Source organism: Gigantopelta aegis, chromosome 9, assembly GCF_016097555.1.
Source record: "Gigantopelta aegis isolate Gae_Host chromosome 9, Gae_host_genome, whole genome shotgun sequence".
Lineage (NCBI taxonomy): Eukaryota > Metazoa > Mollusca > Gastropoda > Neomphalida > Peltospiridae > Gigantopelta > Gigantopelta aegis.
In genome coordinates this window covers 46,474,309-46,546,397 of record NC_054707.1, presented here as the reverse complement: position 1 = coordinate 46,546,397, position 72,089 = coordinate 46,474,309, and the positions used below count along the sequence as shown (strand labels likewise).

The following is a 72,089-nucleotide window of genomic DNA, read 5'->3' as shown; positions in this document are numbered from 1 at the left end:
TGTGTGTGTGTGTGTGTGTGTTGTCTGTATATGCATATGGTATATGTGTGCGTGTTTATCGTGTGTGTGTATGTGTGTGTGTGTGTGTGTGTGTGTGTGTGTGTGTGTGTGTGTGTGTGTGTGTGTTTGCAACCCTGTTGACCCTTTGCCAACAAACCAATCCCTACATCAAGACCCAAAACATTAGTTTTAATTTTGCTGGGCTGACCGCGTTAAATAAATGTTGTTGTTTTTTTCCTTTGAACACTAGACCTCGCCGTGAAAACCAATTGAGGGCAATGATTAATTGCTCCCATAACTTAGATTATTGGGAGCCATTTTAAGATATTACCATATGGATACGATATAAATTCATAAGCTAGGCGAGCTAAACATTACTCTTCTTGTGCTAGTCTCAGGGGAGTGATGGAGAGAGAGTTATAGCTCTCATTAAAAAGTTAAAGTTTGTTTTGTTTAACGACACCATTAGAGCACATTGATTTATTAATCATCGGCTACGGAGTGTCAGACGTTTAAACATGCAGTCTGTGAGAGGAATCCAGCTACATTTTCCCATTAGTAGCAAGGGGTATTTTACATGTACCATTCCACAGATAGAATAGCACATACTAAGACATTTGATATACCAGTCGTGGTGCACTAGCTAGAACGAGAAATAGACAAATGGGCCACGACGAGGATCGATCCCAGACCGACCGCGCTTCAGACGGGTGCTTTACCCCTGGGTGACGTCCAGCCCCTACCTCCCATTAAAGGAATGCTCGCGCAAGGCTTTTGGACTGGTATGCATATTCAACAATAAATAATGCACATTATTGCTTAATATCAACAAGTATATTGCTATATTTAATTAATAAAACGGTTAAATGTGACGGCTGTTATATATAACGGACACAGCCATTTTGTTCCATCCCAGTGAATACGCCCTCTGGTGAGCCGGTGGTTACATAATACTTAACGCGTCACCCCAGGAATTACTCTTTCCTTACACACCCGTTGGTGAGAACACCATGCGTTATTTTTTTTTACACATGGTTTCAAGACATACGACTGTCTGCTCCTAGATGATGACCAGGTCACCAATGTCATACATCCAATGAAAAAACTACACGATGGAAATCGATTAGACTATGACGTATACTTAACCTGACAGCTACAAGTGCAACGGTTGTAAATAACTTTTAGTCGAACAAGATGTTAAAATTTACTTAAAACCTGGTTTTTGAATATATGTAAGAAATATAATAATATACTCGTGTCCGTTAGATACTATTTATCTCACAACTCGTTGTTTGAAAACGTATCAAACTCACTTTCGCTCTTTAGATGCATTTTAAAACGACTCGTTGTGAGATAAATGGTATATAACGGTGTCACGGGGATTCTACAATACCCGTAACTGAATGAAACACGATTGTCCAAATATCTCTCCTAACTGTATATCTATTAGATCTCTCTGTAACAGGCAGTTATAACCGCTGTGGCTCGTCTCTAGGTATGATCAGAGATACGATCTTATATAAAGTATATATTATTATAGCACGTTTAGTTCACTAGAAAACACAACAAAACACAATACACTTTGGAATCTGTATTAACCTACGCTGACAAATGTACTGCAGCAGTAGTTAATTAATAACAACAATAATAACAACCCAGAACTGATCACTTAATTAGTTAATCTCTAGGTGTCTAGTTTACACAATATGCTAATCACTTCACCGTGACACAACACCCACACGTGTGATAATTGAGAAACGATAACACACACACGTGCGATAATGGAGAAACGCTTCCAGAGGAACTTAATTAATAAAGGAATTACAACACTATTCCTAACTGGTTAATTTTTAATTAACCCTAACTACTCATTCAGTAACCTTGTAACACAGAATTAATACTGGTACCTATCACAATAAAGACAATAACCTACAGTTTACCTAGGTCCTCTAGGATGACTGGCTAAGCTTTATATATAATTATTTAGGACAGTGAGCCTACAGATTACTGCGTCAGATGACCGGCAGCACCGTCTAAATAATATTGGTATAATACAGTATTAAAATATTTAAAGTCACATCAATCACATCAAGGTTCTAGACAGAGCAGAAAATATGTATTTACCAAAGTCCCGTCTGAACTAATATAGATCGTTCAGTGGACGACGACCGTTCCCCTCGGATACCTCCAAATGTTTCTCCTCGATATCTCTAAAATCCTAGCTATTTATTCAAAACTCTCAGAGACAGCGAATATCACCTGGGGGTACAAGGCGGTACCTCACGTATCATCTGATATTTCTACCTCTCCCAGAGTCGGTATATTTTTCTCTGATCGTCAGACTCAATGACACCAAGTCGCCAAATCACGGTTGTAAAAACCGCACTCGCGGAGGTATTACGTAACTACTGGCCACATGGCTCCGCACCTGGGCTAGGTGTGTATTAGAAAAGCTCGATGACCGTCGCGCAAGGGTATCACGTAACAAGTTGCCCATCTGGGCTAAGTGCATTTGGAACTGCACACGGCCTTCTAAAACAATTAATATCGCCACAGGCGAAAAGAAATTAAGAGCATGTACCGTCACACACCCCCACCTCAAAAAGGATATTTCCTCTACTCTAGGAATAGGGAAATATACTACATTAAAACAAAAGGTGCGTTAACCGACGCATCCGGGCATTTATAACACATGTAATAATAAGGTGACTACCAGTAATCACACTGAGTCTCTGAGTCCCTGGTATACAAATATAATATATATAAAAACAAAACAGAAATCAAGAATGTCAACACATTATCATAACGTTCAACTTCGGGACAGGGCATCAGCGATTACATTGGATGTGCCCTTGATATGTTCAATGGTAATTGGGTATTCTTGCAGAAGAAGACTCCATCTCAAAACTCTCTGGTTGGTGGCTTTCATTCTGTGAATGAAAGTAAGCGGATTATGATCAGTAAAGACCACCACTTGATGCACAGCCGATTTCACGTAGATCTGAAAATGCTTCAGAGCTTGTATCATGGCCAAAGCTTCCTTCTCTATAGTGGAATAGTTCACTTGGTGTTTGTCAAACTTTTTGGAGAAGAAACTTACAGGATGGTCCTGTCCATTTTCGTCTTCCTGGAACAGCACAGCTCCAGCCCCCACGTCACTGGCATCCACAGCTAGCTTGAAACGCATTCGGTAGTCTGGTGCTGCCATCACGGGAGACGAGGAGCGCATCTGCTTGAGACGGTTGAATGACTTCTCGCATTCTTCTGACCACTGGAACTTCGTTTCCTTCTTTTTCAGTGTCGCACGTTTTCCAGGTTTTCTCCGATAGGCATGCTGTCGAATCGGTGTAGCGTTGGGTTCCACGCGCACATCCTGGCTTCAGGTATTGGTAACCGTTGGAAGGTCCTGACAAATGGAAACATTGTCTTCTATCAGCGTAGTCAACTTTTCTCGCTGGGGTTTCAAGTCTGCTAGAATCTGGCTGTTGGTTAATTTTCTCTCGGCAGTCTTGACGTCATCACAGGAAATTGAGTGACCCTCAATTTGGACCGGTATCACTGGAACTATCGGCAGTCTGTCAAAATAACCTTTTAGCAAATTGATGTGACAATACCTACTTTTCCTAACCCTATCAGGAGTGTTTATCACATACCCTGTCTCATTAACCCGTTTGTGCACAACATAGGGCCCGAAATACCTGTTCTGCAATGAACCCCTTTTAACGGGAAGGTACAGCAGCACCTTATCCCCTGGTTTAAATTCCCGACTCCTAGTCTTCCTATCAAACACTGATTTTATTTTGCTCTGAGCATGGCTCAGTTGCTTCCTAGCTAGTTCGGTCGCCGGCAACCTCCTATCTCTAACTCTCTTATTCATTAATACTTTCTTATCCATATCATAACCTGACATCTGATCCTCCTTCTCACCCTCCGTTAACAATGTAGTGCGAGCTGCCAACAATTTTGGATCAGCCCCCTGCTCCAGAATTAACTCTTGTCTATTGCAAGGTAAATCCCCTCTATCAAACACAACTGGTTCAATTCCCCTCTGCGGGAGATCAACAAGTTCCACCACATTTAATTCCTCAGTTGACTTATCTACCATTTTACTGATAACCTCATCCACTTCAATTTCATGGCTCACACACGTATCAGACAAATCACAAATATCCTCTGGGTATCGTGTTACCCTACTGGCCATAGCCCTAGTCATTAAACACGCAAGATATTTAATCTCATCAACCTCACACTCTTCTATTGGTAAAGTGCTGTCTTTAATTAACAATTGGTCACATTTCGGCTGACAACACTGACAAGTCAAATCATTTCCCAACAAAACTCCTATGTTTTCAACAGGCAAGTCCTTCACAATACCCATAATGACTGGTCCCGTCACAAACTTCGAACACAAGAAAACGTTATGTAACCGGACAACCATTTTTTCTCCAATAACCGAGGTTAAAGCCAAACTACGTCCTGTATCTGAATTCTTAATACCAGCTAAACACTCCGACGTGATCAGCGACTGACTACAACCAGTGTCTCGATAGATTGATATTGCCTTAGGACTCAATTCTTGTTTCACATCACAAACCATACTAGTGGACACATACGGGTTTACTTTCTCTGCCAAGGGACTAACCATTAACTCTCTCGCTAACGGAGCTGACCTCACTAAACCGACCACTTGCGCATTATCGCGTTTCCTTTTAAAACAGTCCCCGACAAGATGGTTATCCTTTTTACAGTAACTGCAATGTGGACGAAAAGTTCGTGCATTGGCTGATAATGCAGGCCTATCCTTACTTTGACCACCAGGAGCATTCCTTGCCTGACTAGCTGACCAACTAGATGACTCTCCCCGATAGTTACTTTCCCGGGGAAAACCTGGCTGAAATTTCTTCTTATCACCCTGTTGTATAGAGCTACCTTGTACTGCCTGAGCCTTGTGTATTAACACGTAGTCATCTGCCACTATGCCTGCCTCCTGTGTCTTTTTGACATCACGATCCTCTAAATGAATATGTAATCTAACTGGTATTCCATTTTTAACTCCCGTAACTCGGTATATGACTCGACCTTATGAGACACCACCCATTTATCAAACATCCCTGCCTTCTTAGCCACAAACTCACTATAAGACTGACCCTGCGTTTTTTCTCAACTCGCTATACCGTAAACGATAATCCTCAAGTCGTAATTCATACGCCCTCAACACTGCCGTCTTAACTAGGTCGTACTGACTTGCTCGCTCATCACTCATTGAATTATAAGCTACACTAGCCTTCCCCTTAAACTTAGACACGGCTAACAATGTCCACTTAGACTGCGGCCAATTTAGCTGTTTAGCGGCCCGTTCAAAAAGTTGGAAGAACATATCTACCTCCTGGTCATCGCACTGATCTATAAGCCTCCGACATGTTAAAACCATTTCCTGCCTCTCGTCTAACTTCTTCAGTATTCAACTTTAACTCATGTTCCACTTTTAATTTTTCTAATTGGAATTCTCTATCCCTCTCTTCTCTTTCTCTCTCTCTCTCTCTCTCTCTCTCTCTCTCTCTCTCTCTCTCTCTCTCTCTCTCTCTCTCTCTCTCTCTCTCTCTATCCCTATGTCTATCTTCTCTATCTCTCTCTCTCTCCCTCTATCTTCTCTATCCCTATCTTCTTTCTCTCTATCTCTATGTCTATCTTCTCTCTCTCTTCTCTTTCTCTCTCTCTCCCTCTCTCTATCTTCTCTATCCCTATCTTCTTTCTCTCTATCCCTCTCTTCTTTCTCTCTATCCCCCTCTCTATCTCATGCACGTTCTTCTCTTTCGTACTCAAGCTTTTTAAAAGCTAATTGTTGTTCCACACTTAACTCATTTATCTCTATCTCTGGAACAATCTCACTTTCTTCCATAACAGGACTATCACCAAAAACTTCCTGGATAATAATTGTCCTTATATCTCCTAAGGTTTTAGCTGATGTTAAATCAATTTCTCGCTCACCCGCGATTTCAACTAACTCGGCCTTACGTGCTCGGTTAATCTCCACTACACTGAGCGTAGGCCAATCCAGCAAATTCTTATCCATGTTTAGATATGACGCACTTATTATTAATTAATTTTCTAGTGAACAACGTTGCTACTTCTGGTTATTTGTAAAAATAATTTATAAAGCCCCCATTTACAAACAATACTTTTTTAAAATATGCATGTTCCGTTTCAGATCCGGGACGAGCGCCTCAATTTTCTACTCCTGTCACGGGGATTCTACAATACCCGTAACTGAATGAAACACGATTGTCTAAATATCTCTCCTAACTGTATATCTATTAGATCTCTCTGTAACAGGCAGTTATAACCGCTGTGGCTCGTCTCTAGGTATGATCAGAGATACGATCTTATATAAAGTATATATTATTATAGCACGTTTAGTTCACTAGAAAACACAACAAAACACAATACACTTTGGAATCTATTAACCTACGCTGACAAATGTACTGCCGCAGTAGTTAATTAATAACAACAATAATAACAACCCAGAACTGATCACTTAATTAGTTAATCTCTAGGTGTCTAGTTTACACAATATGCTAATCACTTCACCGTGACACAACACCCACACGTGTGATAATTGAGAAACGCTAACACACACACGTGCGATAATGGAGAAACGCTTCCAGAGGAACTTAATTAATAAAGGAATTACAACACTATTCCTAACTGGTTAATTTTTAATTAACCCTAACTACTCATTCAGTAACCTTGTAACACAGAATTAATACTGGTACCTATCACAATAAAGACAATAACCTACAGTTTACCTAGGTCCTCTAGGTTGACTGGCTAAGCTTTATATATAATTATTTAGGACAGTGAGCCTACAGATTACTGCGTCAGATGACCGGCAGCACCGTCTAAATAATATTGGTATAATACAGTATTAAAATATTTAAAGTCACATCAATCACATCAAGGTTCTAGACAGAGCAGAAAATATGTATTTACCAAAGTCCCGTCTGAACTAATATAGATCGTTCAGTGGACGACGACCGTTCCCCTCGGATACCTCCAAATGTTTCTCCTCGATATCTCTAAAATCCTAGCTATTTATTCAAAACTCTCAGAGACAGCGAATATCGCCTGGGGGTACAAGGCGGTACCTCACGTATCATCTGATATTTCTACCTCTCCCAGAGTCGGTATATTTTTCTCTGATCGTCAGACTCAACGACGCCAAGTCGCCAAATCACGGTTGTAAAAACCGCACTCGCGGAGGTATTACGTAACTACTGGCCACATGGCTCCGCACCTGGGCTAGGTGTGTATTAGAAAAGCTCGATGTCCGTCGCGCAAGGGTATCACGTAACAAGTTGCCCATCTGGGCTAAGTGCATTTGGAACTGCACACGGCCTTCTAAAACAATTAATATCGCCACAGGCGAAAAGAAATTAAGAGCATGTACCGTCACAAACGGCCACTCATGTATTTTTCTATATAGAACTGAAGAAATAAACGTACCCGATTTTTGAGGGATGATGAAACAGGCAATAATATTCATCCCAGTAAGCCCGCCATAAGTATATTATTTTTCAATACAAAATAAACCACCATTGTCAAAGTGTCTACAAAACAAGTCGGATTAACTGTATTATGTTTTGTCCATGCAGTAACCTACGTTGCGGTGCGGTATACTTTAACATGCTCATATACCACGAAGGTTTCGAGCATGTCCGCTCAGGGTTCGGTCTCTGGGACATTATCAGCCGCCATGCTGTATTGCTGTAAATAATTCTGTAAACTTTCGATTAAGTAGACTTTCCCATCTAACTTCACAGAACTGACCAATTACGTAGTCCAAAAGAAAAGAAAATTATCACTTGGGTATCGATAGTAGACGTTTTTGCTCCAACGTAGCGTACTTGTATTCATTTTTTCTTTGGTATTTTTTAAAGAGAGAAATATATTATAACCCCATTTCGTTCTGTTAATGCAAACTTGAAATATATTTATTTGAATAGTTTATTATATTATCAAGTCATTATGTTGTTTTACTAGACCGGTTGATCAAAGGAAAGCGCATTGTTTGTTAGTAGGAGATGACGTCACATCCTTCCAAACTAGAGTACCGGACGCGACGAAAACAAAACAAAATGGCTGCCCCCAGTTAGCAAGAATAATTACGGTTTTTTTTTATTAACTCTAAAATTACGCGTTTTTCATTTCTTAAAGTATCAGTATGTGCTGGTGGTCCGGCTATTCATCTTTTTAACCCATAAGGCTCATATTTAACTTGAGTTCTCTTTTAACTGACGAGGTCTGGACAGACTGAGGTTCTAGTGCAGTGTTCTTGAACTTTAACTGACTATAATCACGAAAATAAACGAAAACGAATACATGCACAATTTTCTTGGCCTTCTAATGTTTGAACAATTCCCACTATCTCCTGCAGACATGACGTATGAATTTCAAATGCTATTCAGCAGACGACGATTCCAATAAAACAGACTGAAACCTCTTCGGCTTTCTCGACTGGGTATTCGGATAATTTCACATACATTCTCATAAAATAAAATAAAAATCCTTTCTGGTCACGGAAAACGAATTACTTAAATAAACGGACTGATTTTTATGTGGACAACTACAGCTCTGGAGCACCATATTGCTCGTTGCCAAGGGATTTGGATCGTTTCCCGTCATAAAAGTACACAGACATTAATCAAGAAAAAAGGTGATCCAGCCGATACCATTCACTCTCAGTGATTAATCAAGCGAGTAAAGAGCCGACGCAAGGAAGCTCCGTTTTATACATCCCCACTGGCAGTTTTCGGGGGTTTTCTTGTCAATAGCTATAAATACTGGTCAAGCGGCTATCTTTCTTAAAGTAACAGGCCCATGGTTTCTAAACACTACGACGTATGTTTTTTACTATTAGAGTCGGTTTTCATAACTGAAATTATATATTACTTACATTTTATTCTTTAGAATATCCATTTTCGTACATCCAAAGTGTTTCTGGTCACAGTGGTGTTTGTAACACCACTAAATGCATGTTTTATAATTCTAAAAACACACATACCTCCGAGAAGTAACGGAGACGAGCTTTAGTCTATTTTTAGAGTATATATTTCCCGTGTAAACGTCACCGACTCTCCCTTTACTCTATTGTAACTTTATCCAGATGTGTTCAAGGTTTGTAGATTAACCAAACTTAGTGCTTATTTTCACGTCTTCAAACTAGTGTCCGCGACTTTAAGATCCAGTTGTACAAGGGATATCTAATAGGGTTAGGTATATAACAGTTGATATAATCTTTAAATTTTACAATTAATAATTATTACATTTATTACATTTGGTTCTTTAGATTATCAATGCCAGAATGTACCAGATGATTCTGGTCGGCCTAGAAAGAAAGAAATGTTTTATTTAACGACGCACTAAATACATTTTATTTACGGTTATATGGCGTCAGACATATGGTTAAGGACCACACAGATTTTGAGAGGAAATCCGCTGTCGCCACTGCATGGGCTACTCTTACCGATTAGCAGCAAGGGATCTTTTATTTGCGCTTCCCACAGGCATGATAGCACAAACCATGGCTTTGTTGAACCAGTTATGGATCACTGATCGGTGCAAGTGGTTTACACCTACCCATTGAGCCTTGCGGAGCACTCACTCAGGGTTTTGGTTAAAAATCCCATGCCTCGACTGGGATCCGAACCCATTACCTACTAGCCTGTAGACCGATGGCCTAACCACGACTCAAATGTCCACCAGAATAACCTATGATGTCCAAACAGATAGTCAGTATTATAACGGTCGTGTATGTAAAGGTCACAATGAAACGCTAAATTAAAAACCTATAATTATGGTAGGCCTTTAAAAGTAGTTTGTAACTTATGCTTTCTTAGGCATAAATATTCTACGATTGCAAATTTGTAAACGTTAAAATTTAAAAATATCACTTTACTGAAAATATGACATAACAGGTTAATCACATGGACCCTCCATATGTATTGAACTCCATTAAAAACTCACCAGTCAGATGTGTGTAGTTGTGAAACGGATACCAGAAGAACAAAATACATTTAACTGATTAACTGTGTATAACTGGGTGTATTCTGGTACGGTAATAAACAGCTCTAAAAATTGAATAAATTTTTTAGAGTTATTGTGCGCTTTATTGCAACATCACACACGAGATACAAAAACAAACGAAAATTGGGTGGTTCGTTTTCAATGGAGTTCAATATATATCACAAAACAAAATAACGTTTTAGCTTCTACAAACATTAGTACATTTAGAAAGATATAGATTGCGATATTCTAAACAAAAAAACGTAATCAGTATGAAAGCTTGGTCTTTGAAAAGGGTCTATTAGTCGGAAACGTCGTACAATGCCAGCAAATCAGGAGAGTCTTTAATAGCACCAAGGGAGATAAACCAACCAAAAATAGATATATGAGCATTCATTACTAATGGCGGGACAGGAGATTACCTAGACAAGTATTAGCACGTTTTACGGTTCAATCACGTTATGCTATTTTACGTATGACTGTTACACGATCAGTATAGTTGTAGGCGCAAGTGTCTAAGGGGATTTATTAAGACGAAAATGTCTTGGTAGTAGACTAGTGCAGTTCAAACAAGCCGGAAACAAATCACTACTGGGTTTGGGGTGGGGGTTGGGGGTGAATGCATGGATAGATCGGGAGAGCAGAGATTCGACCGGTCAACATATATATAACAACTGGTTACTGTCTTACAATATCGGCTTTATCCTTCCCAGGTCGCAGCATAAAGCCGATAGAAACCAGTTGTTTTATTTATTCAGCAATCCATATAAAACGAAATATTAACTAAATGGACCGTTTAATTTTAAAACTTTTACCTTTTCCCAGAGTAGTATGCCCACACATGTTGAATGTCTTGTCGCCTGTAGTATCTACACACCGAAACAGACAGACACAGACACAGACACGCACACACACACACACACACACACACACACACACACACACACATATGTATATACACATACAGATACACACACATACACACACACACACTCACATACGCATACATACACACATTCACACACACACATACATACACATACACTGACACAGAGTATCACACACACACACACACACACACACACACACACACACACACACACACACACACACAGTGGGAGACAAAGACACACACACACACACACAGTGAGAGACAAAGACACACACAGACAGACACATAGACATATACAGACATTCACACACATAGACATATACATACACAGACACACACTCACATCCATACCCACACACACACACACACACACACAGACATAGACATACAGAGAGAGAAACACATACAAACACATGCACACAGACATGTTATACGTGCGTGTCTACAAATATACAATACAATAAATACAGCCATGCATACAGTTAGACAAGACAAACATATATACAGAGAAAAAAAGAGAGAGGGAGAGAGAGAGAGAGAGAGAGAGAGAGAGAGAGAGAGAGAGAGAGAGAGAGAGAGAGAGAGAGAGAGAGAGAGAGAGAGAGAGAGAGAGAGAGAGAGAGAGAGAGAGTTAGTTTAGACAGACTGTCACACACACAAACACATAAGTAATAGGTACGTCCATATATAGTACATGTAAATTACACGATGCTGGGATCAACATAACAATTCAATACACCTTGGACGATTGCGGGATCAACATAACAATTCAATAAACCTAGGACGAGTGTGTGATTAACATGACAATTCAATACATCTAGGACGATTGCGGGATCAACACAACAATTCAATACACCTAGGACGATTGTTTGATTAACATAACAATTCAATGCACCAAGGACGATTGTGGGATTAACACAACAATTCAATGCACCTAGGACGATTGTGGGATTAACATAACAATTCAATACACCTTGGACGATTGCGGGATTAACATGACAATTCAGTACACCAAGGACGATTGTGGGATTAACATAAAAATTCAATACACCTAGGACGATTGTTTGATTAACATAACAAGTCAATACACATAGGACGATTGTGGGATTAACATAACAATTCAATACACCTAGGACGATTGTGTGATTAACATAACAATTCAATACACCTAGGACGATTGTGTGATTAACATAACAATTCAATACACCTAGGACGATTGTGTGATTAACATAACAATTCAATACACCTAGGACGATTGTTTGATTAACATAACAAGTCAATACACATAGAACGACTGTGGGATTAACATAACAATACATCTAAAACGATTGTGGGATTAACATAACAATTCAATGCACCTAGGACGATTGTTTGATTAACATAACAAGTCAATACACATAGGACGATTGTGGGATTAACATAACAATTCAATACATCTAGGACGATTGTGGGATTAACATAACAATTCAATGCACCTTGGACGACTGTGGGATTAACATAACAATTCAATACAACTTGGACGATTGCGGGATAAACATAACAATTCAATATACCTAGGACGATTGTGGGATTAACATAACAATTCAATACACCTAGGACGATTGTTTGATTAACATAACAAGTCAATACACATAGGACGATTGTGGGATTAACATAACAATTCAATGCACCTAGGACGATTGTGGGATTAACATAACAATTCAATGCACCTAGGACGATTGTTTGATTAACATAACAATTCAATGCACCCAGGACGACTGTGGGATTAACATAACAATTCAATGCACCCAGGACGATTGTGGGATTAACATAACAATTCAATGCACCCAGGACGACTGTGGGATTAACATAACAATTCAATGCACCTAGGACGATTGTGGGATTAACATAACAATTCAATGCACCTAGGACGATTGTTGGATTAACATAACAATTCAATACACCAAGGACGACTGTGGGATTAACATAACAATTCAATGCACCTAAGACGACTGTGGGATTAACATAACAATTCAATACACCTTGGACGATTGCGGGATCAACATAACAATTCAATACACATAGGACAATTGTGGGATCAACATGACAATTCAATACACCTAGGACGATTGTGGGGTTAACATGACAATTCAATACACCAAGGACGACTGTGGGATTAACATAACAATTCAACACACCTAGGACGATTGTTTGATTAACATAACAATTCAATGCACCTAGGACGATTGTGGGATTAACATAACAAGTCAGTACACCTAGGACGATTGTGGGATTAGCATAACAATTCAATACATCTAGGACGATTGTGGGATTAACATAACAATTCAATGCACCTAGGACGATTGTGGGATTAACACAACAATTCAATGCACCTAGGACGATTGTGGGATTAACATAATAATTCAATACACCTTGGACGATTGCGGGATCAACATAACAATTCAATACACATAGGAAGATTGTGGGATCAACATAACAATTCAATACATCTAGGACGATTGGGGGATCAACATAACAATTTTGTTGTTTTTTCCTGTCCCAGCCAATGCCCCACGACTGGTATATCAAAAATCGTTGTATGTATTGCCTTGTCTGTGGGAAAATGTATATAAAAGATCCATTGCTGCTAATGTAGCAGGTTTGTTATTACTTAATCAATGAGATCTAATTGTATAGTTAACCTCTTGTCTTTTTGAGAGTTCGTGATCTTTGATCAGCTGATTAGAAGTGTGCACTTGCATTAACCAAAAACTACTTGCACCCATTTATTTTTGTTTATTAAAGTTTATGGTGTAGAGGTTCATTGATAAACCAATCTAAGCGGGTGACAAACAACCTTTCCACAGGTAATTTGGTTATTTGGCAAAGAATTTTCCGACTTCTTAGATATTCAATGACGCGTGTTGTATCATAGGCGTCGGAAGCGGGGCTGAGTGTTGGTTGGTCGGTAAGGGGCATTGGTTCCCCAAGATAATGAAATGCGTCCCACTCCAATTGCTATAATTGTTTCGACGCCTAACTGTAAAGCCCCGGTCACACTGTCAAGGATCATGACGCCGGGTTAGCCACGGATACGATCCGGCATCATTCGTGACAATCCGTTGTGGTCCGTAGAGGTCCGTAGCTGTCCGCATTAAATCCCAAAACAATCGTAGTAGTACTTGTGAAAATTTTGAACATGTCCAGAAATTCATCACGGATCGAACAACCGTAGTACATCCTTAATGATCCGTAGAAGTATGTAATTATCCGTACTTAATCGTAGTAATCCCCGGCCTCAAGCCCCGGTCACACTGTCAAGGATCAGGACGCCGGGTTAGCCACGGATACGATCCGGCATCATTTGTGACAATCCGTTGTGATCCGAACTAAACTGTACCGATCCTTAGCGATCCGTAGCCACCCGTAGCGCTCCCCGTTGTCAACTAACCCCCATTCTTAATAATCATTGGTTTATCTGTCAAAAACCGTAGTTAAACCGTGGTTCATCCGTAGGCGACCGCGGATAGACTACTATCCGGGGTTATCCGTGAGGTTTTCATCCGTCATGGATCCGGCCAGACGATCCTTGACAGTGTGACCGAGGCTTAATATCCTATATAACACGATGTGTGTTTTCGACCGTATATCACTGATTTTGTTCGTATTACATGATTGGCATCCAGTCGTCTTTAAAGGGGAACTCGCCTATTTAATTTCATTTGACGGCTGATTAACACAGATTAGATGGAATTTGGCATATCATATTTCATTTAGCCTTAATCTTAGAATTTGTAAGCGTAAAACTAATTTCTACTGGCATTGCGGCTGCCAACTCCACGTTACATTTAGAAGTAATGTTAACAATGCTGATACATTAGTTTCAGATTTTTTCAAAAGTCTTTGTAATACATTTAATTCTTCACAGTCGCCTTTCGTTGTCAACACATGAAAAAAAAAAAACAGCTTATTAAAAAAAAAAATAATAATAATAATATTCCACGATAAATTACAATTTTCTGTCCAGGGCCGTATCTAACCTAAATAGTAGGGTGGGTGGGGCAGTGGTAAAAAACCCAAAAACAAAACAAAAACAAAACAAAACAAAAACAAAACAAAACAAAACAAAACAAAACAAACCCACCTCAAAATAAAACTAAATCTCCCACCCTAAAAAGGGCTTAGGTCTCACTACACAGATCACTTCCGGGTGAGAGATGATTGATCACGGTCCACTATAGTTCCTAATTGTGACACAAGTTATGGTTCACATATTCACTTGTAGGAAATGGTGAAGAATTAAAACAATATGTATGTGTAATAGTAAGCCTTCTGGCTGTATTTTGCCCATGTTATTTTGTAATATTGTGCATTGACCTTTTGGGACATGGGTGTATAGCGTAAGAGACAGCCGAGTTAATCAGTTAATGAACCACCTGTTCGGACTGGTATTACAGCCAGATGCAGTAATATAGCAAAAAAACTGAGACAGAAAATGGTCTCAATTTTGGAGTGAAAATAAATGCTTATATAATGTATGTTCGCAATGGTGTATGTTGTCAGTGCCAACGAGAACCCGTTCTATTGGGAATCTTCATTTGAAGTTGACCAATTTAACATGGGTTTCAATGACAGATAATATCTGTGTAATGAGACCTTAGTGCATGGGGCATTTCTAGAACTGCTAGATGAAACGGTCAGTCAATGGAAACTATTTCATATCTTCCCACACTGGGGGGGGGGGGGGGGGGGGGAGACGTAGCCCAGTGGTAAAGCACTCGTTTGATGCGCGGTCGGTTTGGGATCGATTCCCGTCGGTGGGCCCATTGGGCTATTTCTCGCTCCACCCAGTGCACCACGACTGGTACAGCAAAGGCCGTGGTATGTGCTGTCCTGTCTATGGGATGGTGCATATAACAGATCCCTTGCTGCCAATCGAATAGAGTAGCACATGAAGTGGCGACAGCGGGTTTTCTCCTTCAATATCTGTGTGATCCTTAACCATCTGTCTGACACCATATAACCGTAAATAAAATGTGTTGAGTGTGTCGTTAAATAAAACGCATTGCGGAATACGTATTACGGAGAATACGGACAAATGGAAATTGTGCTTTATTATCCCCAGATCAAAGACAATGCCAGGGTTGGAAGCTTTGTCTCACAATATGGTTAATTTACATCAATTATATAAAGTAAATCAAGATCTCCGCAATGGTATTGAGAATTGTAACTATAAAATATAAAAGGAACAAAAAACAAAGCGAGGCGGGGGAAAGAGATATGTGATACTGTAATCTTAATGGGGAAAAGATAGAACGTTTTAGCTGTTTAGTTCCAAACAAGCTGAGATTTAAAACGTTTGAATTATTTCCATGTAAATGTACTAATTTTTTCAAAAAAATTCAAGTATGGTGTCAATATTTCCTTGACTGTGTTATACATGTAATTGTAATTTGTTACGAGTATAATTATTTCTATTTCAAAACTTTTTTGTAGAATTTAGATAAGTCTTGATGAGTAATCTTTGTTTCTGAATTTTCATACACTGAATATAACATCTAATGTTGACTGTAAACCAGTCTATGAATTTATTTATTTTTCATTATTTATTATTACAAACATGATTTATATGTTTTATAGCGCGAGTCTAACTCCAGTTTCTAGGAAAATCTATGGTATAATTTCTTTCTATAAATGGTATACCATATTGCATTCATAAAATGTTGCAATGTCTCTGGTCCTAGGTTATAAACGCTTCGCATATTAGTAGATATTAATTTATCTCACGCTTCGCATATTTGTAGATATTAATTTATCTCAGGCTTCGCATATCATGTTGTAGATATTAATTTATCTCGAATACGAATGCATTTGTGACTAGGATCCGATGAACTAATATCTGCTGAAACCATGGGTGTGTTGAAATTAGAATATCTAAAGTATACGTCTGTGATGGAATCCTAGCTGATGTTGGTACTTATACAAACATATCCAAAAAGCCAATCTGATTAAAATTAGCTCTACTGGGTCTACCAGTAGATCAAACAGCATTGCGTGGACAGCATTTCATCTATAAATAACAATTTAAATATCGACCAATTACACTTCGCCTTTTATAGCGTTATTCGGGAGCATACAAATTCTAAAAATAGGCGAACTTGTTAAAAAAACAGGGGGAAAAGTGCAGTAATAAACTCTGGATTGTATACTAGTGTAAACAGATTTTATGGCTATACCATCACGGAGTTTTTTCGTCTTGAAACGAATTTTATATAAAATTTTATATTGCAATTAGTTTCCGGCATACTTCGTAATTCATCCGAATCATTTCGTATATCCTCGGCATAATCCCAAATGTGTTCAAATTCTTTTCAAATCACTGGCATGATTTTGCAAGTAAGGTTTTGATTGGTTGAATCAAAGGTCAACTGGACAACTGGACAAGAGCTCCAACAGGCTGCTGTTAGATCCACATGTAATAGTGGAGCTAATTTTAATTAGATTGCCAAAAAGCCAAATAAATTGTGCTAATCCGAATACTAGACCAAAGACTTACTTTTAAATAGTCATGTGACGATACGTTACAATGCCAGACTTTTAACTGGTTTAAGTATATATTGGGGTTTGTGGGCCCCTTGGTCTACCGTATTTCTCGTTCCAGACAGTGCACTTCGACTGGTATGTGTTGCTCTGTCTGTGGGATGGTGCATATAAAATATCCCTTGCTACTAACTGAAAAATGTAGCGGATTTCCTTTCGAAGACTATATAGCCGATGGTTAATAAAGTAATGTGCTCTAGTGGTGCCGTTAAACAAAGAAACTTTTTAACTATATGGTAATATCTCAAGGTTTCAAGGATGTTTGGTACAACCATCATGTTAACAGAACTGAATTATAAACATCTTGAAATCGTATGCAGATACTTACATGATAAATGTTATTAACGATCAGTGCGTTTGGATATGACCTCTGTTGTGAATAAGATCTAAATGAAATCGAAGAATGGCGCAACATGAGAGAAAAAAAAAAAAGTTTATTATCTCTCTTAAATGCTAAAATATTAAATCTACTAGCAGAGATTGTAGCTTTAATGAAAGAGAACTAATTTCGTTAGCCCACACAAACTGTATTTTCCGTTCTATTATGAGAAGAAATCGGTGTTCCTGGAATCAAATATTGAAATGAACGCCAAGTGCAATATATGCGAGAAAACAAATCAATTTGATGCCATTAAACACTGTTTATGAGACCGGCTGGCCGTCTGATGCGGATACATTTCACTCGAACATATTACTGTTATTTGCTTTAATACGGCTATCACATCCGAAACATATCAAAGATGCTTAGAGGGGCTTTTATGTATGTCTATTGATATAACGAGCGCGCTTAATTACAGCTGAACCAGGGGCAGATCCAGATTTTGTAAAAGGGAGTCACCAAATTTCATATAAGGTGTTTGAATTTGCCCAACGCAAAGGAAGTAAGATCTGTAAGGGGTCCGTGGTGGGTGGTCGGAGGCTATTGCTAACCAGAAAAGAGTCAGAGACAGGGTGGAGACAGCGAGAAAGAAAGAGATAGAGAGGAGGGATGACGACAGAGACGGACAGACAGATAGACAGATACAGGAATGTAGCCCCTGTCGAGAAGTGATTAAGGTGGGGGTGACCACACAACCAGCAGTAACAAGTGCAAAACAACAACACAATACTATTATAGGAAATGGCTCATAAAATGTAATTTGTTAATACTAAGCCTTCTGATGAAAGAGATGGCCATCGTGTATCAGTAGTGCCGCCATCACATCTGAGAGAGTGTCGCTGTGGAACACTGACCTTTCCACCTCGCAGTTATAATAACCATGGACATGATCTGGTACTAGGATGCGAACCCAACACCTACCAGTTTTATGCACGGTAACTTAAACACTACGTCGCCGAGGCCCATCCCAGCACCTAGATGGAATATCCCTATAACCTTTCAGGCTATTTAAAATCAAACATTCTAAGAGTACTTCTAGAGCAATACATGTCGCCTACCAGGCCCAACAAATTGTCGTATCTCTTAAATTCAAGGGTCATAACTGCGAAAAAGGGGAAGATCGTCATAAAAGGTAAACTTGATCTGTAACAGTACCCGATAAAGCTATATACAAAAGTTCATTTCATTATCTTCAGACACTGACCAAAAAACAAATCATGAAAATAAATGTTCATATCTCCTAAGTTCAAGGGCCATAACTCTGTGGAAAATTGTTAAATTGCTATGAACGTCAAAGTTGATCTTTAACAGTACATGATAAAGCTGTACACCAAATTTCAGCTCAACATCTCAAAGTATTGTGAAAAAACATCCGGAAACTATATTTTAGTGGGACTAAGGGAGCTTCAGGCAAACTTTGGTGCTTTTATCCGCCAGGTATAGATTGTGTTAAATAACAGCGCTAAGCTGCCTGACTAAGTAATATGTGGGATAGATGGACGTACAGACAGAAGGACGGACAGACAGATGGATGGACAGACAGAAGGACGGAGATGAAACTTATAGCCCCCTCCGGTTGAGCTCTTTTTTTTTTCATTTCAATTTATTTTCATGCTTATACCCAATTAAGTTTCAAGCATGCTGTCATAGGCACATACTTCAGCTATCTGGGCCATCTGTCCAGGACAGTGGGTTAGGTGTTAGTGGTTAGTGAGAGAGAAGAGGGTATAGTGGTCCCATTGAGTCGTTAAAATTCGCTCTGTGTGGGAGCCGATACCGAGCTGCGAACCCTGTACCTACCAGCATTTTGTCATATGGCTTAACTACGACACCATCAAGGCCGGTTTGGTTGAACTGGTAGGGGACTAACGATTATTACTCCGATTATATGGGTAGTATATTCTCCTGTGGAGAAGCAGAAGAGACGACCGAATATGTCATCCATGACTGCATAAATCTATAGCAGCTGAGGAATACTACCTGGACGTACAACTACAAGAACTCTCCAGAAGAAGCTGTACGGCACAGAGAACAGTATCGTTCATAGTCACTGCTGGCCTCGACGTGTAGTCAATAAGCGAACGAAAAGAAAGGCGAAGACTTCGATTAGCGCCGTTTTGGGTAAAACTGCGATTGTTGGTTCCATGCAAGTGGTACCAATTAATTTGGTGTGCTGGCACCACCATTATAATTAATTTCGTAATTTTATGATTACATTACTTGCTGTTTCCAAACTGTCCAATTATTTAACAGATCTAGTTGACATTTTACAATAACTTACAAATTGCCAGCCACCAGACGTGAGGACACGACGGGCGGTCGAGGGAACTACGTGCTAATAAGTTAGCAGACGACTTCTGTGCCGACGTCCAATTAAATCACGATTTGCATTAATAGTGCCATTGATTGGCCCACCGTCTGCATTTGGAATACTTTCTGGATTTGGGGCGGGACGTAGTCCAGTGGTAAAGCGCTCGCTTGATGCGCGGTCGGGCTGAGGTCGATCCCCGTCTGTGGCCCATAGGGCTATTTTACTTTCCCACCAGTGCTCCACGACTGGTATATCAAAGGTAGTGGTATGTGTTGTCCTGTCTGTGGGATGATGCATATAAAAAGACCCCATGCTACTAATGGAAAAAAATGTACCGGGTTTCCTCTCTAAGGCAATATGTCAAAATTACCAAATGTTTGACATCCAGTAGCCGATGATTAATAAATCAATGTGCTCTAGTGGTGTCGTTAAACAAAACATTCTTAATATGCAGATTTAGAATTGGTATGCATTCTAAACAAAAAATTCTACATACGATTCAGATGTCATCACATGGTCAGCTGAGATTTAATTCTTCAGTTGGGGGACCAGTGCTTTATTCCTTCCGTTCCTCCACCCTCCCCGCTTCCGACCTGTCCATTTTATAAACTTGCTTTTTGGTCACCATGACTCCCACCTAATCGTTATTAGGTTTTGTGATTTGGCTATTACAGCGTTTTACCATTAAATTACACATTACTTAAAACTTCTTGCTTAATTTATCAAGTTTTTAAAATCCAACATTCTTCGGGTCCGCCGGGCTCAAAATCCATTTCATGGTAAAACAGAAATGGTATGCATCTCAAATACAAGGCTTAATGGCTGTCTTTGTAACGGTTGTCTAGGATCGATCCCCATGGGTAGGCCCATTGGGCTATTTCTCGTTCCAGCAATTGCTCCAACGTGTGTAACAAAGGCCGTTGTATGTACTACCATGTCTGTTGGATGTCGCATTTAAATGATCCCTTAAGCACTTCATTTACGCATTTACCTTGCGTTGACACCTAATAACCGATTTATTGTTCGTATTGGGGTGTCGTTAAAAGATTCTTTGCTGCTAATCGGAAAGAGTTGCGGCAGCGGGTTTCCTCTTTCATTGTCCGACACCATATAACTGGAATTCAAATTGTTGAGCGCGTCGTTAAATAAAACGTTTCTTCCTTCCTCTATCGTTGGGTGGTCTTTAATCATGTATTTGTAATTGAAATGTGTTGACTGTGTCGTTTATTTCAATGCACAGTTTGACTTTGTCATAAACTATTTCAACGAAGTTAAATTACAGGGTAATATTTAACTACAGGGCATAGACATAGACCTATTTAGAACACAAATTGAAAACAAATGGGGGGGGGGCTGGGGGGGGGGGGGGGGGGAGCATGTTCCGACATCCTCCGCCAAATGACGTCCATGCCAATACATATTACACGCCTGAATTTACCGGTCTTGTCTTCCAGCTTTTCGGTTGCCAACTGGCGCCGCCAGTGACCGTTTTTGACACACTTTGCCCTTATCCATGATAACTGCTTAACAAGTCTGACAATTAAATTAAATACTATTATACATCTTATGACATTATAGCTGCGTACGTTTAGTGTGAGGATAGATTCGTAAAATGAATTTCAAACCACACGTATAACGTGCAGATAGTTTTTTAGTCACAATAATAATGTGAACTCGACGTTTTGTTTATTGTTTTCTTGTCAATACAGAAAACATAAAATAAAGTGTCCAGACGGTATATAGTTTATAGACCATGTTGTTGGCAACATTGGTTGGTAACTTGATAGGAGTATAGGCTGTATTGTACTACTATGCAGCCTATACTCGTGGTTGTCTTATGGAAATGTTAAAACGATATTAGCTTTTAACATAACGCAATGATGTTTTGGCTCTAATAAAATAAACCTGTTTTCGGGGGTTGTTTTCCATCGTAAAAGGTGGGGAGGGGGGACATTTGCACGTTGGTTCCCCCACTCCAGAAAGCGGGGGGCATGCTCCCACACTCCAGAAAGTAGGGATACCCCCCACCCCACCCCCACCCCCACAAAGTAACACCCATGTTGTAAAGCGCTGTCCTACAAAAATAATTTCCCGATACAATGCACGGTGATTTCCGCGATTTCGAAGAAGGCGTATTTATCCAGAGATACGTATTCGATTGCATAGGCAACTATAGTCTGGTTGTATAATTTCAAAATGAACGTATTGTGGGGGAAAAAAGTAAAGGAAAATTAATTCTTGGTTTTTCTGAACCAGTACACCCCATAGTGTTCCAGAAAAGAAAATCTCCATGCCTGGGGCTTGGGGAATTGTTTTTACAGGACTTTGAAATTAGGGCTTCAAAACCGATTTTAGATTCACCGAGATACGGGGTAGAGATAAGACATTTAAGGTTTCTGTCAATGAAAATTGGCAAGCAGTTACAAAAATAAATACCCTTTACTGCTGTCTACGGAAGGACTTGATGTGATGATGTGATGATGGTGTATAATGATCAAATCCAAGATGGCTGCCATTTTTGACAGGAAAACAAAAATATTGTTTGATAGTCGCTAAAGTTATTCTAACTCATCAAAAACAACTGAAACTATTTGTAAATACATTTTATTTATCTCTGTTACGGATACTAATTATGTGGTTTGAAGTTCTTATGGAATTAGATGTGTAGTGACTTGAGTTCAAATCCTGAATGAAACAATATGCATTAATGTTAAATGTATTCAACTTTTCATGCACCAATTATAAAAGGCTAACACATTTCATTGTATAATTATGAAAATTGGTACAATGTTACAAAGGTGATTACCCTTTACAGCTGTCAATGATTGAATTTGATATGATAACACAATTATGATCAAATCCAAGACGGTGGCCATTTTGGCAGGAAAACGACAATATTGTTTCCTAGTTATTCTAACTTATTAAAAACATTTGAAACTGCCTGCAATGGAATTTTATTTATTTATATCACAGATCCTAAGAAGTTGGTCTGATTTTCTAGGATAATTAAATGTGTAGTGACATAAGTTCAAATCCTGAAGATGTAAATTTGCTTTCACATTAATTTCTTTCGATCTTCGTGCACCAATTATAAACTGTTAACACGTTTTATTTTTCAGCCTCTCGTCGTCTTTCCTTGACAAAGAAAACTGGCGAGAAGTTGAGAGTGGTTACTCTTTATTGATGTCTAATAGTAATTTTGTTATAACACCATTAAGACCAAATCCAAGATGGCAGCCCTTCGTGGCCGAATAAAAAAGAAAAGAACATGTTTTTACTAATTAACTCACGCCATGATAATTTATCAGAAATTTTGAAACTGCTTGAAATGAACTTTTATTTATCTCCATTACAGATCTTAATAATTTGGTATGAATTTCAGGACGTAAAGAAAGAAATGTTTTATTTAACGACGCACTCAACACATTTTATTTACGGTTATATGGCGTCAGACATATGGTTAAGGACCACACAGATTTTTGAGAGGAAACCCGCTGTCGCCATTACATGGGCTACTCTTCCGATTGGCAGCAAGGGATCTTTTATTTGCGCTTCCCACAGGCAGGATAGCAAAAACCATGGCCTTTGTTGAACCAGTTATGGATCACTGGTCGGTGCAAGTGGTTTACACCTACCCATTGAGCCTTGCGGAGCACTCACTCAGGGTTTGGAGTCGGTATCTGGATTAAAAATCCCATGCCTCGACTGGGATCCGAACCCAGTACCTACCAGCCTGTAGACCGATGGCCTGCCACGACGCCACCGTGGCCGGTCAGTTCAGTAGGTAAATACATAGGCATCAGAAGATGACAGCAACTTGGGGCAGGGGAGGGAGAAGTTGTATAATATAGTCTTCAAAAAAAGTAGGGGAACCTGAAATATTAAAACATACGTTTTGACCACAGACATCCTAGTAAAGAACGTTCAGGTCTGTTTATTAACACACCGAAACACATTCCATAGTTCGCACATGCATCACGCAGTTGCCCCGTACACGTGCGTGGGGTGTTATTCTCGATTTTGACAATTCATTTCGATTTTGAAGGTCCATTAATCACTGTGGAACATTATTTCTGTCAATCTTTTTCATTCTGTTGATCATACAGTTGTTATTGTTTTGTTTTTAGTCATTTTTATTGTTTAAATTTGCGATTTGCTGATAAAAAAGAGTCAACTTTCAAATTTCAATTCTGACCCCAATCGTCCTTCAAGATCTTTGGTGGTCATAAAACGTACTGTAATACTGAACTATCGGTTGTAATGTTTGCCCAATTAATTCACTATTATCATATAACCATTCCCCACAGCTAATATATCTTACAATTTTGGCAATTGTAAATTCTTATTAGAGTTCCTCTACTCATTTTGAAGAGTATAATTTGGTTTTAAATTTGATTATTTTCAGAGTTTTGTGGATGGGGGCAGTACTCCTTATACACACTCCCGACGTCTGTTAATTATGTTCCACCTTTTCAAGAAACAATTGTTTTAATAAATCACTCATTGGCACGATCCAAACATGTTTACAGGTTGTTTGATGAATCACTCATTGACGCGATCGAAACATGTTTACAGGTTGTTTGGTGAATCACTCACTGGCACGATCATGTTTACAGGTTGTTTGATGAATCACTCACTGGCACGATCCAAACATGCTTACATGTTGTTTGATGAATCACTCACTGGCACGATCATGTTTACAGGTTGTTTGATGAATCACTCACTGGCACGATCCAAACATGTTTACAGGTTGTTTGATAAATCACTCATTGACGCGATCCAAACATGTTTACAGGTTGTTTGATGAATCACTCACTGCCACGATCATGTTTACAGGTTGTTTGATGAATCACTCACTGGCACGATCATGTTTACAGGTTGTTTGATGAATCACTCATTGACACGATCATGTTTACAGGTTGTTTGATGAATCACTCACTGGCACGATCCAAACATGTTTACAGGTTGTTTGATGAATCACTCATTGGCACGATCATGTTTACAGGTTGTTTGATGAATCACTCACTGGCACGATCCAAACATGTTCACAGGTTGTTTGATGAATCACTCATTGACGCGATCCAAACATGTTTACAGGTTGTTTGATGAATCACTCATTGACACGATCCAAACATGTTTACAGGTTGTGTGATGAATCACTTACTGGCACGATGATGTTTACAGGTTGTTTGATGAATCACTCATTCACACGATCCAAACATGTTTACAGGTTGTTTGATGAATCACTCACTGGCACGATCCAAACATGTTTACAGGTTGTTTGATGAATCACTCACTGGCACGATCATGTTTACAGGTTGTTTGATGAATCACTCATTGACACGATCATGTTTACAGGTTGTTTGATGAATCACTCATTGACGCGATCATGTTTACAGGTTGTTTGATGAATCACTCATTGACGCGATCCAAACATGTTTGCAGGTTGTGTGATGAATCCTGACTGGCACGATCCAAACATGTTTACAGGTTGTTTGATGAATCACTCATTGACGCGATCCAAACATGTTTACAGGTTGTTTGATGAATCACTCATTGACACGACCCAAACATGTTTACAGGTTGTGTGATGAATCACTTACTGGCACGATGATGTTTACAGGTTGTGTGATGAATCACTCATTGACACGATCCAAACATGTTTACAGGTTGTTTGATGAATCACTCATTGACGCGATCCAAACATGTTTACAGGTTGTTTGATGAATCACTCATTGACACGATCCAAACATGTTTACAGGTTGTGTGATGAATCACTTACTGGCACGATGATGTTTACAGGTTGTTTGATGAATCACTCATTCACACGATCCAAACATGTTTACAGGTTGTTTGATGAATCACTCACTGGCACGATCCAAACATGTTTACAGGTTGTTTGATGAATCACTCACTGGCACGATCATGTTTACAGGTTGTTTGATGAATCACTCATTGACACGATCATGTTTACAGGTTGTTTGATGAATCACTCATTGACGCGATCATGTTTACAGGTTGTTTGATGAATCACTCATTGACGCGATCCAAACATGTTTGCAGGTTGTGTGATGAATCCTGACTGGCACGATCCAAACATGTTTACAGGTTGTTTGATGAATCACTCATTGACGCGATCCAAACATGTTTACAGGTTGTTTGATGAATCACTCATTGACACGACCCAAACATGTTTACAGGTTGTGTGATGAATCACTTACTGGCACGATGATGTTTACAGGTTGTGTGATGAATCACTCATTGACACGATCCAAACATGTTTACAGGTTGTGTGATGAATCACTCATTGACAAGATCCAAACATGTTTACAGGTTGTGTGATGAATCACTCATTGACGCGATCGAAACATGTTTACAGGTTGTTTGATGAATCACTCACTGGCACGATCCAAACATGTTTACAGGTTGTGTGATGAATCACTCATTGACACGATCCAAACATGTTTACAGGTTGTTTGATGAATCACTCATTGACGCGATCCAAACATGTATACAGGTTGTCTGATGAATCACTCACTGGCACGATCCAAACATGTTTACAGGTTGTGTGATGAATCACTTACTGGCACGATGATGTTTACAGGTTGTTTAATGAATCACTCATTGGCGCGATCCAAGCATGTTTACAGGTTGTGTGATGAATCACTCATTGACACGATCCAAACATGTTTACGGGTTGTTTGATGAATCACTCACTGACACGATCATGTTTACAGGTTGTGTGATGAATCACTCATTGGCACGATCCAAACATGTTTACAGGTTGTTTGATGAATCACTCACTGGCACGATCCAAACATGTTTACAGGTTGTTTGATGAATCACTCATTGACGCGATCAAAACATGTTTACAGGTTGTGTGATGAATCACTTACTGGCACGATGATGTTTACAGGTTGTTTAATGAATCACTCATTGACGCGATCCAAACATGTTTACAGGTTGTGTGATGAATCACTCATTGACACGATCCAAACATGTTTACAGGTTGTTTGATGAATCACTCACTGGCACGATCCAAACATGTTTACAGGTTGTTTGATGAATCACTCATTGACGCGATCAAAACATGTTTACAGGTTGTGTGATGAATCACTTACTGGCACGATGATGTTTACAGGTTGTTTAATGAATCACTCATTGACGCGATCCAAACATGTTTACAGGTTGTGTGATGAATCACTCATTGACACGATCCAAACATGTTTACAGGTTGTTTGATGAATCACTCATTGACACGATCCAAACATGTTTACAGGTTGTTTGATGAATCACTCACTGGCACGATCATGTTTACAGGTTGTTTGATGAATCACTCATTGGCACGATCCAAACATGTTTACAGGTTGTTTGATGAATCACTCACTGGCACGATCATGTTTACAGGTTGTTTGATGAATCACTCATTGACACGATCCAAACATGTTTACAGGTTGTGTGATGAATCACTTACTGGCACGATCCAAACATGTTTACAGGTTGTTTGATGAATCACTCACTGACACGATCCAAACATGTTTACAGGTTCTTATGAGATCGGTTGGGACTTTGGCTTTTACATCTGTAACTCCAGTGTTTGTTCATGTCCGTTATTGTTAACACGAATATGAAATTACCATATTGCCAAGGTGGGTCAAACGCACAGTGTCCAGTTTAATCCATTGACTAGTTTACATAAATAGTCAGTGACTGTTGAAATTCGTGGTAGGTACCATTGATTGGCACTCGCTACTGGTCCAAGATGTTTAACAGTGCAATCAATGTCTGGTACTTGTAAAAGCGAACTGTCATCAGAGTCAGCACCTTACAATTTTTGTCCTCAAACAGCCAAAAATAAAAAATAAATACTACCTCGGAGTGTCTTAAGCTGCCTATAATTTGTCAACTCTCTCCCCAATTGAGCAGTCAAGTACTATACCAAAATGATGATATCGTGTCACACCCACTTCATGTTTAAAACAAAATAGTTTTGTCTAACAATTGGGTTAAGCATCGATGACATCATTCATTGTGTGAAATGTAGAAGGCCCACTACTTTACACCTTGTTCCTCCAATGGCATTTATGAACAGATATGTTTATTGTATCATCTTTCCAGTGATGCAGAACAATACCAATAATTTGCTGGTTCTTGACACAACCCAATGTGGTAGAGGCAGTAAGTGTATATGCATCTCATTTTTAAAAATACATGACCATTCACTTTGATATGATTAGTGAGCATACAAATGCAGCAAATGGAAAACGTATGTACATTTCCCAATGAAAGTACTGCTCTGGAAGCTCTCGTCAATTCTAATCTGAGATAGCTAACAATAACCGAATGGAATAGACAGAAAGGCCACATTTTTTGTTGTTTTTGTTTAGGATTACAGATTTTTTTTTTTTTTTTTTTTTTTTTTTTTTTTGAAAGAGGCAATGTCGGAGAATGGAATAAAAATTTAATTCACCCAATTCCTGTAAAAAAAATTAATTTTTTAAAATTATTTTTATTATTATTATTTTTTTTTTTTTTTTGTATTACGGATGTTTTCAGTAAGCAGTTCTGGATGGAGGAGAAATAAAAATAAAAAAGATCCAAAAAGGTTTCCAGTCTTGATATACTGAAGCCAGATTTATGAGAGGAAATTACTATTCACCAGCCCCAAATAACTATAAAAAGAACAAGCCAAGATTTAAAAAATATATATACAAATTGGCCACAATGAATGCGTTTAGTCTAAATTCCGAACTTGTCGACAGATGAAATGAAATGTCAGCAAAGTCGGGGTATGAATGAATGAATGAATGAATGTTTAACGACACCCATGCACAAAAATACACATCGGCTATCGGGTGTCATAAATGGTAAAGGGGTAGGACATAAATTAAAATATTATCACCATTCAAAGCATACTTTGCACTATTTTTAACAATTAATACATGAAATTCTTCGGCACTCCGTTTCGGATGGGATAGAATTCCACTTTTCTATACACCACTCCACTTCAGGTTGCACCGCACCAAATACAATAAATCTTCAAGCAGTATTTATTTACCTTCAAACAGTACTTTGGCCAGTGTACTTTTATATACCATGGAAATCCCGAGTTTTCAACTAAGGATCACAAACATGAGTGAAGCAATCAGTTCAGTTTTTAGTCATCATCAAAGATGGGGACTTTCATAGCTGCCTGAATTAGGATCAGAAAACATTCTTTGCTAACATCATCATTAAAGATACTTTCATTGCTGTGGTCATTCACCACTTGAAACACAAGTTTGTATCTGCTGTACTAGATTATGTCAGCAATCTGCAAATGACATGCGCATCTTGGTATTAGTTCTGCATCACAGGAATATTATAAAAGTAACATATGTGTCAATAAGGTCTACAGATGAACAACGGAAAAACTAGTGGGCTCCTATTGAATTCATTTTAGCCCGGTAATTAGAACTTCGGGATAACATGATTTTTATTCCTAGATTTGATATTTTGGAAGTACCATAAGTAAGCTATGCTTGATTTAAACGTGAATCAGTGATGACAGACATAAACAAACACTGGACAGTTGTAAATCCACTAGATGCACTGAACAACTCGAATCTCGAACAATATCGGACAAACCTGCTGGCTTGTTAATGCATCGAATAAAATCTGCTGGAGATTGCCACTGAGTGATCTATTAAAACTGCTGCAACCATTGCTGAATAATTACGTGCATAAAACGGTTGAAAATAATTAATATGAAAACAAGTTATCCTCTTCAAGATTCAAACCCCTGTTCACACCCCACACCCCATCCCCTAAAAAAAGGGATAAAAAGAAACAAAAGAAATTCAGACAAACAGTATGGAGCTGCATGATAGATGAAATTACATTACAAACCAATTTCAAATGTTTAACAAGAATGATATAGAATAAATGGAAAACATTTTCGTTGCTATGGACGCCATCTTGGATTTTATCATGATAACATAATTACATCAAATTGGCCAATGTATTTTAGTAAATAGTAATTTTTGTAACCTTTTAGTAATCTTATTATCATAAATTAAAATTTATTAGACCTTTATAATCGGTGTGCACATTGCAAGCAGTTTCAAATGATTTTAACTAGAAAACAATATTGTCCTTTTCCCCGTCAAAATGGCCGCCATCTTGGATTTCATCATGATTGTGTTATCATATCAAATTTACCCATAGACTCCAGTAAAGAGTAATCACTTATGTAACATTCTACCTGTTTTTATTATTATAAATAAAATGTTTAGTCCTTTTATGAAAAGGTTGAATACAATTATCATTAACCTTTATTGTCGTCTTCAGGATTCGAACCCATGTCACAATAGATTCAATTACCTAACAAAGTCATGCCAAATCATTAGTATGTGTAATAGAGGGGTGTTTTTTGTAGTTTTTTTTTTTGGGGGGGGGGGGGGGTCTTTTTTGTTTTAATCCCAGTGCCCCTGGCAACTCCTCCTATCTTTCAACTTCTTTCGCTGTCCACCTCCACATCCCAGCTCTTGTCTCTCCATCCGCGACAGGTGCTTGTCTCTTGTGGCTATCTGTGCCACACACCTGTTGCCAAACACCTGTTGTGGGCTTAGTCTGACCACTTCGGGGAGTGTTCAGTAGTTACTTCTGGCATTGTTAAGAGGCACTTGTAACCATCTACTATGCACCCCTACTACCGGCGGTCGTTAGTTAGTGCCGTGGGTCAGACCAGCTTTATTAGCGGCAGAGGACGAGGATGCCAGGTGGGTGCAGGGATATACACAGAGACTGCACCCGTGGAGGAAGTTGAGACAAGTAGGCGATGGTGTGGACAGCTCAGAAGACAGAGTCGGAGGAAATTGACAGAAAGGGTCGAAACAGATTGAAATCGTGGGAGAAATTGGAAAGTTTTTTATATTAAGATAATGAGAATGATAGGCAGAGGGTGATAGATGAGAAAGATGAATGAATGTGTGAGCCAGCTTTGACGGGATTTGAACCACTGTCGTCAGCTTGATTGTCCAGCAGCTTATACACTAGACCACGGAGCTCACTATCTGTAATAGAGTTAATAAAAACTTCATTATAATTAGTTTCAGTTGCTTTTGATGAGTTAGAATGATTTGAGCTGACCACCAAACAATATTTTAGTTTTTTCCGCCAAAATGGCAGCCATCTTGGATTTGATCATGATAGCATCACCATATCAAGTCCTTCCACATACAACAGTAAAGGGTAATTATATTTGTAACTTCTTGCCAATTTTTTTCGATATAAAATACTACAAGTGACCGAAACCGTAAATTTGTTATCCCTATCGGTGACACTTAGGTTTTGCAGATCTAATTTCAAAGTGCTGTAAATAAAATTCCCCAAGCCCTAGACATGGCGATTTTTTCTGAGGCGTACTGAGGGTGTACTGATTCAGACAAACTAAAAAACAATTTTCCTTTACTTTTTTCCCGTAAATTTGTTTTTGCAACCAGACTACTAACCCGTTACTGAAACCCATCTAAATTACCACTGGACAAAAATGCTAAATTTCACAAAACAATAACTATATACACATGCAAAACGACTGTAACCATTCCTATACCAATCGAACAAATCTGGGAGTGAACAAAGACTTGTAATCATGTGCATTTTTCTAACACTGGTGCTAAGTGTTAGTGTACAGTGATTTCACATACATATTTGTCTATGTGACATCACAATACAGTTAAATGCACAACGTATCGGGACGTGGAACTAGTAACTGGACCCCCCCCCCCACCACCACCACCACCACCCACACACCCACACACAACCCCAAAAAAAAAAAAAAAATAATAAAAATAATAATAATAAAATAAAAACACACAAAAAACAAGATGCATAAATCTGACCCACAAACCCGTAATACACGGTCAGGGCCGTATCTCTGCAAAATGCAGAGTTGAATGGAAATTTGGCAAAATATTGCCTCGTCTATAGGAATACAGCCACTCAGTACATCCTTTACTGGAAATTCCATCCTTCTTTCGCCGCAAAGAGGACTGCCACTCAGACTAGTTTACTAGCACCGGACATAGCTCTTTAATGGCATGCACTCGTGAATCACCGTTATAACTCGATCGGACTTTAAACTTTTAGATCTGCGTTCAAAATTTTATGTCGAAATTACTTCTTTTTTTAAATATTATTAAATAGTCCGATCCTCTCTTCTTTCTCTTATTTAATTTTGGACTGTCCTAAAATGATCAAAATTATATAAATATTCGGCCGAGCAGTCAATTCTTTTTTTATTTTTGGCGTGTAACCTTTTTATTTTTATTTTATTTTATTTATTAACTTCTTTACTAATTGCTATTTTCAAAATTCTGCCCAGTCACTTCGTGTGCAAGTGTTCACTAAAAAGTTAAGAACGTATTAACAAGTTCAATATGGAAAGTTTTGGTCAGTATTTAGTAGATAATATGGCCTCCAAATGTCTACTCTAAAAACTTTTCGAATGCCCTCAGGAGTCCCTGGACATCATAACCCTCCATGGAACAACTTCTGTGCCAGACTGATATGGATGTTGTTTGAAATCTGCATACAATGAGCTTGCCCTGGGGTATCTTAGAAGTTGCGATATGTAGACACCAAAAGTTTGGGGGGGGGGGGGGGGGGGGGGGAAGAGACGTAGCCCAGTGGTAAAGAGCTCGCTTGATGCCCGGTCGATCCCCGTCAGTGAGCCCATTGGGCTATTTCTCGTTCCAGCCAGTGCACTACGACTGGTACATCAAAGGCCGTGGTATGTGCTATCCTGTCTATGGGATGGTGCATATAAAAGATCCCTTGCTGCTAATCGAAAAAAAAAGAGTAGCTCATGAAGTGGCGACTGCGGGTTTCCTCCCTCAATATCGGTGTGGTCCTTAAACAATATAACCGTAAATAAAATGTGTTGAGTGCGTCGTTAAATAAAACATTTCCTTCCTTGTTCCAAAAGCTGGAGTAGAAGGTATATTGCTCGACATAAAGGGAAAACTGACTAGTGAAATGATCCCTTTTGTCATACAGCTTAGTTTGGAGACTAGTGTCGCTTTGAATCAGCCGGTGTATTCCAATATTTATAAATTACTGGTATTAATAGTAGTGCCCTCGTATTAGTACATTACAACATGGAGTCGTGTAAATCACAATACACGACTGCATGCACTGCTAACGTTCGCGAACCAATTTTACTGGCTCCTAATGTGGACATTTTGTTTAAATGAAACGCAAAAACATGGGCGGATCCAAGGGGGGGGGGGGGGGGGGGACCAGGGGGACGCGTCCCCCCAAAAATTTTTCAAGTGCCCTTTTTGTTTGTAGAATTTTTTTTTTTTAAAGTAAACAATAATTATATTGTAGATAAATGAAATCAAGATTTTCGTGTACATGCGCAAGCTTGCAGATATGTGTCTGTGTTATGGAGTCTCAATGGGGCCCCATTGAGGTTCTAACGCGAGTGACGCCAATTTACTTCATTATTGCTAGTATATTATGACGTAGAACTGTAGGAATTCATAGTAATTGTAAATATCAAAACTTGTAGTAAGGTGCCCTTTTGACGAGTCAATGTGCCCTTCTTTTTTGGTCCCCCCCTAAAAATATTTCCTGGATCCGCCCATGAAAAATCAGTCGGACGAACGTTGCTCTATCTTGCTGAACGCAACCCTAACTCTAGTTCAAGCATCAATTTTCTGCTAAACGTTAGGAAAACAATTTTGACTGCTTTCCATCGTGGTCTTTGACAATGTGTAGTATCATTATTACAGTATAGCGAGATGTATGCCAATGATAAACCAAGGGCAGCTACTCTGAAACATTAACGGTGTCGTCAAATTACCGGTGCTGTTTTTCTCAGTTTGCCAAGTGAAGTGGAACTAGCTAATAGAGTAGAATTTATTGCATAAATACATTAAACAAAAAATAACAAAAGGCCTCAAGATAAACAAATTTCAAATATGTACAATAAACACACGCATACAAACGATTATAAAGTATCAATAATTAAATTATATTCTTAATGGTATATGATGTTGAGATTTCTCTGGTTTCTATTACAGAACGTCGTTCTCTTACCGTGGTATTTACTAGTTATTTATTTCTGAGCCCATTATTGGGTTTTTTTAAGTTGTACACAAAAATCGTGGGGCTTTTGTTATTTCCAAAACAATTTTACTTTTAGTTTTATGTCAAATCAAACCCAAATTATTTTCATGGAGGCTGGGTAGAACTATAAGTAGCTTTTTAAATATTAAGATTGAACATTTTTATGGCAGATTGTTACAGCTCTTACGCCCGATGCAATACCTTATTCTTAACGTGCATTCATCTCTCAGTCTGTGTGGTATGTGCTATCCTGGGATGGTGCACATAAAACATCCCATGCTATTAATCGAAAAATGTTGTGGGATTCCTCTCTTTGACTGTCAAAATTACTATATATGTTTGACATCCAATAGCCGATGATTAATAAATCAATGTGCTCTAATGGTACCGTTAAACAAAACAAAAAAACATTTAACTCTCAATCTGTATAGGTCGGTCTGTCTTTTCTCTCTCTCTCTCTCTCTCTCTCTCTCTCTCTCTCTCTCTCTCTCTCTCTCTCTCTCTCTCTCTCTCTCTCTCTCTCTCTCTCTCTCTCTCTCTCTCTCTCTCTGACAAAAGTTGTCCCAACATAGACGTGTCAAGGCCACTACATGAATTCTGTGCTTGACCGACAGCCAGAGCCTGCGACGTGACGTGACTAGTTACCCAGGTAAGCGCTAAGAAACATCAAATAGTATGAATCAGTTGTAAGGGTTTCACTTATCGGGGCTTCTAGATTATGGTATCCCCACTCCTATGGCTAGTGATATTCAATTTTGGGCTAGTAAACAGCTAGTGTCATGCCTGACGGCTAGTGAACAAAAGTCAAATGTTGCAGTTAAGTCTATTTTGCCACCACTCCAAATGTTAGTCTTTTTAGGTGACATATCTGATTATTACTATTATTTAGTAAAATTGTATACAAATTCTATAAGCCCTGACTTATGATCCATTCTAACTGTTTTGTATCAACTTTTAAAGTTTTTTGTGTGTTTTCAAAGGACACAATTTTATATCAATAAATTTTCCCCCGTAAATAACAAATACAAATTATAAACATATTGCACATTGGTCCTGAGTAAGTTCTATTCCGTTTTTATAAAAGAAACCTGTTTGGTACTACCATATTTATTTCATAAAATAAATGATAAACAGTTTAAAACAATTATATAGAAAACAGATTTTCACACTTTTTGGACTGAAAATATTCAGTTCCAACCTGACAATAAACATCAAATAACAAGATTGCAAATTAATTGCAAAAATCAAAAGTGAATTAAAAAAAACCCTCCTAAAATGTATGCAACTTGTTCTTCAGTACAGCCAATAATCAACTTCACAATTAATCATTGCAGTACTAAAAACAATATGATCATTTTTCATTTATTAGCGATAATAGAAGTGGTTTTTAAGGGGAAATGCTACTTATTCAGTAATAAAACTTAAAACTAATTACACCTTGTTGAAATTGTCACATATAAAGATACCCTTATGTTACTAAAATGTCCAAAACAAAGCACAGGTCACTGAACAAAATACTGATCCACGGACAAGAAAGTGAATAACTATATCAATCACTATAATGTTAATTGGGCAAACATTACAATAGGTAGTTCAGTATTACAGTAGGTTTTATGACCACAAAAGATCTTGATTGGGGTCAGAAGTGAAATTTGAAAGTTGACGGGTTCTCTTTAGTAAATCGCAAATTCAAACAATAAAAAAAATGACTAAAAAGAAAACAATAACAACTTTATGATCAACAGAATGAAAAAGATTGACAAAAATAATGTTCCACAGTGATTAATCGACCTTCCTGGAAATTGTCAAAATCGAGAATGACACCCCACGCACGTGTATGGGGAAACTGTGTGATGCACGTGCAAACTATGGAATGTGTTTTGGTGTGTTCATAAACGGACCTGAACGTTCTTTACTAGGATGTCTGTGGTCAAAACATACGTTCGGTCTAAAAGTTGATATTAATATTAATATTTCAGGTTCCCCAACTTTTTTTGAAGAGTATATATAATTATTTTTTAAAAACAGTTTCTGATGGGTATCCATGATCACAAGGCATAGAACCGAAAAAGTGTTTCCAATGAATTTTGAAATCCTATGGCCTGCCTACATAGACAAGACGGTAATTTTTTTTACATCACTGTGTTTCAGTACTAGAGCTAAACTTAGTGTCGTCACGCCACTGTCAATCTGCTAGTTAACAAGTCTATCGCTGCTCAATATATAGTAGCGCTGTATGCGATAGTTGCATTTCCCCTTAATCTGAATGCATTAAACAAGACAGTATAGGATGAGGCAAGTCAAAAAAAAAAAAAGGATCCATCATTGTACATTTTGGCTCTTAATACACCAAAGTTTTTCATTTTATCACTATCAGTGCAAAGTAAATGTATACAATTGAAGTAATAAAATACTGAAGTTGATATTTCATTTTGAAGGCCTGGGCTCCGTTCCATTAAGTGAGCTTAGCACTAAGATCACATTAAGTGCCTACGGTAGCTATACATTTAAGGTGATCTTAGGGCTAAGATCGCTTCGTGGAACAGGGCCCAGGTCTTCAGTGATTTGAAACAACATAACTTGCAGAACACAATACAAAAAAACCCATTCACCCAACACACATGCCACCCAGGTATATTTCTAAGACACATATTATTATTGCTAATTATGCATACAGACGTTACAATTCTTCATTCTTACTACTGGAAGTTGTATCTTCATCATGAAGCTCATCTATTTTGTCTAAATAGCCATGCCAATGATTATACGCTAACAATGCAATATTACGCCCACCTATGGCATTCATTTCCATGGCGGATGCAGCACTCTCGATAGCATTGACATAGTACAAACGATCATAAAGCAAGAATGATGGCAGCTCCATATCTGGTGAGAAATCGGGGTATGCCCCCCAGTGTACGACTCGTAAATCTTTGCGGCTTTTAAACAACAGTCGTATCTGCGGCTCGGTTGGAACCTGATTTAAAGCCACCTTATAAACTAATTCTTCCATACCATCTGGCGACTTCTTATTTAGATGTTTCTTGTAGTCAACAGGCGTCGCCTGGGCGTAACTGTTCCAAAATAAATTGGGATCCATACTTAACAGTGCTTGTGGCAGATCACCAATATGTTCATAGCCAAACGTTGTAATATTAGGTGTTCCTTGAACAAACAACAAAGCCAACTTGTGCAGTGACATTTTAGGTTCTCTCACAGGTTGTGGGAAATCTTCAAACTTAATATTTGTTTGTCCTTGCGGCAATGGCGTGGCAATGATTACAATATCGTATTCACGAGCAGAAGGCTGTTTGTCAGGATTGGTGTACTGTACTTCGTAAGACACGATGCCATCGGTATCCTTCTGAAGAATTATATTTGTTACTTTGGCTGGCATTATTAGATTAGCCTTGGATTTCTTTATTAATTTCTCTGGAACTCTCTTGTTACCACCCTTCACTGACCACAAGCCTGGAGTGATACCGGCAATAGACACAGCACCTGTAACATAAAGCAATGTACATAGAGATGTTTCATTCTTGAGATGTTAAATGTTTACTGTAAACCATTAAATATTAACAATCTTAAAATTTGTCAAAATCCAAATAAGTGACATCAAACTTTAATAGGGTTGCTATATCAGATGCTAAAAAAGCATTCTGAAACTAAAACAATATATTTCACATTTTTCTTATCTCTTAAGTTCAAGGGTCATAACTGAGCTAAAAATGGGTAAATCACCATGAAATCCAAACTTGATTTGTAGCAGTGCATGATAAAGCTGCACACAAAATTTCAAACAAAACAAATTTTCTTTTCTCCTAAATTCCAAGAGCCACAATTCTGGCCAAAAAAAAAGACGTAAATTGCCATGAAAATCAAATTTGATATGTAACAGCAATTGATAAAACTATACACAAAATTTCAGAGAAGTATCTTGAGACACTGTGGAAAACAAATGTTCAGAAAACTATATGTGGGACAGACAGATGGACAGACAGACCCTCGATCCACATCAGTCTAGACTCTAAAAAACTCATCAATCAATCCAACTTGGGTGTTCCTAACAGAAGCAGAGGTTCCTGCTGGCATACATATAATATAGTAAAAAATAATATTTGTTTTGCTTAACAATACCATTAGAGCACATTGATTTATTAATCATCGGGTATTGGATGTTAAACATTAGGAAGCTCACTACATTTTTCCATTAGAAGCATGGGATCTTTTATAAGCACCATCCCACAGACAGGAGACAGGATAGCACATACCATGGCCTATTATGTACCAGTCGATGTGTACTATTATATACCAGTCGATGTGCACTGGCTGGAACAAGAAATAATCTAATGGGCCCACCGATGGGGATTGATCCTAGATCCTTGATTGACCAAGTGCTTTACCACTGGATCACATCCCGCCCCATTAAGTAAAATATTTACATGGTGCTATTCTGATGGGTTAATGCACCATTCATTCCAAACTGATATCAACTTTGAAAATGCTGACTAGTGCATAAGCTTACATAAAATTGACTTAATCAGCTAAAATGTCACTTGCCTACAAATCCAGCTACATCCGTTGTTTGTCCATAACTTGTCTGTAAGGCTGCCATGACAAATTCATCTATGAACTTGTCTCCAAATCCCTCCTCTTTCAGCAATGTTTTCACCGATTTCTTGGTGAAGTCCACAAACATGGGATCCATGACTTTTAGTATATCTTCAACAGTCGTGAATGCAATGCCTTTGTCCTGAATTTCATAAATTCTTTAAAAAATAAAAAACAAATTTAATGCATTAAATTATTTCAAATATGATGCACATGTGTATTTTCCTGCGATATTTGTTTAAGTCACTGTAGATGAAAAAGGTATTTCAAAAGAAAGTTTCTCACATTTACTTTACAATAAAAACCATAAATTTGGAATATGATGGTAATGTTTTTGATATGCAGCACTTAATATGTTCTTGCAAAGCAGGGGCTTAATTCACTAGGCTCTCTCGCAACTTTGCGATCTCGCAATGCAATGTTAAAAGACTTACAAAGAGGTTGCTTTGTTGTCTAGCAGAACCTAAGAGAGCTTTGTGAATTAGGCCCCAGGTTTGCATGTACACTATTTTGTGTGGTACAAGGCACAATATTTCATGAGAACCATCGTTCTGTTTGCGTGTCATTTACGCAAATTTAAAATCACGACAACCGCCAATCAGGTTACATGGTGAACAATTACATTCTAAAATTAAAAGTACAATATATCTATTATCAGTAATGAAAAGGAAAATCAGTTTACATTTTTAAATACATTTGAACAGAACTGTAGTTCATATGATTTAGGATTAGATAGGCCTAACTCATCAATTACGATAACTATATTCACTTAACCGAACAATCTGTTACCTAAGTAAAACTCACGTGAACTGTCTTCCGGTTACTTAAGATTTTTAAATATTGTCCCCTATAGCTATTACAATCAAATTATTGAAAGGTATAATAAAAGGACACAATGCTAGAATTTATCATTAAGTAAATGTTACATGAATGGTAAATCGATTAAAATTAAACTGAACATTGAGTAAATGTTACATGCACGGTAAATCGATTAAAATAGAACTGATCATTGAATAATGTTACATGTACGGTAAATCGATTAAAATAGAACTGATCATTGAGTAAATGTTACATGAACGGTAAATTGATTAAAATAGAACTGATCATTGAGTAAATGTTACATGAATGGTAAATCGCTTAAAATAGAACTGATTATTGAGTAAATGTTACATGAACGGTAAATTGGTTAAAATAGAACTGATCATTGAGTAAATGTTACACGAACGGTAAATCATTAAAATAGAACTGATCATTGAGTAAATGTTACATGAACGGTAAATTGATTGAAATAGAACTGATCATTGAGTAAATGTTACACGAACGGTAAATCATTAAAATAGAACTGATTATTGAGTAAATGTTACATGAACGGTAAATCGATTAAAATAGAACTGATCATTAAGTAAATGTTACATGCACAGTAAATCTATTAAAATAGAACTGATCATTAAGTAAATGTTACATGCACAGTAAATCGATTAAAATAGAACTGACCATAGAGTAAATGTTACATGAACGGTAAATTGATTAAAATAGAACTGATAATTAAGTAAATGCTACATGAACGGTAAATCAATTAAAATTGCAAAACAGAACACTCCAACAGTACTATCCAAAGCTAATTGGCAAAGGAACAAAAAGAACAGTCACAACAGTATCATTCCTCAAAGAACAGCCATTAGTTTTCACCAGGTTCACCTTTCAAATTTGTTAATAACTTGATCGTTGATCCAGCCTCTAATTTTCCACATGTCCCATCCATAGCGCCAGGCGAGTTTCGCCAAGGTCACTGCACTCCATGAGCTTGTTTCAAAGACCACCCCGTCAGATCCATAGAGTCCTAACTTTCCGTCGAAACAGTCTCGTCTCTCCAGACCTGCAAGAGAAGCATCCACTTACATATATCTATAATCAAATGTACGTACACCAGGGGCGCAGAAAGTACTGGCCCGCTCATCAAGTTCCAAAATTCTAACAAACAGTTCAGAATGATGACGAAAAACACAACAACACATGTACCAAATTAGACAACTTCGGAGTTCCAAAATTCTAAACCATTCAAACAAACGATTCAGAATGATGACGAAAAACACAACAACACATGTACCAAATTAGACAACTTCGGCGTTCCAAATGGCATAAGGGCGACATTCCGAAAACAGAGCCAGGCAAAGGTCAATACTTCCTTGAAATGGTTTGTTTACGTTGAAACTACATGTACATGTATGTTGCTGTCAGGGAACATTTTGTTTTCAAAATCTTGATTAGCGATATTTCTAGTCAATTAAAAATTGATTACCAGTTATTGTTTAATGTTTTACAATTGAAACATGCATAGCAGATCGCGACACGATACTGAACACAATGTTCCCTGGTCAGTTTGTTTCAAATAGATTGTTCTGTTGAATAATTGCGGTATGTCACTTGAATTTTGTAAATCTATATGAAAGAAATGTGAAAAACTTTGCTTTTACCATAGTAGTTCAAAATTTATTCTTTTGTCAATCACAGTTTGGGGCTTGATTTTGTTTTGCCATGTGATTTTGATCAATTATCCTACCAAGTATCCTTAATAAAGTTTTTGTCAAAAAAATATATTTATATATAATTTGAAATGAAGACTGTGTATATTATAATATTGTTAAAGGGACATTCCTGAGTTTGCTGCAATTTTTAAGATGTTATCGACTAACAGAGACTTTTTAACGATTGTAATTACATATTAAATATATTTTATATGTTAAATTTCATTTTATTTTGTAAAACAGATTTTTTCGTACGTATGAAATTATTTGAAGACAAAATCCAGTTTGGGCTTCTTACAAATATTAAGACGACCAGAAACACATAGAATATATAGACACTGATATTCTAAACAAGAAAATATATTTAATATACAAGTTTAATCGTAGAAATACTTTATTAGTTGGAAACATCTTACAATGTAGCAAACTCGGGAATGTCCCTTTAAACAATACTATATAATAATATAGGCTGGCAGACTAGTGAAATATTTTCCATTTCTGCACCCCTGTACATGTTCGTGTTTAACAACACCATTATAGCACATTGATTTATTAATCACTGGCTTTTGGACATACATATGTTAATTCCGACATAAGTCTTAAAGTGGAAACCCACTCAATTTTTCCATTAGTAGTAGGGATCTTTTATATGCACATTCCCACAGCCAGGATGGCAGATACCACAGCCTTTGATATACCAGTTGTATAGTACAATGGCAGGAACGAGAAATAGCCCAGTGGGCCTACCGACGGGGATCGGTCCTAGACCGACTGTGCATCAGGCGAGCGCTTTACCCCTGGGCTACGTCCTGCACGTACATATCATGCATTTAAATTAATTAATTAAAGTACTTGGTCCTGTATCTAATAATTAATTACCGAGTAATTACATTTCCTTGCTTTAAAAAAAATCATTGTCGGAGCCTAATCTAACCAATAAAACTGATCGGTTTGTTTGTTGAAAGTTGGCTCAAATTGCCAAGTCATTAGCAGTAGTGTAAAGTCAAGCTGCCATAATATTTTGGATCTAACCCGATTTCAAAAACAAAAATCACATAACAGAAGTGAAGTGAAGACAATGACTTATCAGGAGTTCAATAATACCAGGAAATACTTATTATTATTTTTAATTTGACGTAACACATTACTTAATACTGTTGTGTTTTATGGAAAATATTCAATTGTTTTGCTTAAATTTTATTTCTGGAAGTACATTCATTCATCAGTAGTATTTAAATGTGCTCGAGTGGTTTTGTTAATTAAAACAAACATTAACCTTGATGAAATAGTTCGATCTGAACAATGTATAATGCAGAACATTTCCAAAAGAACGTGGAACATAATGAAACATTACCGAATGTGATAAATGTTCACTTTGCCTATTTTCATCGAACTTCTCTCTCGCCCGGGAAGGGAGAAGTCATTTCTCATAAATTTTCAATTCTGCATATAGATGAGAGCCTGGAAAGTGTGTTTCAAACTGAATTTTACTTCTTAATACTTGTTTCAAATATATTCAGGTTTATTGCCAATAAACATTATTTCCTCTCTAATCCTACATCTGTACATGTTATCCAGACCTCTAAAAATTGCGAGAAAATTTTGTTCGTGCATCGCTTGTGCAAGTACAGTTTTATATCACTAACCCATTTTCGTTTGCGCATTATATATATGACATCATTTACATGGTCATGACGGGTTACATAAAAACGAAATGGGTTACCTGAATTTGATTCTGTGTAACCCAAAAATGGTTTACGCAAATGTTCAATTCTCACAGGCATGCCATTAGATGTTAATAAAACAAGCTTGCTTACCTAGCATCTTGGTGAAGTTGAGCATTAGCATGTTCCTGGCGTGAATCACGGTCGCCCCAGCTTCATAGTCTTGACCATCAATGTTGATGAGAGCCAAACGACCACCAACTCGAGTTTCTTCAAAGATATCGATCACTGCCGACTCTCCGAACAGCTGACGTGCATAGTATGCTGTCGTGGCGCCACCTATCCCAGCCCCAACAATCCCTGCAATACAAAGTTAATATGGTATAAGCGTGGATCGCACTAACATAACTTCCAATTCATTGATGCACGCTCAAACTTTTGCAGTTGAACTCTTTTCACTGTTCATAACACGTGCATTGCAGGCACCACTGGACTGTGTGTGTGTGTGTGTGTGTGGGGGGGGGGGGGGGGGAATGACAGCGTACAAATTGTTGAACCGTGACTATGGTGCAGTATGGACGTCTTATTTTCAGTAAAATGTTCATCATGTATACACTCCTACTAGTCACTTGAAGTGTTATGGTCAGCCTGATGATTAGATATTTGTAGATATACATATAGAGAGAGATCATTTCGATAGTTTAATAAAATTTTCTCTGTAATTTATATTGATAAAATATACTACCCTTTTCTGGTGCCGAGTGGACTAATCCAAAAGAAAAAAATATATACCAATTTACTTGGGTTTAAAAGGAGGGCATTCAAGTCTTGGCGACAAATTTCCTAATAAAAATTATGTCGTTATCAAAGAAAATTATTTTAATTGTACAGTGAAACCTGTTTAAACCGGATCACATCAGGGACCTAATATGTATCCGGTTTAGACAGGATCTGGTGTTTAGACGGTAGCATTTTACAATACGGAGTTATTTTCCTTGACATCGGCATCGATTTCGTTTAACTGTAAACACACAAGTCCTAGAATTGCCAAATGAATGTGACTGTCACTCTAATAATAATGTCGCTATATCCAAATTTTGTCATGCATCTTTCTTATTTATGAACCAACATTAAAACATAAATAAAAGCAACAACAAATTTCAATGTAATTTAGTTTTTACCATAATCAAGGTTGCAAAATGACCGATAATTCCACATGCCTACGTTTAGCCTGTGGTGGCCAAGACATTTTCGTTCTTTCTTAGCTAAATTCAGTGTGCGTATTTCTCGCTTCTATTGCAGAAAAGATAACATTTTATGTTTGTATTTAGTGATAAAATACAAATTAAGTCACGTGTGTGTATTTTACTCTAAATTTAGTTGTTTCTAGCATTTTACTCGCAATGTCTCAGTATTTCCTTATCAAAGCGTATTGACCAAAAATAAAAGGTGGAAACTCTAATGTCTGCATCAAGACAGTCCAATTGAAAACAATCAAGCACTGATTACCCTGTCTGTTAAAACCGCACGCCCTAGTTCCATCCAGCGAAAATAAATTATAATTTGTTTAATCTACAAACCTGTAACACACTTAGATCATGTTTTCATCAAATGGAGTGAAAAAGCAGGTTTTATATCGATAAATACCATGGGAATCCCCATGTCCCAATTGCTTGAAAAAAATTTGAAAGTTAGTATTCTGATGTCACCGGTAGATGTCGTTCGAAGCACAACAATGCCTACGTCACGACAAATTTCACAGAGTGCGCACAGACTTGGGGTGCGTTCCTTTCACCTCTCCTGGACATGTTCCAACTGTTCTGTTCTGGTTGTATCCCCTCTCCAGATATCGTAAGACTTAGCAAAATTATTGGTTTTAAGGGTTTGTAACGTTTTGTATTGAGATACTTACTTGTCTAACTTTATTGTTACTGAAAATGTTCACTAACTGTGAAGAAAAATCTCACAAATGAACAACAAGCAAACGACAACAAATCGGATGTTGATTGCGCGAACCGTGCACGAGAAAACAAACCGAACCAAAATGATAACGGTCACGTGGTATACCAACGTCTGTGACATTGAAATGGGAATATCCCCTCTAAAAATAGATTAGACCTTGTCTGCTCAACGTTTTTTTCTCAGAGGCCCTTGGCATTTTATGAAATATGAAAAATGCATTTTGTGGTATTACAAACACCAGGATTACCAAAAAACACTTCAGGTGAATGGAAATGTATATTCTAAATAATAAACGGTAAGTAAAGTGCAATTTTATTTGTGAAAAAATGGGTTTAATAGCGAAAAACAACGGCGTAATGGTTAACAACTAGGGCGTGTCCCTTTAAGCTAAGACCGCAAAAATCGGTGACACGTGACGTAACACTCTATGCAGCACAGCATAAATTCAAGTCAGCATTGTTGTATGGTAGTCATGTTTTCGTTAAGTTGACTCTTTATTTGTCCGTTTGTTCAGGTTAATTAATTATTTTACATTTCTGAACCAAAAATCAATCCGGTTTCTAAAATGTTGAGGTTCCAGTTTTATCAGGTTTTTAATACAAGCTTTAAATAAGAGAAATTTTGGGACCATCAAATTTGGCCGGTTTTGACAGGATTTTGTTATTTTCAGACAGGTTTCACTGTATTTATCCCTCAATCACTGTATACATTGGCAAGATATGATGACTAGATAAATCTCTATATTTTCGGTCACTGACAAAACAATACAGGTCACATGACATAAGCCTGACTCGAGTATTTCAGAGCCTCGCTGCATTCGCCATTCTAACCTTCACAGGATAAAGCCGATATCTTAAGACAGTAACCAGTTATTCCCTATTTATTTATAATTATATTAAATATATTCTGACACTTGGTGTAATATAATTAAAAGATAAAGATTAAACTGGCAGGGGCGGGATTTAGCTCAGTCGGTTGAATGCTTGCTTGAGGTACTTGCATCGCAGGGTCGAACCACCTTGGCGGATCCATTCAGCCGATTGTTTTGCTTTTTGCATTCCAACCAGTTAACCACAACTGGACAAAAGCTGTGGTATGTGCTTGCCTGTCTGTGAGAAAGTGGATATAAAAGATCCCTTGCTGCATTGGAAAAAAATATTTTGAATGTCTACTTGTCTTTTCCTCATTTGCCCACTTTGTTTTTTGGGAAGGTTTCTTATTTCAACAAAAGTATTTTGATTTCAGGGTTCAATCGTATGCAGATTCCTTAAAAACAAGTATCGTACCGTCATACAATTTCGATTGACATGTTTTCATTTCTTTATTTGTAACTGCATGTATTGCGAGATTATGCAAGATATTACGTTACTATCAACCTGAACATAAACAACGAAGTATCTTTTTTCTCTCAATATTGAAAATGCTTCAAGTCAAGCTGCCAACTTTATGTTTTAATTAAAATACCATATATATTGTGCATGTTATCAGTTTTTCCTACTAATGAAATGCCTCACATAGTGAAATCCAGGTATCACAAATCCCTGCAAAGTTATTGTCTGCTATACTAACATCTGACCTACCAAAGTTAGACAATATACCACGTGATCATTACACTGAACAATAACATTTATGGAAGGTTGGTTGGTTTACCTCTTATGTTATTCACAGCAAAGTTCTTTTCAGTAATTTCTAGTGAGGGCATGTTTACATGTTCATTTACATTTACTAAAAATCAAGGTGGTTTGGTGGAGTTACATTTTTTGAAAATATATAGTTCTGTACCTCTGTCAAGAGTACTTAAAGTTAAAGTGACAATCCAAATTTTGGTTTTCTTGATACGTAGAACGAGAAGATTAGATCAACATTAGATCAACATTATGATTAACCTATGACAAGAATTCAATGTAAATATGTTTTCAGTCAAAACTGTTTATTTTTCTGAAAATTATTCCATATTATTAACAAGTTGCAAACGTTTTATGACTTAATTTTTAAAAGTAGAACTTGATGTAAATTATTGCATGGAGTATAGTATAGACCCTACAATACCATAACAAGGACAAAAATAGACAGCTTATGGAACTATCGAAAACATACGACGTTTGTCAAAATATAGCGGAAACACGTCACCTGTATGGGAGATTATCATTATTTTTCACAATAAACTAATGTGACTTGAGATAGGTAAAGTATTATTGTATTTACCCAGTCTTGTTTTTATTTTTTGCTTGTCGTATTGAAAACATATGCCAGGATATGTAAATAGACCAGTTTAGGGCCTATGGGGTAGACTGTTCACATTTGTTCACGATAAATCTCTTAAACTAAAGGGACACACCCTAGTTACGGATAGTTGTTAACCATTACGGCGTTGTTTTTCGCTATTAAACCCATTTTTTCTCAAATAAAATTGCACTTTACTTACCGTTTATTATTTAGAATATACATTTCCATTCACGTTTTTTGGTAATCCTGGTGTTTGTAATACCACAAAATGAATTTTTCGTATTTCTGAAAAACGGGCGCACGTTTGAAAAAAAACCGTCGAGCAGACAAGGTCTAATCTATTTTTAGACGGGATATTTCCATTTCAATGTCACAGACGTTGGTATACCACTTGACCGTTATCATTTTGGTTCGGTTTGTTTTCTCGTGCACGGTTCGCGCAATCAACATCCGATTTGTTGTTGTTCATTTGTGAGATTTTTCTTCACAGTTCGTGAACATTTTCAGTAACAATAAAGTTCAGACAAGTAAGTATCTCAATACAAAATGTTACAAACCCTTAAAACCAATAATTTTGCGAAGTCCTACGATATCTGGAGAGGGGATACAACCAGGACAGAACAGTTGGAACATGTCCAGGAGAGGTGAAAAGAACGCACCCCAAGTCTGTGACATTTGTCGTGACGTAGGCATTGTTGTGCTTTGAGCGACATCTACCGGTGACATCAGAATACAAACTTTCAAAATTATTTCAAGCAATTGGGACATGGGGATTCCCATGGTATTTATCGATATAAAACCTGCTTTTTCACTCCATTTGATAAAAACGTGATCTAAGTGTGTTACAGGTTTGTAGATTAACCAAATTATAATTTATTTTCGCTGGATGGAACTATTGTCCGAACCAAATTGTTAACAACTACAACAAATTACTCTCCTACCTTTAATTGCCGTTAGATTTCCTCCAAAGTTTGTCCAGACACAAATCGCAAAAAAACCCACTACAAATATACAGATTCCACACACGAGACTGCAACGATGTTGCCGATATTGTCTTTGCTGAGATTGCATAGGGAAAAATACATGCAGTTTTCTGCCGTCTGCCATGTTGTTTGTTTATGGAACACTCTTCAAGAGGGGTGAAAGCCTCCAAAGTATGTGATACAATTAATATGAAATTGATTATCTCTAGTGGTATCATTAAACTAATAATAATAATAAAAAATAATAATAATTTGATGTCATCACGTTTGCTTTAATATCATAACATGTTATGACGTTAGATTAAGTCCTATCCTTTCACCCCTCTTGAAGAATATTCCATAAAAAGTCAAAATGGCAGCTGATACAAAATTACATGCTTTTTTCCCTATGCGCTCTCAGCGAAGTCGATATAGATGACATGGTTAGCATCTGGTATGTGGAATCTGTGTCATTGTAATGGTTTTTTCAAGATTTGTGTCTGGACAAACTTTGGAGGAAATCTAACGGCAATTAAAGGTAGGAGAGTAATTTTTTGTAGTTGTTAACAATTTGGTTCTGACAATAGGGTGTGCGGCTTTAATAGTTAAATGGTAACCCCCAATTTTGTTGCAAATAAATTAAATGTGAGATGTCACACTTTTTATTGGTGTACTGCCTGGGTTTGTTGATACGCTGCTTACATCAGTTTTATTAGTACATCATAAATGTTAACATTATTGGTAATAGGAATTTATTTGGTATGATGGAACCATATCATCATATGCCGTGTGCACGTGAAACTGAAAGCGGCTTTTGCCTACCAGTTTCGGTGCCGTGACTTACTATCAAACACACATTATGTCAGACAGTTCTAGCACATCTACCTATTCTTGGATGTTCTTCTTCTTCTAAACAAACTACTTCAAGTGAAAACGTATAAAGCAATATAACAGCTGCCGCCGACCAAAACGAAAAATACAGAACGGCCATAATTCACTTTGGTTAAATGTAGTTTCCTTCAACTCTGGAGCACCAAACGCATTTTCCCCCCCGTTCATTTCTTATCACATTTGTATATTTTAAAAAAAACGGAAAAAAAGACACACACAAAAAAGAAGAAAACGAATTGTTCATTATTGACACCTACATTGTACTAATTACGTTTAATTTTAATTGTATATCAGTCAAACATATTTATATTGGTCTACTTCTTATACCTCTGTAAAATTGTGATATGTGCTATAACGTGTACTAAACTAAAATAGTTTGAACCAATATCATTGTTTCAATTGTTTCCGAATAAATAAATAAATAAATAAATAAATAAATAAAGGTTTCTAGACGTTTCGTACCCAAACCCGTTCGTACCATACCGTTTCGTAACCACTAGCATACCAGTTCGTAATGTCATACATTACACCTAACATTAATATATTTTTTAAATACACAATTATAATGTTATATTACAAACATATTGTAACATTTAGCAAAAAATGTGTTGTAATAATCACTCAGTATCTTTTATAAGCATTAAATGAGCAATTATGTGCTGTGCATCACTGAAGCATGTCGTTTCGTAACCAAAAAGCATACCTTTTCGTAGCCAAAGAGCAATTCTTTTGTCATAAACCCATTTAATATTTGATTGTATTAACCCGTGTAATAACGGTATGCAAATTTCATGTCATATGCAAATTTAAAAGTTCATAATGCTACTTTCACCTGTCAATAATTGAAGGACTCGGTGCTAAATAGGGAATAAGTCACATTTTGAAAGTTTTGAGAAATATACCAACATATAAGTTTTTATTAATTTCACATTTACCTTTACCATAAATACAATTGTATGAATGTACTGGGTTTCAATATTTCTATATATAATTATATAATTATGTTAATATTACTATGTTTGTAATTATTAAAATGCAGTTGGCTTGGATTTTTGTTGTTTTGTTTTTCATTAAATAACATGTACAAATGTGGGTATGAACTGGTATGCCGATGTTCCTCCTGTTACGAACTGGTATGCTTTTAGGTACGAACTGGTATGCTTTTGGGTACGAACCGGTATGGTACGAAACGGCATGGTTACGAAACGACCTGATACCATAAATAAATAATGCTTAAAGTTGATACCTGTTTCCTTATCTTGTTAGATTTTAACTGACTCCGTGTTCGTATTGTTTCGTTAAATATGCACTAATATCCTAAAATTAATGTAATTGGATATTAATATATATTCTAAAACTATCTAAACCTAGTCTGTGGAACAATTATTCATAAAATGGTGCTTAGCTATATATGTTGGGAATATATAATAACAAAGCAAACATGTCAGCCTCCATGGCATTTAAATTGTTCGAACGATTTCGTTCAACGAAAATGTGTCATAATTCCATAATTTTCTTCAGGAAATGTGTAAATGTAAAACCCAGAGTATTTTCGTATAGCACTTTGTTGACAGTTCTTGCTGCCAACACAAATGAAAGCGATGGTGGGAAATTACAGGTACTTGGGCTTTGGCTAAGCTACAGTTACAGTAAAATTGTAAAGGTCTCACTACACAGATTATATTTGCCATGCAAACCTACATAAAATCAAATAGATATTTATAAGAAAACGAATGTGCATAGACATTAACGACATTGTCCATTAAGAACTACAAAGCTGCTACGGTATATTTAATCTGAGAACTAGTGCTGCAATGCAATGATAAATTGGAATACCACAATGTTGAATGTAGGCTAACCTTTCATCAGCTTGATATGGACACGGTACACTCACCGTACAGTTTTGCATATCACCATTTTTACACATTATTGTTTTCTTGCATCTTATTTGACGGGAAATATGGATAAACAAACATTAAAAGTTATCTATGGCATGAAATGGCAGCCTGCAAAAAATTCCATGCTTTTTGTCCTTGGAAATCTTATCAATGTAATGAATGTTGATATAGGTGACTATCTAGTATGTGGAATCTTTGTCACTGTAATGTCTGTCTGGACAATATAAGGGGTAAATATACAGCTAATTACGGTCAGCTAATTACGGTCAGGCCCTTTGTAAGGGCCCTATGGGCAACCTAGGGAGACACCACAGCATCGTAGAGGTCTAAAATTAACGAGCTACTCTCGATTCACTAATATCAAAACCTATATTAGCTCGGCCATTTACCTTTCGACCGACCGTTCAAAATTGCGCCAAAATCCCTCGATCAAAATTGTGCACCCTTTTCTCTTTGGCATTTAACTGCTCCATTCAAATTCTATAGCAGCACCACCACCCGCCTGCTACCGATTTGATCGGGCTGCTGGTGCTCCCTTGCACCTGCCAGTGCCGGCTCTTGTGCCCACGACAGGCGTGCGCTACAACAGCTTGTTCTGAATGTGCACATAAAACCCTATGACATGACATGACATAAGCTAATTAAAGGTAGAGTAATTTATTGTAGAAATTTATCAATGTGGTTCAGACTTTTGAGCCAGTACAGCAGTAGGGGTCAAATTCATCCAATCAGTAACAACATTATTAATATTAATCGTTTAGTCTAAAGTTAGCTCAAGTTATCAAATGCTCCAACGGTGTCATCTGTTGTTAATTTTCTGGACACAGTACTGAATACTCTTACTCATGTTTTGTTGTTTTATTTTGTTGTTTTTTCTTCATGTTTTGGTGTTAATCAGTCTGCATTCATGATTCAACATACAAACACCACCATAATGATTTGTTTTCAATATTTCACTTATATCAACTTTTAAATGTTACAGTGTATACATACATGTATGTATATTAGGAGGTTGTTTGAAAACAGTAAGTACTAACTATAGTGGCTAGTAAAGTAATACCGAGTGCATTAAGATACTCACGTATAATTGTAAGTGCTGAACATTGTCACCTGCTGCCCACTAATGAACATACTGCATACACACAGGTGGAGTAGGATAATAAACATTTTTAAAGTTTGTTTGCTTTACCAACACCACTAGAGCACATTGATTTATTAATCATCGGCTATTGGATGTCAGACATTTGGTAAATTTGACACATAGTGAGGAAACCCGCTACATTTTTCCATAATTAGTAGCAAGGGATATTTTATATGCACCTTCCCACAGACAGGATAGCACACACCATGACCTTTGATATACCAGTCGTGATACACTGCCTGGAATGAGAAATAACCCAATGGGATCGATTCCAGACCAACCATGCATCAAGAGAATGTTTTACCACTGGGCTACATCCTGCCCCAGGTGGGATAATAGTCTTATGATGGAGCACTTGATCAGTGAACACAACCAGTCCTGGTTCTTAGCTCTCAAATTGTACTGAAAGAAATAAGGGAGCACTGGGTGTTGTAGAACAAATGTAATTCACTATTACTAATAGTATTAGTGTCATAATGTCTTCACAAAATGCCAAGGCCTAATGTGGGATTGAACCAGTGCTGTCTTCTCTGTGGGAAGGGGTGGGATGTAGCCCAGTGGTAAAGTGCTCGCTTGATGCACGGTCGGACTGGGATCGATCCCCATTGGTTGGCCCATTGGGCTATTTCTCGTTCCAGCCAGTGCACTACGACTGGTATATCAAAGGTTGTGGTATGTATTACCCTGTCTTTGGGATGGTGCATATAAAAGAACCCTTGCTGCTAATCGAAAAGAGTAGCCCATGAAGCAGCGACAGCAGGTTTCTCTCTCAATATCTGTGTGGTCCTTAACCATATGTCTGACGCCATATTTAGGTCACCATAAATAAAATGTGTTGAGTGCGTCGTTAAATAAAACATTTCTTTCTTTTCTTTGTTGGAAAGTAGTTCATATAAAAGACCCATTGCTGCTAATGCAGTCCTTGGTTTTTGAAAATTATAGGCGAGTGGAAAATCGCACACGTCAATATGCTAAGGCGAGTGAAAATCACTCTCCAAAAAAAATAAAATCCCTAGCCAGGCAAGACAGGCAAGACAGGCATATTCCATGATGTCAGCCCATGCGGAATAAGTTGGTCTTGCTTGACCATGTGACTTCTATTGTCTGAGCTGATATTAACATTGGGTGATGTCACGTAAAGGGCAAAATAACGCAAGAAATGCTTTTTATATGTCATAAAAACAAACTACTGGATGGGAGAAAAATAATCCTCCATTATGTATCCATGTGGAACAGGGCTATTCCACCCTCGGGTACATAATATGATATCAAATTATGTACCCTCGGGTGGAATAGCCCTGTCCCAATGAGCGGCTTAGCTGAAACAGGTGGAGATAACTCTATTCCAGCTGGCGCGACGATCGACAGGGTCCCAGAAACCTGGTTTGTCTCTGACTGTCTTCAGGTTATAAGCGACCAACTGAGTGACTGAGTTTGTTTTAACAGTAAAGTAATATTTTAAATATTAGAATGTGTTTTGTTGCATTTTTCTTAATGTCTATCTAATTGGGAAAAGTACATAAAAAAAAAATTGGGGTGGCAAAGTTGAGCTTTTATGCGGCAAAGTGTACCCATGCACACGTTTTTATACAGTGTCAATACGAACGCATTGATTATTATACAAAATATATATTTATTACTTTTACTGTTAATGTCTTTTCCACGATATCTAAGTATATAAAATACTAGACCGCCCTGTGTAGGAACGTCCTGTATAGAGCCGTCATGCGCAGTTCATCATTTTCTATTTTTAAGACAACTACATGAAAAAATATATGTTTCTTAATTATGCACAGTTGCCGAACACTTAATTTTTTTTAAAGGAAAAATTCAATTTGTCAAGCATTCTGGTCCGGTCCGCGTTTTATCAACACACATCGCTCACACTTGATGTCAATACTGATAGGCATTACGTCCATACCTGCGCATAGTTTGTAAAATATAATTTTTTAAATGAATTGATTCTAAATTAACAAAATTTATATACTCAAAATTATTTACAACTGTTATGAATGTATTATGAATACTATTCACTACAATAGAGGCACAAAAATGTAGCATACCTTTTGCAGATCGAATATAATAATTGAAAACAAATTCTAACAACAGGGGTCCTAAAAATCATAAAAATTAAATTTTTTGGCCTTGTTGATCTGGCACGTGTGAGGTCATGTGACACGCACCGAAAGTTAATTCGTCTTTCTCCATTTTAAGTCAATTTCTACGAGTCATGTGGATCAGATATCGGTAATTGTAAGGAATAAACGAAAACACTTAGTAAAATTAATGGTTTTAGGGGTTTGTAAAGTTTTGTATTTAGATACTTACTTTTCTCAACTTTATTGTTTATAAAAATGTTCCTGAACTGTGAAGAAAAACCACATAAATGAACGACATGCCGATGACAACAAATCGGATGTTGATTGCGCGAACCGTGCACGAGAAAACAAAGTGAACGGAATTTGAAGCATAACGCAGTTAGGGACGTTGACGATACATATGCACATATATAATTTATTGATTATTATCCACAATATACATATATTGTCTTTATTATTACTGACTTCCACCCTCATATCTCAGTACACATGTAGACAAACGTCAGCTGGTAACAACTGGTAACCATCCACTCATGGGCGATTTAGGGGGGCTGGAGGGGTTGATTTGCCCGACATTTTACCCAGATAAAATTTGCCCGAATTTTCCCCACTGTTTTGCCTGAATTTGGGGGGGGGGGGGGATTCCTCCCCCCCCCCGGGTCGTACGCCCATGCATTCACTGCAGTGTATACTATAGAACGTCCTGTGCAGAACCGTGCTGTGTAGGAACGTCCTGTCTGTACAGAGCCATCATCACTATATATATTTTTGTTTTAATACGCACACGCACACGTTAATATATATATATATATATATTTTTTTTTCGAGTATTATCCAAAATATACATATATTTTCTTTATATACAAAATATATATTTATTCCCTTTACTGTTAATGTGTTTTCCACCATATCTAAGTATATAAAATACTAGACCGCCCTGTGTAGGAACGATACAAAATATATATTTATTCCCTTTACTGTTAATGTGTTTTCCACCATATCTTAGTATATAAAATACTAGACCGCCCTGTGTAGGAACGTCTTGTACAGAGCCGTCATCACTATATATATTTTTTAATACTATTATCCACAATATACATATATTTTCTTTATTATTACTGATTTTACTGCCCCCCCCCCCCCCCCCAACCTCCCCATATCTCAGTACACGTGTAGACAAACGTCAACTGGTAACGACTGGTAACCGTTCACTGCAGCGTATACTATAGACCGTCCTGTGCAGAACCGTGCTGTATAGGAACGTCATGTACAGAGCCCATAAGGTTTTGGTCCATTATGATCGTGGTATAACAAAGAATGACAAAGCAATGAAAAACAATACAGCTATTGTTCGAGTTTGTTGGACCCTGACGAGTGACGCGCCACCTGTTTTATTATCTCCCCTGTTCTGAGCTAAGTCGCCCATTGGATACATATGAAGGATTCTTTTAGTATGTACTGTATATATTATAAGGGGGACAACTCTTGACTGCTTTAGGAAAGCAGTAATAAATTATCTCCCTTATTACTAACAACAAACACGGCTGAAGTAACAAAGCCTGTTCTTTTTGAAACAGGTTTGTAAATGTTTGTAGTTACACAAACAGGTTTGTAAATGACAATGTTAGTAGTTACACAAACAGGTTTGTAAATGTTTGTAGTTACACAAACAGGTTTGGTAAATTTAGCCCTGTGTATTTAGATGTGCTTTGTATTTTTGATTTTTTAAATACTTACACAGTCCCAAAACTAAAGTGGCGGAGTGTTTACACCATTACAAACTGTAAAAACTTATAAACCTTTCCACAGGGAATATCTTTTCCTATACTATGGAATTTACTACAAGTTTTTTGTTTTTGAGCCGATCGTTTTTTAAATTGCACACAAAAAATAGTATTTTTTATGTTATTTTCCAAACACTTCTACTTGTTTTTTCTTTTCTTTTTTGGTGGTGGGGGGAGGGGGGGGCAGGAAAAGTGGAAAAGTGTTAGCTTCATGCACGGTCAGTCTGGGATCGAACCCCATCAGTGGACCCATTGGGCTATTTCTCGCTCCAGCCAGTGCACCACGACTGGTATATCAAAGGCCGTGGTATGTGTTATCCTGTCTGTGGGATGATGCATATAAAAGATCTCTTGCTGCTAATCGAAAAAAGTAGCCCATGAAGCAGGTTTCCTCTCTCAATATCTGTGTGGTCCTTAATAATATGTCCGATGCCATATAACCATAAATAAAATGTGTTGAGTGTGTCGTTAAATAAAAACATTTCCTTCTACTTTTTTTTTTTGTCAAACCAAACTGAAATTATTTACAAAAAAAAACATTTTAATAAGGAAATGGGACAGACTATATACATACATGCAGGTTTATTTTCTCCCCACCCTTGATTAATGAAGGTCCATCTGTGGAAAATTGCTATGTACTATAAACATTAGGACGACTGCATGCACACTGGATATACAGACACTGACATTCTAAACTAGTACATTTTATTATTAAAAGGCTAGTTTAGTCAGAAATGTTAAACGTTAAAGTTTTGTTTGTTTAATGACACCACTAGAGCACATTGATTTATGAATGATCACATGAATGTCAAACATTTGGTAATTTTGACATATAGTCTTAGAGAGGAAACCCCTACATTTTTTTCATTAGTAGCAAGGGATTTTTATATACACCATCTCACAGACAGGATAGCACATACCATGGCCTTTGATATACCAGTCATGGTGCACTGGCTGGAGCGAGAAATAGCCCAATAGGTTCGCCAATGGGGATCAAGTCAGAAATGTCTTACAATAGCTGCAAACACAAGATAGTCTGAGACTCTCTTTCAACCTTTAGTTTTGTGGATATTGATAATGTTTGGCATGCTTCCATCAGAGACAAGACTGGCCTCGGTGGCATCGTGGTTAGGCCATCGGTCTGCAGGCTGGTAGGTACTGGGTTCGGATCCCAGTCGAGGCATGGGATTTTTAATCCAGATACCGACTCCAAACCCTGAGTGAGTGATCCGCAAGGGTCAATGGGTAGGTGTAAACCACTTGCACCGACCAGTGATCCATAACCGGTTTAACAAAGGCCATGGTTTGTGCTATCCTGCCTGTGGGAAGCGCAAATAAAAGATCCCTTGCTGCTAATTGGAAAGAGTAGCCCATGTAGTAGTGACAGTGGGTTTCCTCTCAAAATCTGTGTGGTCCTTAACCATATGTCTGACGCCATATAACCGTAAATAAAATGTGTTGAGAGTGTCGCTAAATAAAACATTTTTTTTTTTTTTTTTTTTTCCATCCGAGACATTGGCAAAGCCAGGATTTTATATTGAGAGTGGGTGGGGAGCAGCCCACACTATGTATGTATGTATGATTTTATATTGAGGGTGGGTGGGGAGCAACCCACACTATGTATGTGTGTATGAATGAATGTATGATTTTATAAAATTTATAACATTTTTTTTAAAAGTTTGATTTGGGGGAGGGGGGGGGGGGGCTGGCTATGTCACTGTTCAGAGAACTGTTCAAGCATGCCTGGCATGGACAGAACCTTTGACTTTGTCATGTCCAAGATAGTAGACAAGGGGGAGAGTGATATATATACATTAAGTGATGTTTAATTCAATTGAAAAAAAAAACAAAATGAAAAACAATAAACAATAAAGCCAAAAAGGAATTAAAATATTTTTCAAAAATAATATTAAAATAGACAGAAAAATCAAAATAAACATATCTATAAGTAAATATAGATAGGCAATGCAAAAAGATTAAAGATAAATTGCGTCCTTTTATGTGAGGTATCCAAGTGTAAAATACAGATTTATTTTTTAGTTCCTAGGGGCGGGACCTAGCTCAGTGGTAAAGTGTTCGTCTGATGCGCTGTCGGTCTAGGATCGATTCCTGTCAGTGGGCCTATTGGGCTATTTCTCGTTCCAGCCAGTGCACCACGAATGCTATATCAAAGGCCGTGGTATGTATTATCCTGTCTGTAGGATGGTGCATATAAAAGATCTCTTGCTACTAATGGAAAAATGTGGCAGGTTTTCTCTTTAAGACTATATGTCAGAATTACCAAATGTTTGACATCCAATAGCCGATGATTAATAAATCAATGTGCTCTAATGGTGTCATTAAACAAAACAACCTTTTAAAAAAAAACAAAAAAAAAACAAAAACTTTTTTAATAACTTTTCCTTCTATAATCAGCCTCCTGATCCAAGCAAACTGACCCATGGCTACTTGATAAGAAATGCGGCGTCACAGACGATTGACTGCGTATCTACACTCATCACGCAAACAGCCTTGGCAATCATAGAAACTGAAACAATATACAAGGAAGTAAGTTTCTTTTTTTCTTTAGTGTTAAAAAAAAGGAATTAAAAATAATTTTATTTTAAAATTTAAGTTATGGATGAGTATACTTCATTACATGTATACCTGACTTCCTTTCTGACGAGTATAAAAAAAACCCCATACACATAGTACGGTTAACCTTTTTAAAAACTCGATTCAAGTGATGATAATATTCTTGGGGATTTTTTCTGTAACGAACTGGAGAACAATACATTTGTACATATATACATTTCAATCCCAGATAATGTGTTCACGTGCTGCTAAACAATAACGTATTGTGTGTGACACCTATTTTAAGCTATGGTAATCACTTCTCACGGACTGATGGCAGGTGTATACATTTCAAACCCTGATAATGGGTGTTACAATCTGATGACCAGTCTGGTATGTATTGATTTTTAAGCTTATGAGAAATACCAGAGGCCATAGTGTCTTCTGTTTCCAGCAGGGTGTCCAGTGAATTTGAGACAAAAGGGTCCACTAGTTTCATATTTTACCCTCGTCCACATCCATTACTAGCAAAATATACAATCTGTCTATCTGTCTATCTATCTATCTTTTTAACTTGGCTCGAGTTGTGATAGCTCACTGCAGGTTTTAGTTCTGTTTCATTTGTTTTCAGTCTATGTGTACCCATACCCATCATTTATTTTATTTCTCCTCAACAAGATAAGATTGTACACTGTACAGATGACATGTTTATAGAAAAAAAATTATATTTTATTTTACAAATTGTTTTAAATAATAAATAATTATTTTTGCCTTTAATAACGAAAGAAAGGAATGTTTGAATATACATGTACATGTAATGGCATGCCAGCATGTTTTTCAGAAATGTGGCAGTTGTCACTAAAAACACCCATGTAGTCGGTTTTGGGATCGATCCCTGTCAGTGGGCTCATTGTGCTATTTCTCATTCCAGCCAGTACACCATTACTGGTATATCAAAGGCTGTGGTATGTGCTATCATTGGGATGGTGCATATCAAAGATCTCTTGCTACTAATGTGAAAATGTACAAGGTTTTCTATATGTCAAAATTACCAAATGTTTGACATCCAATAGCTGATGATTGATAAATCAGTGTGCTCTAGTGGTGTCGTTAAACAAAACAAACTTTAACTGTGTTCCAGCCAGTGCTGTATTACTGGTATCAGGTTTATAAGGCTTTAATTAAATGTTTATTGGATGATGCAGATATGTGGCTTCAAGTACAGCCAGTTGTGGGTTCGAATCCCTGACCTGAATGCACACAACCTTCAGATTACATTGTTCACATTAAAAATTAATCTACAATAGTATGACAACATCACAGGTATAGATTAAAGATATCTTCATTTCCTGTCTGTTCCAGTAATATTAGATGTGAGTCATTCATTTGCATATGTGCAGGTATGAAATTTCCTTCTTCCTGGTTTCATCATTGTTTATGATATTAAAATAGAAAAGCAAAGATTGTTGTACTGAAAAGGTATTGCATACATGATGTAGCCAGTTTTTTTATAATTATTAATATTTTATGTTAGCTGTGACAATTATTTATCTCTAAATATTTGTAGACCTGTATAGAGAATAATACTTGAGTAGCTGTTAGATACCATTTACCTCACGAGTTGTTTTAAAATGTATCTTAACGAGCGAAAGCGAGTACATTTTTAAATGAGTTGTGAGATAAATGGTATTTAACAGACACGAATGTATTATTCTATTTCTTACATATCCTCAAAACCGGCCTCGATGGCGTTGTGGTTAGGCCATCGGTCAACAGGTTGGTAGGTACTGGGTTCGGATCCCAGTCGAGGCATGGGATTTTTAATCCAAATACCGACTCTAAACCCTGAGTGAGTGCTCCGCAAGGCTCAATGGATAGGTGTAAACCACTTGTACCGACCAGTGATTCATAACTGGTTCAACAAAGGCCATGGTTTGTGCTATCCTGCCTGTGGGAAGCGCAAATAAAAGATCCCTTGCTGCTAATCAGAAGGAGTAGCGCATGAAGTGGCAACAGCGGGTTTTCTCTCAAAATCTGTGTGGTTCATAACCATATGTCTGATGCCATATAACCGTAAATAAAATGTGTTGAATGCGTCATTAAATAAAACATTTCTTTCTTTCTTTACATATCCTCAAAAACCAGGTTTTAAGCCAATTTTAACATCTTTATCAACTAAAATATGTTTACAACCTTTTTGCACTTGCAGCTGCCTTACTTATCATAGACACATGATTGTTAGGTTAACTATATGTCACAGTGTAATTGACTTCCACCGTGCTGGTTTTTTATTGGACGTATCACATTAGTGACCTGGTCTTGAAATTGTTAACATACATACATTGTACATGTGTAAACAACTATGTGTTATTAAAAATATATCAGGTTTGTAAGAAAAAATATTAAATGTTTGCTGTGTCATTTTGTTGTGGTAACAATTAATGGTCTATTGTACATGGATGGTGAAATGTTAAAAATAGGTTCTAAAGATTGATGATTCAGTACATTGTAATGCATGTATATGTAATTACATACATGTAGGTGTAGGGCTCAATGCAGGTTTTATTTCACTTGCAGCTGGCTAGTAAATAACATTTATTCACTAGTTAAATCTCCTTGTCCACCTGCCAGAGTTTTACCTAGTATATAGTTTTATAAAATAAATGTATGGCAATGCAGCCCTCCGTATTCGACCACTTAAAAAAAGAAATAGATGTGCTCCAGTGGTCTTGTTAAACAAACCAAACAAACTTCTTCTTTTTTCATCACAACCAGTGCTCCACGACTTGTATATCAAAGGCCATGGTATGTGCTGTCCTGTCTGTATAAGATTCATTGCTGCTAATGGACAAATGTAGCAGGTTTTGTCTGAAGACAACAAATCAAAATTATCACACTTGACATCCAGTAGTAGCCGATGATTAACAAATCAATGTGCTCTAGTGGTATCGTTAAACAAAAGAAACTTTCTAGTTAACATGTACATTTGCAATGTCAGTGTAGTACAGAAACATAGTACAAGTGTGTTTTGGTTATACGTTGATAATTAATTGGTTACATAAAGAAATCAAACAATCTGTTGCCTAGCTAACATTGATGACAGTCACTTTTCGCACCCTTGTTTTGGCTTTGTACACATTAAATAAAATATATTCAATGGTAATTTTTTTATATGATATATTTGACAAAAGGTTCTTTTTATTTCTTTCGTCTTTTAAAACTTAAAGTTAATATTTCGTCCAGAATTATGAAAAAAAAAAAAATACTAACCAGTAAACAATGTTGTCTGCTTGTTATAGAATTTTGACAGGGTTCAAGGTTAGTAGACCAGTTTTTATTTTAATGTGGTGAAGCATTGTAATAATATAGCTAATTTTGAATTTAAATGATGTCACTTTGCATCTCCTTACAATAACCATAAACTGGGTACATGACGTTTCAGTTTTAAGAATGCTGGAAAAATTCCAGTGCAAAATTGAAATTGAAATTGTTTTTTTGTTTGAATATTATTAATGCACCTGAATGTGTTTGAAGAAAATATTGTGATTAAAAAATTGTACCTTTTATGAAATATGGATTTCAAGTGAAATTACCATAAGATATGTTATATTTATTGTGTACAAAGCCAAAACAATGGTGCGAAAAGTGACTGTTGTCCACCTTAAGACGAGATTTCCTGTTACACAAGATTTTAAAATAATTTTGCCTGTTCTCTCATATTATACCTGACTGTTCTCAGTTTGCTGGATGTAATGGCATCCTAAGTACATTTTTTAATAGCTTTATGTACTAAATTGTTTCATAAATGTGTTTTATGAGTTTAATATATGGGGCCCTCAGTAACTAACAATGGCTTGTGTAAATGTCTTGTATCGTAGTACGTAACTTGACATTGTCAGCAAGACTTTGGTGCCTGTAACTTACCAACGAAACTGATTTATGGAAGTTGGGTTAATAAAACTTACAACAGAACAACATCATATACGTTTGTAATGTTCATGATGGGGTGTCTGACTTTCACTTTATTTAAAATAAATATTTATTGGCAATTGTAAAATGTGGGATTGGAGGACAGCTAACCTATTAACTGGTCATACAAGATATTGGCTAAAAATACAACTACCAGTGGCCGATCCAGAAAATACATTGGGGGGGGGGGGGGGGGGGGGGGGGGGGGGGGAATGACATGTTCCGAAGTGATTCCCCGGACATGTATATATATTTAGATTTGCTACTGACTACATGTATAGATTCAGTTTGTTCACTTTGTTATACCAGTTACAAAGTTGACATATCACTTGATGGTTTGTATTTATTTGAATTGTATGGCTACAGGGCCATAAATAAGAAAGATAACTTTGTTAATGTTTAGCCACATGTGTATGTACAATACTAATGTTAGTCCCATGTAAACAAAAACCCACATTTCAAATCAGAACTGCATCAGATTTTTTGATTTAAAAAAATAATTATTATTAGATTTCAGAATTGGGAAAAGTTGACCTTACAACTCCTGCAAAGTGTCATTCACATGGAAATTTTTATTTTATTTTCCCTGCCATGGAATCGTGGGCTGGTGGAGTCAGAACCCGAGTCTATGGTGGGCGTGCCTGAACCGTAAGGATGTGGGCACGTTAATACAGTTCCCTTCCCTTTCCATGGATTTTTTTTTTTTTTTTTTTCCCCCACATGGATTTATTGTTATTGTTTAGTCAGGTGGAAAATAACATCATTGGAATACTGACAAAATTCAAATAAAGAAACCCAGCTACATTATTTACTTCTCATCCTTATTTTATTAAAAGGTCTACTGATGTTCACCCCTGTCAAAATAGTTCCATTTTTAGGACAATTTACTAAAAAAAAGAAAAAGAAAAGCCCACCAACCTGCATTACATTGTTTGGCTGACCAGGAAGATAAACTAATGATTTCTGTTGGTTTTTTTGTTATGGGGCCATGTTTGCAGTGCAGTTAACAATTGAGTATGCACCCAGTGTAAAGAGGATGTATACACGAAAATAGTACCTTGTTCTCATATAGTTTGAGCCAAACAAATTTCTTAATTAGTACATGCAATGGTTAATTACTACTATATATTCAGAAAAACTTGTATTATTTGTATTATTATTATTATTTCTTGATTTTTTTTTTTTTTTTTTTTTTTTTTAGTAAATTGTTTCAATTGTTTTTACCTTCTTTTGCTTTTATATCTAAAACATCATCAGTGGTTGCTATGAGATGTTTGGGTCACTTAAAGGAATTTCAGTGGCACAAAGCTACTCTATAATCTAGATGTCTCAGTGAGTGCCTATGACACCATGCTTGGACATAATCATGATCATGAATTTAAACAAAAACATTGTTTTGTTTTGTCTTTCAGTCCGTGGATTTGCTGTCGGAACTCCTGGAATACCAACTGATGATTCTTGGAATTGAGACATCTGAAAATCAACAGAGGACATGGGACGCGATTCTGGCAATACGGGCAAAACTTAACACAGCTAAATTTAAAAGACAGGCGAGTTGGGGGAACTAATGTCTTTTGTTGGGGGGTTTTGGGGAGGGGGGTATTCTGGAAGAAAGAAAAGTAAGTTTTAGGAAACTATCATATGGTAGAATAGTATAAGCTGATCAGTATTGGGGCAGGACGTGCGGTCGGTCTGGGATCGATCCCTGTCGGTGGGCCCATTGGGCTGTTTCTCATTCCAGCCAGTACACCACGACTGGCATATCAAAGGCTGTGGTATGTACTATCCTATCTGTGGGATGGTGCATATAAAAGATCCCTTGCTGCTAATCGAAAAAGAGTAGCCCATAAAGTGGCGACAGCGGGTTTTTTCTCTCAATATCTGTGTGGTCCTTAACCATTAATCTGACACCATATAACCATAAATAAAATGTGTTGAGTGCGTCGTTAAATAAAACATTTCCTTCCTTGATCAGTGTTGTGTCTTGTCTGTTTATTCATCAGTTTTAGGTGACAAATGAATGGTAGTACACATACAATATTGTGTCTTGTTTTAAATGAAAATTATGATGGTGCCGTATAGGCTATTCCTTAAATATTGAAGGATGAAAAATGTGAGAATTTTACTGAAAATGCAGATTTTTATAATCATATGGAAATGTTTTTTGCTCTTGTCCTTTGATTACAAAGCTCACAATAACCCTATATTTTTAAAGACTGTAAAAATCTGGATTTTCTGTCCAAAGTCATATCAACGTATTCATTCATTACTACCAGACATCTATTCTGCCTATGGGTTTCTGGAATTAAAGGATATTTCTAGGAATATTTTTCTCAAGAAAGATATTCATTTTACTTTGAAACAATGTCTATGGTTTTGAGGTGGGGGGTGTCTTTTGCCATGCATTCATCATTTCTAGTTTCGTCTTTACGAAGAAACAAAGGTATTACTTTTCCAACAGAGATAACAGTGATTGCATCAACGTTTTGTGTTAAAATTTAACATTAAAGCTTCGCATTTAGATCAGTTTTTCATAAAATATGAATCCTAGGTTAATGAAACTTGGTTTATAGTTGCATGTATGGATGTAGGCAAGGAATTTAATTCAGTTGAATTCAGCCCTCTACATTGTTTGGTCACATATGCGACCATTTTTGTACTTTTGGCGATGAAAACATTTCATATTATCTATATAAATATTCAAGTAGGCACCATCTGGCTACTAGATGGAAAAGGTAATGTAGAGGGTTGGTGGAATTCTTTAATTGAGCTGGTCTTGTTAATGTCGAGACATTTAATTCCGAGCAATTCTTGTTTTACAGGAGCTGTTCTTGTTAATGTCTAGTGTTGAGAAGCTTGTCCATGATGCAGGGGAAGTCGCTTTTATAGCTGGTAGGTGTTTATACTGGAACGTTTTAACACTGCAGCACGTGTGTACTGTTTTCACAGAACATGTAATCATGAAATGTTTCAAAACACCACCAGAGAATTAAAAAAAAAGAAAAGAAAAAGTGTTTAACATATGTTGCTTGTGACGACTATCTCTCTCTCTCTCTGTCTATGTCTCTCTCTGTCTCTGAGTATGTCTCTTTGTCTCTGTCTCTCTCTATGTCTCTCTGTCTCTGTGTATGTCTCTTTGTCTCTGTCTCTCTCTCTCTCGCTTTCTCTCTCCCTCCCTCTCTGTTTCTCCCTCGCTCTCTTTCTCTCACTTTCTCTCTCCCTCTCTCTCGCTCCCTCTCCCACTCTCTCTCACTTTCTCCCTCTCTCCCCATCTCTCTCTCTCTCTCTCTCTCTCTCTCTCTCTCTCTCTCTCTCTCTCTCTCTCTCTCTCTCTCTCTCTCTCTCTCTCTCTCTCTCTCTCTCTCTCTCTCTCTCTCTCCCTCTCCCTCCCTCCCTCCCTCCCTCCCTCTCTCTCTCTCTCTCTCTCTCTGTCTCTCTCTCTCTGTGTGTGTGTCTCTGTGTATGTCAAACACCAAAAAGCCCTAGATGGAAAAGTGCTGAGGTGTTGTTAAAACAACTAAACCTCTTCCTCATCCCAGTCCTTGTCTCAGTGTGCATCAGGAGATTTCTCGTTTATATTCCAGGATCAGAGTATTCAGCCACATGTTCAGCAGAGAGACTCCAGAGTGCCAAGATACAGATCGGCCTAGTGAGGGAAGGGTCATCTGCTGCCGAGAAGAGGCTACAAGACCTTGAGATCCAGGTCATAGAGAAGACTTCGAAACACGAGCAGAAGAAAACAAAACAGGACAAAGAATCTGATGATGTAGAAGCAGAAACAGAAAACGTTTCCGAAGACAACATGCCGATGTCTACAAAAGACGCTAAGTCCACAGAAGACTTTATGTCTGAGTCTTCAGAAGAGAGTTTGATCACGTGACCTCTCTGTGACTTCCACTCTTTGCAGTAACTTTACATTGTCAATGTAATTTTATATAATATATATATATATATATATTGTTTCTCATCTGTGTTCTGTGTTTCTACGAGGCTAGAGGTTAATTAATGCAGTCCGAACTTAGGTTTTATTAGTGTGCAGACATAGGTTTCTTGCTCTCATGTTTTTTTTACATTTGTTCTCTCTCTCTATTGCTCTCTGTCTCTGTCTCTGTCTCTGTCTCTCTCTCTCTCTCTCTCTCTCTCTCTCTCTCTCTCTCTCTCTCTCTCTCTCTTCCCTCCCAGAAGTGTATGAGATGCGGGGGGGGGGGGGGGGGGGGGGGGGGCTAAGCTGGATCAAATCTAGCAATCGGCAAAGATGATGGAGAAGTTCAAGGAAAGTGAGCTGGCCTAAAATGTTTAAAACCATGTATTTTCATCACTCTACTCACAAATATTGGTTGTAATCCGCGTGAAACTGTGCAGTGATTCATTTGGAGGATATATAGCTGTTTGTTAGCAAATATTAGTAAACAATGTTATCCAGATCAAGCAATTTGTTGACCTATTACTCCATATCAACAAGAGACAAAATAAACACCAAGAAACTGCCTTTACCAAGACACTAAAAGATTTAGATGTAATTTAAAAAAAATATATAAACAGATAAATTGAAACGGACTATAGTTATAATATAATTATTACACACGCCAGTTGTGATCATACATATGTGTAATGTTGTCCAACTTTACTGTTTATAATATAATGTTAGTTTCTAAAGAAAATTGAAATCTTTCATCGACTTCTTGATGTTTATCATGATGATTTAATTGTTTATTAAAGTGTCAAATGACAATCATTAATTGTTCTTTGCATCTATACACTTTATGGCAATCTAATTGGTCTAGAGGTGTTTACCTTTTTTTCACTCATATCTCAACGAACCAAAAACATTTAAGCCGCACCTACTCACTCGCTAAAGCTCGTGACAAGTGAAAATTATTTCACTCGGGACATAAATTTGATAATAACTGGTAACACGTTTATTATCCTCTGTAACTGCTTCTAATAATAATATATTAAAGGGATATTCCTGAGTTTGCTGCAATTTTTAAGATGTTATCGACTACCAGAGATCTTTTAACGATTGTAATTACATATCAAATATATGTTTTTGTATAAAATATTAGTGGCTGTATATTAAACGTGTTTCTGACTGTTCTAATATTTGTACTAGGTTAAATTTCATTTTATTTCCGAAAAACTATTTTTTCGTACGTACGAAATCCAGTTTGGGATTCTTACAAATATTAAGATGACCGGAAACACATTTATTATACAGACACTGACATTCTAAACAAGAAAATATATTTAATATGTAAGTTTAATCGTAGAAATATTTTATTAGTCAGAAACATCTTACAATGCAGCAAACTCAGGAATGTCCCTTTAACATCTATTATAATGGAAAAAGGAACTTCAAAATGTTATACCCTCTAAAATCCTATTATAATATTTTTAAAAAATTGTTTCAAATAATAATAAAAAGATGAACAAAAACATTAATTAATTATTATTTAAAAATGAAACAAATAAATAAATATTTTATTTAATTAAGAAGGCTTTTACCATGTCTCTTGATGCTTGGTTGGTCTGGAATCGATCCCGTCGAGGGGTCTATTGGGCTATCTCTCATTCCATCTAGTTCACCACGACTGATAGATAGGCCTACATCTCAGGCCGTTATACGTTATATCATGTCTGTGGGATGGTGCATATCAAAAAAAACATAGGCGTATGGGCTTCCATTTTTTAATGTCGGGGGGGGGGGGGGGGGGGGATACTGATTTTTGTCTGAATTTAGAATTTTTAAACGAAAATGCCGGAATCTTGACAACAACGTTTATTATTATTTGCATTGTTAGCAAACAGTTATATAAGATTGCAAACGAATCACTATGTATTTTTACAAGGATTACAACTGATGAGTATTAATGTATAAAGTAGAAAGTATTGTTTGAAAGTGAAAATAATTGTTGTGCCCAGGAGAGGACATGTATTGCTTTAGCAGTACTCGCAGAATGCTGGTTTCCATTAAAAATAAAACATTGTGTAATGAGCTGTGAGAAATGTACAATAAAATACGAATGAATGAATGAATGTTTAACGACACCCCAGCCACAAAAATGCACATCGGCTATTGGGTGTCACAAATGGTAAGTATATGAAAATATTAATAAAATACAATACGAATACAATACGAATATCAAGGTAAGTATATTTTAAAATTTTGTAGAATACAAATATCAAAGTAAGGATATTTTGAAACTTTGTATAGAAATCAGAATGTTTTAAAAACTATAAAATTAATTCTGGATGATTCCAAAACATTTCTGTTGCTAAATAAATATTTTCTCGTCAGCTTCAGATGGATCACACTCCACCAACATGTGGCGCACTGTCAGTGTACACTGACAGTGTTCACACTGAGGAGGAGGGTCCTTCTTTAAACTAAATGAATGCGTCAGATATGTATGGCCGATACGGGCACAACACAAGACTACTTCATCCTTCCTGCATCGCTTGTAGGAGGACTGTCACTTCCAGGACTAGCTTGAAAGAATGAAGCTTGTTCGTGACCGCACCGTCCCAATCATCTTGCCAAGTCGAAAAAGATATTTTGTTTAATATGATATTTAAAATCACTGTAAGGGACACTAGCCCGAGTTTTCTGACTGTAAGATGGACATTTGGTCAATTATATACGCTATCATTACAATGAGAGCGTATATAACTGTCCAAATGTCCGTCTAGCTCTCTTACAGTCAAGAGTAGTCTGGCTAAGGGGACACCAACACTGGTATGGGACCGATTCAGAGCAGCAGAATCTGCCTTGTCATTGCCCTTGATGCCAACATGGCTGGATTGGCAACATACTATAACATCTTTATTGGCAAGGGATAAAAAGACACACTTTCCTGTTACCATCCCAACTACAGAAGTAGATTTTCTTCGCGGGTGGGGTGGGGGGGGGGGGGGGGGAACAGTTGGCATCACTCCCGTCTCTTACGCTTATGATAAAATATTTTTTGCTGCCACTAATGGAAAAAATGTAGCGGGTTTCCTTTCTAAATGTCAAGATTACCAAATGTTTTAAATAGAATAGCCGATCGATGATTAATCATCAATGTGCTCTAGTGGTGTCGCTAAACAAAACATAACTAATGTTAATTCTGTTTTTAGATTTCCATTCCATTCATTTCCATGAATTTTATTTTTATCTGAACTTTAAATCATAATATTAATATGAAGGCAACAGTGTCAGAATGACCATATGTTTGACGTCTAATAGCCGATGATAAGATAAAAAAATCAATGTGCTCTAGTGGCGTTAAATAAAACAAACTTTTTACTTTTAATATGAAGGCCTTTTCCCCACGATTCCTGAGTGGTTTTGTGCGGGTCTGCAGGAAGTGTATACCTTGATAACGGTGTACAATGTGTATTCACGGTAACCCACCAAACACCTGTTAAAAAGCCGGAACTCATCCGGTTTCGTTCGCACTATTTATATGAAAACGCACCACGCCGTATTCTGGATAATTGTCGCTTTAGAAACCTTTTGTGTTCTAGATGTAAAAATAAGACCTGGGATAAAAACTGATTTAATAGAAGATATGCGGTTATTACTGCTATACGTCGGAGATTATTAAAGGCGTACGGGTTCCTATCTTTGTTGGAGGGTAGCATAGGCGTAAGGGCTCCCATTTTTGTAGGAGGTAGGGTCGGGGAGGGAGGAGGTGGCGGAAAGCTGATTTTTGTCCCAAAAGTTCCCGAATCTGGATTACAATGTTTATTCATATTGGCATTGCTGCCAAACGTCTATATAGGGTTGCAAACTTACCGCAAGCAGTTTTACATGGATTACAACTAATATTGTGGGTAGAATAATAAAAATACACGGTAAGAAGTGTCAAGCCAGCTAATTTTGCTCGAATTTATTATTTTTGCCCGAATTTGAGGATTTTCTTCACATGTACAGTGTACATACGAATACATACATACACAAACACACACACATACATATATACACACAAACGTACATGCATACACACAACCAGATACGCACACAAATAAGACCCCCCCCCCCCCCCCCCACACACACACACGGACATACACACGGATACACACAACAAACACGGATACACACACACACACACAAAGACACAGTGTTTACTTGTTTGTGTCTTGGGCCTGGTGTGTGTGTGTGTGTCGGGCCTGGTGTGTGTGTGTGTCTCGGGCCTGGTGTGTGTGTTGGGCCTGGTGTGTGTGTGTGCTATCCAGCTTTGTGGGGAGCTGCAAAGAATCATTGCTGATTATTGGAAAGAGTAGCCCATTGTGGGGTGGCAACGGGTTTTCTCTCATTATACATGACTGGTATATCAAAGGTCGTGGTATGTGCTATCATGTCAGTGGGATGGTGCATATAAAAGATCCCTTGCTACTAATGGAAAATGTAGCGGGTTTCCACTCTAAGACTATATTAAACTCTCATTATATGTGGTGTCCTTAACCTTATTTTCTTCGTCATATAACCGTAATTAAAATGTGTCGAGTGCGTCATTAAACAAAACATTCTACCTTTCCTTAAAGATTATCAAAATTCTCCAGAACTGCTGAATCTGTGGGTACTTTAACTGATATCAAAAATTTAAATTGATATCGGATTATCGAGTAACAATCATTCATTAAAAAAGCAGTGGTTCATTCTACTTTCCAAATCGGACATTTTGACATGATGATCTGCCATGGGATTCCGTGCATCACATTGTGACGAAACTAGTATTGATGTTGGTGGACAAAGAAACTGGAAAGGAAAAGTAAACAATCATGAACACTTACATTGTACATGCAGATTTGGCACTGTTACACGAGACGGGACGTAGCCCAGTGGTGAAGTGTTCGCTTGGTGCGCGGTCGGTCTAGGATCGACCGCCGTCGTTGGGCCCATCTGGCTATTTCTCGCTGCAGTTAATGCACCAAGACTGGTATATCAAAGGTCATGGTGTGTGCTATCCTGTCTGTGGGGTGGTGGAAAAATGTAGCGGGTTTCTTTTCTGAGACAGTCAAAATTACCAAACTGACTGATTAATATGTTAATATGCTCTAGTGGTGTCGTTTCATAAAACAACCTTTAACTGTTGCACACTAAAACTGACTGATTAATATGTTAATATGCTCTAGTGGTGTCGTTTCATAAAACAACCTTTAACTGTTGCACACTAAAACTGACTGATTAATATGTTAATATGCTCTAGTGGTGTCGTTTCATAAAACAACCTTTAACTGTTGCACACTAAAACTGACTGATTAATATGTTAATATGCTCTAGTGGTGTCGTTTCATAAAACAACCTTTAACTGTTGCACACTAAAACTGACTGATTAATATGTTAATATGCTCTAGTGGTGTCGTTTCATAAAACAACCTTTAACTGTTGCACACTAAAACTGACTGATTAATATGTTAATATGCTCTAGTGGTGTCGTTTCATAAAACAACCTTTAACTGTTGCACACTAAAACTGACT

General features: G+C 37.3%; 2 protein-coding genes across 4 annotated transcripts; one reads left to right on the top strand and one right to left on the bottom strand.

Annotated features, from left to right (window-relative positions):
- Nucleotides 1–36,357: 36,357 nt before the first annotated feature.
- Nucleotides 36,358–49,297, bottom strand: LOC121381029 (prenylcysteine oxidase-like). Of its 2 annotated transcripts, none has more exons than XM_041510109.1 (5): nt 49,174–49,297; nt 43,292–43,498; nt 40,648–40,825; nt 38,899–39,107; nt 36,358–37,839 (listed from the first exon to the last, which is right to left on the bottom strand). In XM_041510109.1, exons 1-5 carry the CDS (start codon nt 49,277–49,279, stop codon nt 37,019–37,021), a joined length of 1,521 nt encoding a protein of 506 aa, XP_041366043.1. In that variant the 5' UTR covers nt 49,280–49,297; the 3' UTR covers nt 36,358–37,018. The 2 variants fall into 2 exon arrangements, with proteins under 2 accessions (XP_041366043.1, XP_041366044.1); XM_041510110.1 differs by having other exon boundaries at nt 49,133–49,258.
- Nucleotides 49,298–50,622: 1,325 nt separating this feature from the next.
- On the top strand, nt 50,623–66,580 carry LOC121381272. 2 transcript variants are annotated; one of them, XM_041510514.1, is made up of 5 exons: nt 50,623–50,797; nt 58,517–58,648; nt 64,036–64,173; nt 65,446–65,515; nt 66,208–66,580. In XM_041510514.1, exons 1-5 carry the CDS (start codon nt 50,633–50,635, stop codon nt 66,501–66,503), a joined length of 801 nt encoding a protein of 266 aa, XP_041366448.1. In that variant the 5' UTR covers nt 50,623–50,632; the 3' UTR covers nt 66,504–66,580. The 2 variants fall into 2 exon arrangements, with proteins under 2 accessions (XP_041366448.1, XP_041366449.1); XM_041510515.1 differs by lacking the exons at nt 50,623–50,797; nt 58,517–58,648 and adding an exon at nt 58,911–59,047.
- The last annotated feature ends 5,509 nt before the right edge of the window (nt 66,581–72,089 follow it).

Excerpts from the sequence above, each read along its gene's own strand:
- LOC121381029 (XM_041510109.1), bottom strand. The coding sequence starts at position 49,279 with ATGGCCGTTCTGTATTTTTCGTTTTGGTCGGCGGCAGCTGTTATATTG. Across the intron at positions 39,108-40,647 it reads GTTATTAACAAATTTGAAAG|AATTTATGAAATTCAGGACA; the intron begins GTGAACCTGGTG and ends TATTTTTTAAAG. Across the intron at positions 37,840-38,898 it reads GGATGTAGCTGGATTTGTAG|GTGCTGTGTCTATTGCCGGT; the intron begins GCAAGTGACATT and ends TTTATGTTACAG.
- LOC121381272 (XM_041510514.1), top strand. The coding sequence starts at position 50,633 with ATGGCATTTAAATTGTTCGAACGATTTCGTTCAACGAAAATGTGTCAT. Across the intron at positions 58,649-64,035 it reads CTGAAACAATATACAAGGAA|TCCGTGGATTTGCTGTCGGA; the intron begins GTAAGTTTCTTT and ends TTTGTCTTTCAG. Across the intron at positions 64,174-65,445 it reads CAGCTAAATTTAAAAGACAG|GAGCTGTTCTTGTTAATGTC; the intron begins GCGAGTTGGGGG and ends CTTGTTTTACAG.